Here is a 72,089-nt window from a genome sequence, read left to right as displayed (position 1 = left end):
AAAACATAATTTTGGGAACAACAATGTTATCATGGTAAGAAAAGAATATAGTCAACGTGATGGCAACGAAGAGTGATATGTACTTGTGTTCTTTCATAATTTATATTATTATTATATGCTTTTTTTTCGCTAATTATATATTTTTTATTCATCTTGTTGGAATTTTATATAATTTCTAAGATTCACAAATTTTTTTACATGTTTTTTTTTTCAATGGAAATATTTTCACTTAAAACTAAGTATTTCCAATTGTGTACAATATCTATGATAATAAGGATTCAAGGTCACAATCCCTCTCAAATAAGAAAATGAGAAGAATATAACCAAAATGAGAAAATACTGAATTTAGAAACAACATTCAAGATTTATTCTCGATTTAAATACTTATTGATTTATTAACCAGTTCACATGTTTTTTCTTTGTGTTTAGTTCAAAATCAATATAAATCATGTAGTGATAACTCTATGAGGACTTTAACAATGAAAAAATTTTGTATTGATATGTAAGATTAAATTCTTGACATGAGAGGTAAAGTCATGTTTATTATATTTAAATTACAATTCTTACAACATTTTGTAAACTAAAAGGAGGTCTTTTGCATGTATAAAATGTTGATTACATTTTTTTATGGACCATAAGAGAAACAAATGGGCTTACATGGATGCATGAGAGTTTTTAGTTTTTTCTTCATGGATAATGAAACAATTTTGACTTTTTCTTTTCAATGGTAATTATAAATAGAAGTTGAATTAATTAATATTTTATGGCTAAGAATTAAATGATAAATAATGTGACGATGATTAAGAGGCATTTGTTTGACTTTCTAATAGACTTGGTGATGCATTTTTATTTCCTATTTAAATTATGCAAAATAAATATCTCTTTTTATGTAGTTATAAGTAAATTATTTAAAGTAGACATGTCTTTATCATTGTGAACATGATGTAATATTAGCTAGAAGGTGAAAACATGTATTTTAGTAACTATATCGTGATAAGTATGTGGAAAAAATAATATTTCTTGAGTTGTTAATTAAGAAATAATAAAATATATTAATTGTCAAAAGTTTAAATCTAATATAGTATGATTTTTGTATTATTTAACTCATAGTTATCATTAAAAAGAGTTAAATTTAAACCAATACAATAGCAAATAAAGAATCAAAATAACACAAAAATGTTATATCTTTACTACTAGAAAAAATTTCACATGCCTCTTTAAGGGAGAACTTCCAATAGAACAAATCCCCAACTACAAGTAACTTCAGAAGCCTTATTTTACATTTCTTGATCTTCATCTTTAGAGAGATAAATTTCTATTTAAATTGGTAAAAGCTGCTATAAATATTAAATTTAAATTGATTGAAAATATGATAACTTTATTGATAAATTAAATTTAATAAAAATAGGGGTTTTTTTTTTAAGTTTTATTAAATCTAAATTAATTATAAAAAATTCTGACTTTAGTTTTTTAAGTTTAACAATAGATTGAATTTTATAAACCAATATATATCCATCTTAGCAATGGATCTATCAAGAGCTAAGAGGTATTGGATCATATTATATGAAAATCTCTTTTTAGAATGTGAAACTTGAAAAAATATGTACATGTCAAAAGATTTTCTCTGTTTTAGTGGTTGATAAATATGTGATTGAAATGGATCTATAGTATGGGTTTCCTATCTCTATATATACATCGGCCATAGTATAATATTTTATTGGTTAAATTGTATTTTTTAATATTTTATATTAAAAATTGAATAAGTTACACATTTTCGTCTTATTAAGAACTAACTAAATTATTTTACCTTTAATTATTTTTTCCTTGAGTATTGAAATATTTTACTAAATAAGCTAGAATGAATATGAATGAACTATCTAACCAATAGAAAAATATTTATTGTAATTTTACAATCATAGTTTCAACCATACTAAACTTTGTAATTTATAAAAATATGTTTGCATTTTTTTTAAAGTTAATGCACTTTTCTATTTTTTAAATGAAATATGCCTAATGCAAATATTTTTTGTTTATTTCAAAAAGTAAAAAGAAATGAATCAACTAGGGAGGAAAAAATGCATACTTTGACACCTCCCCGACAACGGCGCCAAAAAGTGATGAGCCTTGGTATTGCAACAAGAATGTTGCAACTCCCAAGGCTACCGAATTTAATTATCAACCCAAGGTTCGTACAAACTTAAGAGGTATCGGCACTATATGTGTAGCATACAATGTGTCCTTCCTTTGCTGTCATGAGAGAAAAGAAATGTTGCCTATTTGCAGGAATGAAAGACTAAATTTAAAAATGCTTGTAAAGTAACATGAAATCCTCTATCTACTTATTAACACACTTTGCTTGCAAAAGAACCCTATTTTAACCCTATTTGTCACATGTGATGTTTTAACTAATCTAAGCATGAAATATGATCTAGAGAGTACTAACTGTTGTGTGCATGTGTAAATATAAAAGAACTCATTTTTTTAATCTTTTTGCTTTATAAATGCAAATGCTAATCTTTCCTTGATCTTTGGCAGGGGAGACAGGTGTGGAGGAAGAGGGGTACAATGATTTTGATGGCTTGGAGGTCAAGTAGGGGCCTAATCCCAGCTTCAATGATGATTTTTCTCAATTCGGGCTCAAAACATGCCGCTATAGGATTTCCTACAGGATGTACTAGTTCTCCTACAGGATCCCCTAGTTCTCCTACAGGATCCCCTGTTTTACTACAAGATGTTACATATTTACTACACAAAATTATAATTCATCGAATGACCAATAAAATCAAATCCAAATTGGATGGGACAAATTTCAGAATCACTCAAAAAGACCTCTGTTAACCCATGCTAAAAAAATAACATAAAATTACTAGTTGAAAATCTAGAAATTCGAGAACTAGTGAGCTAGTAAATCTATAAAATGCCTAACATAATCAAGTGAAAATTAAATGGGGTAATTTTTTTTTTGAACTAGAATTTTTTTTTGATCTAATGCAAGTTGAACCAAATCTATTGAATCTCGTTAGCATGCTCTAAAAAATAGCAGAAATTTATTGTTCTTTGCTACAAAGGAGTTGCGGAAATCTATATTTGGGAATAAGAAAGCTAATCCAAGTAGCTCAATGATTACTATGACCTTCCAAGGCTTTTCCAAGGATGAAATGATGCTTTTGATCCTGTAAAAGAACTTACATCAACCATTTAGCCCAATCCTACAACAAGAAATCATTAATACTAAATGCAAAAATAGAACAAAATAAAAACAAGAGATGCATGTGAATAAGAAGTGAAAACAAGGAAATAAAATGATATAAAAGGACTCTGAGGCTTCTAGGATGGACAAGCCCAAGGAAAATCAGAGATCTATGGAGGAGAACAAGATTTATAAGCTGAACATGACACTAATCTTCATTATTTTCATCAATACAATTACATCCATGCAAGAAAATACAATGGAGCTACAAAAATATGAGTTCTCTCCACAAGAACATTAATGAAAATCTATCCCTAGAGGAAAATTCGACTTGGTAAAAAATTATTAGAAATGATTCCCCATGAATGGAGGAAGTTTTTCCCACCAAAATTCCTTGATTAGTGGATCTGGTTCCCAATACTAGGAATCTGCATTAAATGACAGGGAACACCTTCCTAGATTTTCTCAATCATTGGAGTTCCACAATATGTGCCATAATTCCATAATATCTTGTTGATTTATTATTTAATAGTGATCCTCCTATAGTAGGGAGAAAGTCCCTAAATTATCTCCTCCTCCAAGTCTTCATAATTTGCCCAATATTCCACAAAAATAAATAATATTAGGCATAAATATCCAACTATTCATAAACCTTCCTAATGAATATATTAAAGTTAAAAATACATTATCTAAAGGAAAAAGAGAGATTTAATGTGCTAATGGATGGTCATAGGCCTTAATTTATGTTTAATTTTGACACGTGGGCCTTAATTTATGTCTAATTTAAAGGTCTGTCACCATTGTGTTCCGAGTACTCAAAAAAGGGATTCAAGCATCTCGTCCCAACTTGGCACAAGATCCTCCAAAGGATGATAATGAGATGTATTGACCTATGTGACCCCCCGGTATGCTATGGGTGTACTAGATGTATTTAGAATAGTGGACTCCAAATATGGGAGGAAGTATGCACGATGGTGCATATCGTTCCAAGAATAATCAGGGGTATTCATGGCTTCCATGATGTCCTCATTAGAATGGAAGATGGGGGACGAGAGGAATATTGACTACATTATGTAGCGCTTTTACCTAGTGCATCAACCTGAGAAAGAAGGTTCGCATACGCATCATCTGGAATGGTATACAACAAGCTAGTAGATGGAGGATCTACGGATGTTGAGACCTGGGATTCTGTCGAAAGAGGTTCGATAGAATCATGTGAAAAAACCTCAGAAAGGTTTTCTTGTGAGGAATTCAAGGATGACGATAGGTAAAGGATATGGCCCAAGGTGTCCGTCATCTCGACATCAGGGAGAGGGATCACGATGGTGGGACCAGAGTCCCCCTATTCTGCTTTACTAGTGGTACCATAATCCATGGGTAGGGAGTAGGTGTTCCACTACGAGTGGCCTCATATTCGCGAAGCGCTTCAAGGAAATCACGAAAATAATTGAGACAAGGGCATCAATGGGAATATCGACCATAGTGATCACACAGGGTACATGGGCGATTTATGCATAACATTCTGAGTTTCTTGGGTGGATCTGGTAAGTTAACATGGACTTCAAGGATATTTAACTCAAGGAACGTTTCATGAACCAAAGGTTTGAGATGTCTAAGCTCGAGAAAATTATTAGTGGCGTGCCCAAAAACTTTACACAAAGTGCTTGGAGGTGACGACTTCAAGGCCTTAGGGGTTGGAGGAGGTTGGGGGGCCTTTTCCTTAGGTTCTTTCCTTTTGGCTTTGTCCCCCTATCCATATGTTGTCACAATAGGAGTGGGTTCATGTTGAGGTTGTGATGGAATTAAAGCAGCGGCAGGGGCCGTAGGGACTGGTTGAACCGGGGTCAAAGCATGATAAGGTCTTAGTTGAACAGGTAGAATTCTTGAAGGGGGGATCAATGTACCATACTAGGATCCCAAAAGTCATGTTAGGAAGGTCCAGCAAAGCCATGAAAGGGACAAAGAATACTCTCGAAGAGGGAAATAAGAAATGTATATGGCCTTTAGGGTAATGTCCTAGCGGAATAGCTCCTGGATGGTTGAGACCTAGAGGAACAGTTCCTGGTGGAAACATAGGAGAGGCACCCACAAATGGAGGAGGTCCTGGGGGGTGGATCTGGAGGGCTCAGCTAGGATGGCAACATCAGGGTGTTGAGGAGCTAGTTTTTGATCGGATGTACCACACTACTTGAGAGCATCTCGTGACACTTGTAACATGAAAATACTCAAATATTTAGGCTCTAAGATGAGAGGGGGAGGACCAGGGAAAGCACCCAACAATGAGGAATCTTTATAGAGTCCCATTGAAACACTAGTATGGGGAGTTGGAGACTGCTTATCTAACTCCGACGAGATAATGGACTCGATGGAGGTCATGGATGTTAGCTCGTAGTAAGTCAATTGATCAATGGTAACGATTTTCTTTTCATGGGGGAAGCACATCTTGCGGAAAAACGTAGATGTGGCGACTGACATGGCATATGTGTAACTACGACCCAAGATAATGTTGTAATCTAAAGGGGCATCAATAACCTCAATGTCTACATGGACATTCTTGCCCACAAGGGTCACTGGATAGTTGTGGTACATGCCAAGAGGCTGGGAGGAGTGTTCGTCCCATGCACACAAATTAATGGTGGAGGGGGACAACTCAGGTGACTTAAGTTGTTTCCAAATAGAATCTAACATCACACAAGTGGATGCACCTTCATCAATAATGCATTGTGAGATGATGGCAATGGGGGATGTTCTGATGTATCAACTGGGAAGACAATAAAACTATCATCAAAAGGATATACTATGCCCAAAGTAGTTAATAGATCATTCTTTTGAGACGGGCACGACTGGAGTACTTCCAGCATCGACATGGTAGAAGTTGATTGCGCCAAGTCATCTACTATATTGTATGTATGGGAAGCTCAGTTAGAAGTCACGTTACGATGCAAATGGTCCCTTTGGGATTTTGGGAATGGCCTCAACTTTAGGTTTAGGGATCTGTAACAGACCATTTGGTGTCGTAAGAGGCTTAGCAGATGCTTTGGTTTTAAACTCAATGGCAGACGAAGTCGATGGCTTGTCATATTGACGCGAACGAGTTTGCAAGTTGATATCGGAGGGATTAACCTCATCAAAATTCATCATAAGGATATAGAAGTCATCAGGACTAGAAGGTTGGGGGGAATGGGCTGCTTGACCTAGCTAAGGTTGAGCAACAACGAATCCTTGATGAGGGAAAGGATTTGTAAGCACTGTCAGTTGAGATGGCACAGGATTCTAAGGCAATTTTTGACCTCTAAAAGCTGCTTGAGCTTCCCACATTTACCTCATCTAGAGTAAGAGAGGACACTCATGTGTATAATGGTCATGAACACCACAACATGCACAAGACTTGTTCATATGAATAGCCTTGTTCTGCTTGGTTTGGCTTCCCTGTTGCTAGTTGGTGTTAGGTTGGTTCCCCTAAGGTTCACTAGGTTTATTACCTTTATTACCCTGGTTACCCTTGTTACCTTTCCTGTTATTTCTTTTCTTCGAATTTTGGTATTGGCCACACTCTGCTACACAAACACTTCACCCTGAGGTAGCAGTGGCTGCTGGGGTTGAGGATGCATGGGAGGTTGCGACACTAATGCTTGAGGGATTGGAGCACTCAGTTGTGCATAAGGATGACCAGCGGTGTGGTAGACAGGTTGAGCATTGGTTGGCCCCGAAAACATGTTACTAGCAGGAGGGGCATAAGTGTTGGAGGAACTAGTGCCCCCCTGCGGATAGCCATAACTTTGTTGAGTATATGGTGAAGGGTGTGAAAGGGTTCCAATGATACCATCGATGGCGTGAGATGCCCCCGGTGGATTGGCACCTCTAGGATGGGGGAGTTCTGGAATGACGGTATAGACATAACCAGATTACGCATAAATCAGGTCATATCTTAGAGCGGTTTGGAGAGCTTCTTCCTCTGTCTGAGGAAAATGGGGTGCGACATCTTTTCCAATGGGTTATAAAAGGCTCCTAAGGAACCAATATATATAGACATGGTCTTCAAAAGGTGGGGCACGGCATGCGCCCCTCCTTTGGCACCACTCTTGAACATGGTCGGATAGGCGAGTGGTGGAGGACTGACAGAATGAGGTCAATAGCTCCATATCAATGTCGTACCAGAGAGGTAACTGGAAATATGAGAGGAACACTTTAGAAAGCATCGTGAAAATGGAATGAGATGCGGCGGGCTAGTCTACATACCATTTTGCAGAGTCTCTAGTGAGCGTGCGTTGGAACAACCGAAGATGGATGGAGTCATCGGTAATGGAGTGTTACATAACATTTTGTCACTATCCCTATACTCCCTGTTACTCGATCCTGGAGGACCTCTACAGTGACCCTCATGTGTTTTCCTATCATGAAGAAAATTTCCTTACATCACTCTTCATCTATAGAACATTTCCCTCTTACATCATTTCCATAGAATATTCACTCAAACTCTGTTTTCAAGACCAGCGATATCACTCAGTTTCTTCCCTATGCCGATTTGCAAAGTCTAACACTGGGCCTAGCACTGAACATCATTGGCAATCCACTCATGACCTGCATTGACCCCATTTTGGAAAGTTTTTAAAAATAGAGTTGAAGCATCCAGGTCTAGAAGCTTCGTGAACGGAAGTCTAGTAAATGGTTTGTCGAGATAGAGCCAAGAGAGATTGTTTGGGCTCCTTTCCCCTATTAAAATGGAACAAACCAAAATGGATAAGAATTATCCCATCATAAGAGGATCCGTATCCCCTCTCTCAAGCTATATAAACCCATCCTTTTCCAACCTCAGTTAGCTAACGAAAGGGTTGGAATAATCTGTAAAATCTTGATAGCTGAAACAACTCTTGAGAGCCTTAGCTTTCTTGTTTGTTCTTGTAAAGGGAAAATAAGTGTGTAGTTTGTTTGGTTTCAAGAAAAGAGGAATAAGCCTTAAAATTCCATTTTTTTGAGGTGAATCATGAGATTCTAATAGTGGCGCTGGAACCTGGACATGTTGAAGGAAACCTACAATGCTAAGGCGAAGGTTGTACTTTCCTTTTTTTCATAATAATACAACTGATATTTTGTTTCCTATATCAATTGCATATGCTATTTGGTAGCTTAAGACTCCTTAGCCTCTTAAGTAGGTTTAATATATTGTATGATATCATGTGTGCTTTGGTTTCTTGTCTATTTGTTTCAGGTGCTTAATTGACATTAAGGAGCTGATCGTTGGAGCAAAGACATGAGGACTTCATCAAACAAGGATTAGCGATACAAGTGGTAGGATCTTATCCATTCTCAATCTAAGGGAACTTATGTCAGATTGTCTTGTTTGTGGTTAGACCCTCTCCCCTGGGCTAGAGAGATTGTCTCTGTTCGTAGAGAGATTCTTCCTACTCCACAAATTGGAAACTCCACTAGGGATCCATCCCTCTCTTTGGATTGTTTTTCATTTCATGATTTGTGACAAATTTTCTCATTTCACTCTTTCTCTCTTGCACTCTATACTTTTCATTATCTACTTCTTTGATTCTTGAATTTAGAGTGACAGGTCTGGTTTTGGTTTGTGGAAATTTTTCTTTTTTCTTTGAATCCCTTGATAAGCACTATTAATTTTATAACAGTAGCACCAACCAGCACGGGTTCCTCTTGAAAAGTCACGCCACAGCCCCTTATGGTGCTTGTTGCTAGTTAGACACTCGTGCTAATGTCTGTAGGTTAAAATCATGGTTTCTCTTAAATCATTTCCAGTGTGTATTGTGCTCATAGATTTTGTTTCTTGGCTTGTTTTCCTTTATTCTCCCTGGCTAGAATGCTTTGTTATCTTGATTTGTTTGTTTGATTGGTTTGAGATTGCATTACTTGACTTTTTGAGTTTTTGGATGGTTTGTGTGCCTAGGGCATCTAGGTCATTGTCCATTCATTTGCTTATTTACTCATCAAATTGAGTTAGTGATTTGTTGCTTCATCTTTTAGTCCTTGCATATATTTTTCTTCGGTTTCAATTGAACAAGTGAAAAAGTTTTGTTTTCTCTCCTCTTGTTGAACGTCTCTTTTCTAAGCATAGATTACATTGCTCAGTTTGTTTCGATTGAATCTTTGCATATTTGGTTTGAAAGGAGTTTTTTTTTATCGTGCTTTGCATTTGATTGATGTTTGGTTGTTTGAAAATTTTCATTGAAATGTTTATGTGAAAGATTCATTTTAGCATTCCATTGAAAAAAATACATCGCTCTAGTTTGTTTAATTGATATGTTTCATCAAGTAGCATCATTTAAAGCTAGAATTACATCATCATGAGAATTTGAAATGAAATGAACTTGTTTTACTGTTAAAAGGACTAGTTGAAGTGCATTTGATAGGAAGAGTAGGAATTAGAAATAATTTTCATTATTTTGTTGTGAAAAGCGAAGTAGTGAGGAGTCATCTTACTTTTGGTTGCTTGTTTGTTGCATTGGTTGTTTTCTCTTTTTTCAACTAGTGTAAGAATTCATCGAATTGAAATAGTTTTGTCTCATATAGCTGCACATAAGAGTTTTTCAGGTGGCATCAATAGGGCCTAAAAATTGAGAATTAATTTCAAGATAAACCTTTAAAATATATTCAATTAACCTAAGGCACATTTGAAACTAAACGCTCACATTTAGAGGTCTAGGGTAGACACGTGTTCTAGCATATTTAAACCTAGAAGTTGTCGTTTGCTTCGCCATTAGACAACGCTAGTACAAACTTGTACTCCCCATACCATCACGTATATAAAGGGAGACCCACTATGTTTGCAATCCTTTATCCATAGAAAGTCGAGTCTTCCACCTTGTAAACGTGATACACCGAAAACAACATTTAGGGAGATTTCCTACCCGTATTTCTTGAGTTTAGTGAGCCCATATTTCTGCATGTTTATACCTCTCTAGCTCAGTTGGTTTCAGTCACTCCTAGTGCCTCATCATTATATCAGAACCCCATCTGCTCTTCCTGCGTTATTCCTACATTAAGTATGTTCATTTAAAACAAAACCTCTTGACCGATTGTACAAACTATAGTCACTCCAGTTCTAGATCAACCTAACATTCCATCGTAACCTGTTTCGTCATTTCAACCAACTCTTCCAGTGAAATCAACTATCTCAAGTCAGGTCTTGGTAAGTTCTTATAACCTTCCAGTGAGTGGAAAAACTATGCCACCACCTGAGTCATGAATATATTCATGATGTTAGGCCAAACCAATGTGATTGGATCATAAACTCACATGTTTGGAACAAATCAACCTTTCTACGGCACTATTCCTAACCCTGTTGATCCATCCGGGTCAGCTAACATCCAATACCAACAGCCATACATGGCTCAGGTTCCATTCCAACTGGCTTATGTTCCATATGGTTCACAAGCTATGGTAAATTTTCCTTACATTCCCCAAGTTGGGCCTTATGTTCAGCCTAGCCAATCCAATGTGCCTGGTGGATATGGCCAAATTCAATTCAGGAACTACCCAGGAACTCTCCAACTACCTTTGTAGCAACAAGGGTAACCTTCACAACAGCAAGGGCAAGCATTGCAACAGCAAGGAAAACTGCAAGGGAAACCTTTGCAACAGTCACAGCAACCTTTACAGCTGCAGACATAGTTTTTTCAGCAGTCCTCCCAACCAGTGTCCTCGCAAGGCTAGCCTTTGTAGTAGCAGGGGAAACCTTTCCAGCAGCCACAAGGTTATCCTATGTAGCAACAAATCCAATCTTTGTAGTAGCCATAAAGTTAGCCTTTGCAGAAGAAAATTCATCCCTTATAGAAGCAGGTCATATATTCATATCATCAAGGTCAACCCATTCAGGTCCAAGTTCAACCTGTGCAAGGTCAAGGTCAACCCCTGTAGCAGCAAGTTAAAAATCCTTATGGCCAGGGGCAGCAGGTTCAAAATCCTTATGTACAAGGGTACCAGGAGCAAAAACTGTACGACCAAGGTCAGCAAGTTCAAAATCCTTATGTCAAAGGTCAATAGGCTCAATAGCCTTTTAACCCATATGTCTATCAACAGCCTATGGTAGGATAGTATCAAATATACCCACGAATGAATCCTACCTATAGGCAAAGTAACCTCCATTGGGGTAAAAATCAGATTCCATATGGATAAAATCCTCCACTATGGGGGGAAAGTCCTTACCAACAAGGATGGGTTCCATAGTTTGGGTCTACTCAAAGGCCCCAAATGCATTTAAATATGCAATTGTTGTTCTTGGCCATGTTGGAATTGTCGGATATTTCAAGGCTCACCAATGATCCTATCCTTCATTTGCCTTACTAGCCTCCAGTCCCAACGAAAGTTTCGAGCGATTGCCCCAAATTTGAGGGAAAAGCAAAGGAGGACCCATAAGCCCACGTGATGACATATCACCTCTGGTGCTCCTCCAATTCGTACGTCGATGATTCCATCCATCTCTGACTTTTTCAAAGAACTCTCACAGGGGCTGCAACAAAATGGTACATCAAATTGCCTCGAGGTACCTACAATGACTTCAACACTCTTGCTATGGCTTTGCTCACTTATTTCCAACTACCAATTTGCTATGAAACTGGCACCTATCTACTTACGTCACTTAAGCAAGACACAATGACCCATATCTTCGATCACATCCACGAATGGAGACGTTGGCGTCACCTGATCAAGTTTGAAATTGTTGATCAGTTGTTGACATAATTGTTCACAAAATCATTCATCAACCCAATTGCTAGGGACATAGCTATGGGTGGGTTTGTTACTAAGGAGCAAGCCATCGCTCATGCCCATTATTTACACCTAGTCTACTCACAATCTGGCACATTATATGAGATGTTACCCGATGCTCCAAGACCATCATCAGATCTGAAGGCATCGAAGTCTCCGGCTACACCACCTGTTGATGGAGTGATTAGTTTTGTGTCTTAGAATCCCACAAAATCTTCTTCGAAGTAGAAATCGGTCTCGAACACTAGTTCCAATGATCCCTCTTGAAATTCCCCTAGTCCTATTAAAACCTATGAGGTTCATGTTGTCCAATCTACCGTAGCAGACAAAACCTCTAAGGGTAAAAAGAAGGGCAAAGGCAAGGCCAAAGTTGATGCCCTGAAATAGGGCCCTCCTAAATCTTCTGCTGGTGATGCTTCTCAAAGAAAGCTGAAGTATATGTGCCTCATATGTGAGGAGGATCATTACACTAAATATTGTCCCCGGCGATATGAAGTTAGTCACTTGCTAAAAGGGACCCTGACTATCTTAAAAGAACCCTTTCCATCCCAGCAGACCCAAATGGTAGACCAGCCTCAGTCTTCCGCTTCTGCAGGTTCCTAAGTGTTCATGATGAATACGCCTATAAATGTGGCTACCAGATCTAAAGATTATCAAACCCCGACGTTAGGGAAAGAGAAAGAAATTACCCCTTCCTCCTCTATCCCGTCTACGTTCGGTCCTCTCCATATAGAGCGACCTAGTCCTGATTTTGCTATCTAACCACCCTCTCGAGGGGTTCTACGAAAGTCCTCATATAATCCAAATGTTCGAGCTGCTCAGCACTACAATATTGTTGAGGAATTGGCTCAAGTGCCATCAGCTATGTCAGCTCTTGAGGTCCTTCAAAGTTGTCCCTCTTAGTGGAAATCATTATTGTCGGCCATTGAAAGTGTTGATCCATATGATTCCAATATCATTTGCTTTGATCTGGAAAACCATGTTCCACGCCTACCTCATCAGATTTCCTTTCTCATTCAGGTGATTATTAATGAAAAGACGATTCACAGGATCATCATTGATGAAGGTGCTTCTACCTGCATCATGTCTATGTCTTGTTGGAAGGCAATTGGTTCTCCTACCCTTGTAGAAATTTTGAATAATATGACACATATTCACATAGATTATCCCGATTATGCACTATTGCAGAATACATACACAATACATAAGCTCCTCTATGTTGATCATCAATTTACAGAAGCAGAAACAATAACATGCGCACATAGAAGCATCAATCACACATATCAACATGGTTATTTACCGGGGAAAGCATCTCGCTAAAAACCCCAACTATCTATATATTATATTGATTGAGAACATGTAAAAAACATAGTACAATACTCCTCACAAGTATCCAGCACTATCTCCACCTGTTACACACAATACAGCTCAGATCTGATCTCCAAATCTCCTCTGTTGTTTGCCTGCCTCCATTGCACAATACCTGCTAGGAATGAATGAGAATGGATGAACCAAACTCGTTTTTACCTCAAGAGAATCACCCACACTGGGAATCACGTGAGCACAAGCTATATTTCTTGGTATTGGTCCCAACACTATGCAGTCTTCATTGGCATTACTCAATCCATGGATGTGCAAAATCTCATGCACAACTGATAGCAATCTCAACCTCTAACACCTGTCTCCACTGAACTGTACATGCAATGAGTTAACCGATGTATTCTTCAGTTGCAATATGAGTTAATAATTAGTGAATTAATTAATAACTAATTCACACAACTCATCACTTAGTCTATTGATCAGTTAGATTAAATACAACTAGTTCAACTAAGTCAAACTGAACACAACTCCATTAACTGCTCATCCAACTCCACAGAACTTAACCACATGAGTTCTAACTGATGTCCTGCATGCAATATCTCAATTGACTCATAAAGAAAGCATATTTCCTTCTGACAGCTGAATGTGCCACATCTGTAGCTCAAACTGAAGTGCTCCAAGAGGATAAGATAAAGTTTATAGTCTAAATACTATTATGAGACAATAATATTTGACTTTTCTATTTTTGACTAGCAGTCTAAAAATAGACTCTGATCACTCCTGCTGTGATCCAAAAATAGACTTTGCGCCATAAATTTCCTGCGGGCCCACTTAGTGAAGGTGACTCCTTTCCACTAAGCTCCATCATCTTGTTGCATTCTCAACAAGCATTTCTTGTTGCATACTTTTCAACACTCCCTCTCAACAAGAAAGGCTTCCTCTCAAACCCGATATTGTAACTCTGGAATGTTCTGCATGCAACACATATGCCCGGTCCACTTTGCTCCAACAACACTTGGAACAAAAACACTCCCAACTGACCACTCTGTTGGGCTAGGAACATACTCTGATGTTGAAGCTCTACTGTTGCTGACAAGTGCTCCCTCTCTGACATCTGTGCTACTGCAACATCTCCATGCATCTCGCACCATTGCACACCTCTCTGTGCCACCTAGCACTGTGCAAAACACTTGTGCCTCTCGCATTGCTGCAGCTTGCATGTTATGCGCTGTCCTGGGATTCCCTGCACTGTCGCTCTCTCTGCTGCTCCATCCGCATCTGTCTCTACCCAATCAGTCAGTTCCTACTACTCCACATCGGGGCTCCCGTAGCAAGGTCTCATCCAAGAGGTTGGGTACCTCAAGGATCTTTCCCCTCCTCCTTGGGACGATCAATCCACATCACCCCACCTCCTACCTGGAGGTATGGCTGCATGCGATCCCTCAGCCCACCCGACTCGAAGTTTCCATCTACTAGAGGTCTCTGCATGAGTAGATGTCTCTACTCTATCTCCTCTCAGCTTCCCTTGTTGTGGCTGCTCCACAACCTCTTGAAGTTGCTGCACCAATCATGGCTCCTTCACAATCGTCTGAGACTTCTTCTCGCTCTACATGTTGAGAGGTAATATACCCTCCCTCTCAACCACCAATTCTCCATCAGTTGCCTCACTGCTCAAGGCTTTGCATGCATCTTGAACCTCAAGAGCATACAGGTTCTTGACTTGTGAACCAATCTGCTTCACCTGTCTAGTGATGATGTGTCTAAGGAAAACCTTTCCCTTACTGAAGACAACACCATATCCTCTATCTTCCAGCATCGCGATCGACACCAAGTTTCTCTTCAGTCCTGGTACATACTTGACATCGGTCAAGGTAAGGCGAGCTCCATGCTCCCTCTGAAAAATAACCGTGCCTACACCTAAGACACTATACCTCTCATCATTACCCATCCCTATGAGTATCTGGAGATCTTTCTCCTCCAAAGTACTGAACAAACTTTTTTCATCGGTCATGTGGAAAGAAGCTCCACTGTCAAGAAACCAACTTCCCACCATGGATGAAACCATGCATGCGAAGAGTGTGAAGTCCAACTCAAACTGTGAAGCAAGTGAGGCTGCCTCACCTTCAGATCCTTCCCCGGATCCCTCTTGGACTTCTTCTTTGGGAAATTAGTAGCATAATGGCCCAAATCATGACAACAAAATCATCTCACCTTCGACTTGTCAACCTTCTTCCCATCATTGGAAGAACTGGATTTGGAAAGAGAAACCTTCCCCTTCCCCTTCTTCGCCTTACTCGCTAAGGCACAATTCTCCTCATCATGCATAGATGAAGAAATGTCTCTGGTGCGCCATCTAATCTCCTCTTGCACAAGATCAGACCAAAGTCTCTCCCATCCTGGAAATTTCTCCCTTCCATTCACCGAGTCCTGGTAGCTATGCCAACTCTTAGGAAGGCTAAGGAGTGCTAGACTTACCATATCCTCATCCTCAACAGTTACCCCCACACTTGCCAGCTCATCCCGGCATTGGGTGAACTTCGTGAGATACTGGGGCATATTGTCTCCATTCTCAGCTTTGATGTTTCTAAGTTTATCCTTGAGCGCCATTCCACCAGCTCAAAACTCAACCGCTTCTAATCTAAAATTCGTGAGAACAAAGTATTTCTTGTACAGAGATTGACTGTATGGGCATTCAACGGATATCTCACCTTACAAAAGAAGGATGAATCTAGAGGCTACCTGGCCCGATTACAGACTCTTCCTGAAGAAATAAAATGTAAACACTTTCTCAATAATAGATCTGATGATCAATCCCGCTTTGATATCCTGTAGAACTTTTTCTACAAATCAACCAGCTCTAATACCATGTAGAAATTTTGAATAATATGACACATATTCACAGAGATTATCCCAATTATGCACTATTGTGGAATACATACACAATACATAAGCTCCTTTACGTTGATCATCAATTTACAGAAGCAGAAAAAATAACATGTGCACATAGAAGCATCAATAACACATATCAACATAGTATTTTCCTGGGGAAAGCATCTCGCTAAAAACCCCAACTATATGTATATTATATTGATTGAGAACATGTAACAAACATAGTACAATACTCCTCACAAGTATCCAGCACTATCTCCACCTGTTACACACAATACAGCTCAGATCTGATCTCCAAATCTCCTCCGCTGCTTGCCTGCCTCCACTGCACAATACCTGCTGGGAATGAATGAGAATGGCTGAACCAAACTCGTTTTTACCTCAAGAGAAATACCCAAACTGGGAATCACGTGAGCACAAGCTATATTTCTTGGTATTGGCCCCAACACTACGCAGTCTTCATTGGCATTACTCAATCCGTGCATGTGCAAAATCTCATGCACAATTGATAGCAATCTCAACCTCTAACCCCTGTCTCCACTGAACTGTACATGCACTGAGTTAACTGATGTATTCTTCAGTTGCATTATGAGTTAATAATTAGTGAATTAATTAATAAATAATTCACACAACTCATCACTTAGTCTATTGATCAGTTAGACTAAATACAACTAGTTCAACTAAGTCAAACTGAACACAACTCCATTAACTGCTCATCCAACTCCACAGAACTCAACCACATGAGTTCTAACTGATGTCCTGCATGCAATAGCTCAACTGACTCATAAAGAAAGCGTATTTCCTTCTGACAGTTGCATGTGCCACATCTATAGCTCAAACTGAAGTGCTCCAAGAGGATAAGATAAATTTTATATTCTAAATATTATTATGAGACAATAATATTTGACTTTTCTATTTTTGACTAGCAGTCTAAAAATAGACTCTGATCACTCCTGCTGTGATCGCTTCTGCTGTGATCCAAAAATAGACTTTGCGCCATAAATTTCCTGCGGGCCCACTTAGTGAAGGCAAATCCTTTCCACTAAGCTCCATCATCTTGTTGCATTCTCAACAAGCATTTCTTGTTGCACACTTTTCAACAACCCTGAACCAATCACGTAACACGTTGGAAGCCTTTGATGGATGTGATTCTCGACCATGCGAAGTCTGGTCAGAAGGGAACATGGGTAATATTACCCAAACGAAGCCTATTGACATTATTGTTAAGCTCGGTATCATTAAAAACATTCATATTGGGGTAACTTGTTCTCCTGATGAGATCAAGATTTATACTCATCTTTTTAAAGATTTTTTAGATGTTTTTGCATGGTCATATTGTAGGTTTTAACCCCATACATAAATTACCTACATATGAATTCTAAAACACAGAAAATAAACAATAGCAATAGCATAACACATAAAACAAATACACATAGAGATTTTCCCCTGGATCCCAAAACTGGGACTACCACATTGATTTTTCATTATGTTCCTTTCAATGTTACAATACATATATATACATGCCCGAGCATACAATACCACAAACCAAAAACCATCGCACCCAAAACCATGCACAAAACCATAGGTAGGTCCGCCCACCTAATATAGGATCCAAAACAAAATTCCCTAGGGTGTTGCCCCAGACCCCGTAGAAGGAAGCTAATTGCCCCCCTCAAACCCCCTGTGACCCCCCCACTGCGTAATCAGCGAAATGAAGGGTAATCCCCCGGTTAACTAGTGGTGCTAGTCGTGGAAAGAATATAACAGAACCCAACATTCTCCCACAGGAGAGCTTAGTCATTTATACAACGCCCATTGTTTCTCTACACCAAGAGAACTGCTCAGAGCTCACAGATTTTGGTAATGCATCTGCAGTATTCTTCAAATTGCCCACCTTTACCAGCAACACCTTTTTGTCTTCTATCATATCCCTCATAAAATGATACTGAACATCAATGTTCTTTGTCTTTGAATGGTAAGCAAGGTTCTTTTCCAAGAAAATTTCATTTTGGCTATCATAGTCTATTCTTATAGCTCCCTGTACTAACCCCATACTTGAACACAATCTCTGCAACTAGACTGCTTCCTTGCTTGCATGAGTGGTTGCCATTTATTTTTCCTTTGCAGTTGATAATGCCACTACATATTGTTTCTTACTCATCCAACTGACTACACCTCCAAATAGGTTAAACTCATACCCACTTGTAGATCTTCTCTAATCCAGATCTTCAGCCCAGTCTGCATCAACAAAGCCATGAATATCCAAAACTCTGTCTAATCTTGGTCTTCCTTGGTAGCACAAACCATACTCACTAGTGCCACGCAAATACCTGAAGACCCGCTTCACTGTTGTCCAATGCTCCTTCCCTAGTTTTGACATAAACCTACTCAATATTCCCACTACATGTGCAATGTTTGGTCTAGTACAGACCATCGCATACATCAGGCTACCAACTGCACTTTCATATGGAACATGGGACATGTCCTCTTCCTCTTCTTATGTCTTGGGACACTATTCAACAGATAACTTTACACCTACAAGAATAAGAACCTTCGCCGATTTACTATCCTTCGTATTAAAACTCTGCAATATTGTCTCAACATACTTCCTTTGGTTTACCTAGATCTTCCTCTTTACCCGATCTCTTTTAATTTCCATGCCCAAAATATAGTTTGCAACACCAAGATCTTTCATGTCGAATTTGGAGGACAATTGGGTCTTCAAATCTTGGATAATTTCTTTGTCATTCCCAACCAGCAGCATATCATCCACATACAAGGCCAGATAAATAACAGTCACCAATTAATTTAAAATACACACAGTGATCTGATTTGCTTCTGGTGAACCTAAGTCCCTGTATAAATGTATCAAATTTCTGACACCACATCCTTGGTGACTTTTTAACCCATACAGAGACTTCTTTAACTTGCATACCAATTATTTCTTACCCTTCACCGCAAAGCCTTCAGGTTGCTTCATGTATATCTCTTCTTCTCGATCATTGTCAAGAAATGTTTTCTTCACATCCATCTGTTATACCTCAAAATCAAAAGCAACAACAATAAATAAAAGTAATCTAATAGAAGCTACCTTGGCAACAAGAGAAAAAATATCACCAAAATCAATTCTCGACACTTGGGAATAACCTTTTGCTACCAACCAAGCTTTGTATTTCTCCACCTTTCATTTTTCATTTGTCTTCTTCTTGAACACCCATTTTCTGCCAATGGGTTTCCTTTTAGCCGGCAACTCCACCAGATCCCAAGCCTCATTTTTGTGTAAAGATGCCATTTCATCAACCATGGCCTCTTTCCAGAATTTGTCATCCTTTGAATCTACTGCTTCCTTCACAGATATGGAATCATCATCAGTAATAGATAAAGAAAAATTTGAATAGAAAGAAGATGGTCTATACCTTTCTGATTGCCTTCTTTCTCGAACTAATCTTCTCACAACCATACTTTATGGATGTTAATCTTTTGATTCCTCTTCTGTTGTAGAGTCTAATTCTTCCTCCTTTAGCTCAAACTCTATCTTCTCAAGTTCCTTTGGTTGGAATTCATGTTTAATAACATATTTCACCTCTCTGAACACCACATCTCGACTATACACAACCTTCCTTGTTACTGGGTTCCAAATCTTATAACCCTTTAAACCATTCTTATACCCAATAAAGATGCACTTTTCAGATTTACTATCTAAATTTGTTATTTTCTCCTTTGGAACATGTACATATGCATCAAATCCAAATACCCTCAGATGTGAAAGAGAGGGTTTCTTACCAGTCCATACCTATTGTGGAGTCTTATCCTCCAACGCTGATGAAGGTGATCTATTGACCAGGTAACATGTTGTCTCCACTGCCTCTGCCTAGAATTCCTATCCTAACCTGGCACCACTGAGCATGCTTCTTTCCCTTTCCATCAACGTCTATTTCATTCTTTCTGCTATTCCATTTTGCTCAGGTGTGTATTGAGTATTCTTCTGCCGTGATATACCACACTTCTTACAGAATTCTTCAAATTCCTTCTTGCAAAAATCTCCACTGTTATCTGTCCTCAACACCTTTATCTTCTTCTTTGTCTGATTTTCCACCAGAGCCTTAAATTATTTAAATCTGTCAAAGACTTTAGATTTCTTCTTGAGGAAATATATCCATTTATTCCTTGAGAATTCATCTATAAATGATACATAGTACATAGACTTACCTAGTGATGGAACCTTCAAAGGTCCAAACACATCACTATGCACAAGCTCTAATATTTGTTCCACCCTCTTACCACCAGAGGGAAAACTCACCCAATTCTACTTACCATATACACAATTTTCACAGAAATCAAAATCCAAAGAGATATTAGTCATACCTTATACCATACCCTTACCATGAAGTATTTGAAGGCCCTTCTCTCCAATATGTCCAAGCCTTTGATGCCATAGCATGGCATTTTATCGAGAGACCACTAGATTTTGCTCCACTTTCAAGAACCCCATAATTGTTGCACCCATCAACAACAGTACTACCTTACAGATTGTACAGAGTTCCAATCTGAACTCCCTGCATCAATACCAATGCTCCCCAAACCATATTGCAGATATCGTTCTCGAACATTGTTTTTACACCTGCATCATCCAACTTGCTTACATAAATCAAATTTCTGGCCAATGCATGAATATGTAGAACACCTAGAAGTGTTCTAATCCTTCCACCTTGCAAATTCAATTAACTTTTCCGTGACCAACGATTTTAGCCTTCCTATCATCTCCCAAGAAGACATCACCACCATCTTATTGCTCATACTCACAAAACCACTCTCTATGGGAAGTGAAGTGAAAGGATGCACCTAAGTCAATCAACGATACCTTATGATCTACATGTGTACTTGAAGAAGCCAAGTACACATCCCCGCCTTCATCTGAGGTGGTTTTCACCTCTGCAGAAGGAACATCATCAGATCCCTTTCCTTTGTTAGGAGATTTATATTTACAGTCCCTTTTGTAGTGTCCTTCCTTTCCACATTTCCAACACACCTTTACAAGTTTTCTTGGAGAATTAGATCTCCCTTTAGATTTAGATCTCCCACTCGATGACTTATTTTTGTTTCTGTTCTAGGACCTTCCTCGTATAGACAAGGCATCACCATTCTAGCTCTCCATATTTTTCCGTCTCATCTCCTCTGTCAGTAATGATGAGACTATTTCATCAAACTACAAGGCAGTTTCATTGCTACCTATTGCAATAACCAGACTATCCCACAAATCTAGTAGAGAACACAACAAACTGATGCACTTATATTCATCTAAAATTTTAATATCAACAGATAATAAATGGCTTACCACAGTATTAAATGTGTTCAGATGCTCTGTCACCGAGTCTCCATCTTTCATCCTCATTTTATACAGCTTATTTTGTGGGAATAGTTTATTCACCAGAGACTTAGATTGGTACAAAGTCCCTAACTTGTCCCATAAAGACTTCACTGTAGCTTCCCCTAATACATTCAACAATACTGAATCTGAGACACACAATCGTATTGTGCTCTTTTCCTTCTGATCCAACTTCTTCCATTCTTCATCAGACACTCCCGTTGGTTTAGTACCTGGATCTACTATGATCCACTGATCTTTGTCCACCAACAGATCCTCCATCTTGAGTTTCCACAACTCAAAAATCTGACCATTAAATTTCTCGATCTCTATCTTTCCACCGCTCGCCATCTTCTTTCACCACCAAAATCGATCCCACAGATATCCCATTGAACAAGGTCTACCATAGGCCCAAGCAAAACCCCTCAGCAATAAAGGCGTCACCTTGAAGCCAAAATGGCTCTGATACCAAATGTAGGTTTTTAACCCAGTACATAAATTACCTACATACAAATTCTAAAACACAGACAATAAACAATAGCGAGAGCATAACACATAAAACAAATCTACATAGAGCTTTTCCCCAGAATCCCAAAACCGGGACTACCAAATTGATTTTTCATTATGCTCTTTTCAATGTTACAATACATATATATGCATGCCAAAGCATCCAATACCATGGACTGAAAACCATCGCGCCCAAAAACATGTACAAAAACCATGCACAAAACCATAGGTAGGTCCACCCACCTAATATAGGGTCCAAAAAAAAAAAATTCCCCAGGGCAGTGCCTTGGACCCCGTAGAGGGGGGCTAACTGCCACCCTCAAACCCCCTGTGACCCCCCCACTATGCAATTGGCGCAACGAAGGGGGGGATCCACCCCCCTTCTAACCCCCCAGTTAACTAGGGGTGCTAGTCGTGGAAAGAATATAACACAACCCAACACATATGAAGAAATTGTTGGCATTATGATATAGGTGTTGTCCTTCATGGCAACTCACTCAGATGAAAGATCACAATAAAGCATGTTAACAACAAAGAATTACAGATCAAACTACAAAGAATGAAGAAAGAGACGTATATGCAGGTTCACCTTGACCAAGCTGCGTATACACGCAGGTTCACTGACCACAAGTAGCGTATACGTACACATGCATTTTCACAGAAGGAAAAGCGCATATATCTTGGAAAACTAAGTTTTTGGTCCAAGGTATTTGGCCCATGGTATTTTGATCCATGGTATTAGTCAAAGGTATCTGGTCCGAGGTATTGACCCTAGGTATTTGGTCCAAGGTATTGGTCCTAAGTGGTTTTGGTCCATGGTATTGAGAAAGGCCTAAAACTATAAAAGGAGGAGAAGATCATTAGGCCAGGTGTGCAAGTATCGAATATCTGATGAAGTGTGAGATCTAGTATGCAGGTTATTGGCTTATATCTAAACCAAGGATGGACCTCAGCGGTTGGTGAAGGATAATATCTAATGATGGATTGGGATCTTAAGGCTTGAAATGAATTATCATTATGTGGTTTGATCATGTATAGTCTAGATCTGAATACTGACGCATGTGTTGTTCTATAAATATTATGATCTGGGTATAACTTAAGTCTGGAATAGCTACAGAATTATGAATTAATATTTGCAGATGTGTACACTGGTTGGCTTTGATAAAAGTGCGTATACATGTAGGTTCGACACATGGAAGTAGCATATACCTCATAAAGTATGTTTCAGTTGTTTCTGTTTGCTGTTGCAGAATTCTGGGTTCTGGTTTGGGTTCTAGTGACAGTATTCTGACTGATCAGATTGACTGTCAAAGTGATTGATTGATTCAGTTATGGGTGATTCAGAAAGTGATGTTTGAGTTTCAGTGATTGGTTGATGCATATGTATTTGATGATTGAATTGTAGTTATAATGTTGTTGATGGATCCAATCTGGAAATTTATGAAACGTGGTCCCTGGAAGAAGAGAGAAGGTTGTAGCCTTCTGTAGGTCGGCACCTATGTACTAGTAAACATATCAGCTAGTACAAGAGTTAGGGGGTTTTAGCTCCCTTCCAGTAGAAGCTAGAGAATGAGAGAAGGTTGTAACCTTCTACAGGTAGAAGCCTGTGTATTGGTATAAGTCTACACCAATACAAAATTGTAAACATATTTTCTTATTATTAAAATAAGATAGAGATGACAACAGTAGGTGGTTTTCACCCACATTGGGTTTCCACTTTATATCTTGGTGTTCATGTGTGTTGCTTATGTGTGATTCTTTATTCTTCTTTTACTACACTGTCTAATAAATCTCTGATATACTGGTTAAAGTTCAATGCATGATAAATTGGGTAAATCAAAAGTTCTCTGCATATACGTTGGTTGCTTTAAGTACAGTCGCGTATACACGCTAGTTCACTTAGTTGAAGTAGCGTATAAAAATCTGTTTGGGAAATTAAATTATTGATCTGATAATACTACTTCACCCCCCCCCCGGCGGTATTATTTCCAACAATTGGTATCAGAGCTGGTCCCTTCAAAACAAGCTTGATCGCTTGAAGGGAGATCCATCATCATGAGTAATCAAGAAAGCGTGGGATCCATCAGACCACCAATCTTTGATGGGAGCAACTTTGTTTATTGGAAGATAAGAACCACAACCTATCTACAATCACTTGGAATGGATGTTTGGGAAATCGTGGAAGGAGTATATACATTTCCATCAGCAATTCCTACAGATACAGCAAGTAAAATGTAATATGAAACCAATGCCAAGGCTATCAATACATTATTGGGAAGTCTGTCACAATCAGATTTTGTCAAAGTTATGCAGCTCAAATCAGCCAAAGAAATATGGGACAAAATCGTTCTAAGTTACGAAGGATACTCTCAGGTAAAACGTGCTAAACTGCAAACTCTCAGAATTCAATATGAAACTCTTAAGATGCACAATGATGAAAGTATAGCTAGTTACTTCTTACGTATAGATGAGATTGTTAATTGTATGAAGAATCTGGGTGAAGAGATAAAGGAAGTTACCTTAGTTGAGAAAGTTTTAAGATCCTTGTCTGCTAAATTTGAATCAAAAGTATCCGCCATAGAAGAGAAACAGGATCTACAGACTTTCACTATGACACAACTTCACAGAATCTTAACTGCCTTTGAGATGAGAAAATGAGGCTCATCAGATATGAGAGAATCCGCATTTAAAGCTTCAGCAAAAGGAAATTAAGAACTCAATGAATCATGACATATTTCAGAAGAAGAAGATGAAGTAAACTTTGTCAAGAAGCTTCAATGGGGTTCCAGAAGATTTAGAGGTAAACTACCTTTCAAATGTTTTACCTGTGGTAGAGTTGGTCATTATGCTGCCAAATGTACTCATAAAGATAAATATGATAAAGGGAAGGGATCTGCAAAATGGAATAGAAAAAAAAAATGTAAGTAAAAAGAGTTACTATACTCATGAAGATAGCGATGGTTTATCAAATAGTGATGAAGATGAAAATAGTAATGACTATAGAATTCTAATGGCTTATGACGCTGATAATTTTTTGGGATGCTTTAGAAGAAGATGACCTTCATGAATAAATCTCTAAACTAAAAATCTATTTATAAAAAAATAATATGATTATAGATACCTTGACATACCAACTTGGTGAAAGAGAAAAACACAATGAAAGATTAGAATGTGAAATTGTGGGTCTAAGAAAGGATCTTGAGAAAACAAAATCTCTCAATCTTAGATTTGCTAAAGGATTAGAAACCTTAAATGAAATTATCAAAGTTCAGCGTTCTCCTCTGATAAAGATAGGTCTTGGATATATTGAAGAAGCATCTCAATTACAGATGTTGTCAACCTCCACTAAAATCTATCTTGCTGCAGCAAAGAACAGTGAACAATATGACAATCATCAACAAAGGCATAAAGCAGATCACCAGGTAAATCAGGCTCAATTTGCTTCAAGGATGAACAGAAGCCACAACCAACCTCGGGTAAATCATACTCAATTTTCTTCAAACATGAATATCAATATAAACTACAATCACCAGGTCAATAGATTCAATAATCGCAGGAACTTCTTTAATGGTCAATGTTTCTCATGTCATAATTTTGGACAAAACGTTGCTCAATGTGTTGCTTACAAACCATCATGACTAGAGAAGCACGAAACCAAAGGAATGTGATAGGGATCAAGAAAAGTTCCTATAATAACTTTTCCTTCTTGAAAATGAAATAGAATGCTCAATCTGTAACAACTTTGGCCATGAAGAATCTGAATGAAGGAATAAATTTCGACAAATATCTCAAAAGGAGCAAACTCCATTAAATCCCAAAATATGGAGAAGGAAATAACCTCAAACAAAAAGATGTGGTATAGCCTTGTATGCAGAAGGACAAGAAAATTAGTGGTAAATCGACAGTGGATGCTCAAAACACATGACAGGTGACAAAGAAAAACTTCACTCATATAATACCTTAGAAAAAGAAAAGAATGTCTCATTTGGAAACGCTATATTTTCTTGAAAGAAAAGGTTAAAGCTGGGAATGTTATGTATGTAGATGGTCTAATGCATGACTTGTTGAGTGTTAATCAAATGTGTGATCAAGGAAATGAAGTGGTGTTTCGATGAAATGGATGTGTTCTTCATGAGCTTGATACAGGATAAACTGTGATCAAAGGTACAAGAACTCCAAACAACTTATACATACTCAAGGGAGGACAACAAGAGTGCTATCTAAGCAACAATGATGAAAACTGGCTATGGCACAGAAGATTAGGACATCTAAGATCTTCTCAAATAAGATAAGCATGCAGATTCCAGGCTGTTTGTGATCTTCCAGATATCAGCATTCCTCAAAATAAAATATGCAAACCATGTCAATTCGGTAAGCAAACCAAGTCTCACTTCATTGAAAAGGAAGGGTCGGCTAGTAAGCCTCTTGAACTTGTTCATACTGATTTATGTGGGCCATAAAGGAAAAATTCACCTCGTGGAGAAGAATAGTTTATTTTGTTCATTGATGATTTTTCCAGAATGTGTTGGATAGGTCTTCTAAAGCATAAAGATAAGCATTTGAAAATTTCAAATCCTTCAAAGCTTTGGTTGAAAATGAATTAGGTCGCAAATTCAGATGCCTCAGATTTGATCGAGGAGGGGAATTTACCTCGGATGAATTCTTTGATTTTTGTGAACAACATGGAATAAAAAGGCAGTTCTCCACCACAAGGAGGCCTCAACAAAATGGAGTGGTAGAAAGAATGAACATAACTGTTCAACAAATGGCTCGAGCTATGCTAGATGAATCTGGAACTCCTAAAACCTTCTGGGGTGAAGCTGCATTTGTCGCGGTAACTATTCTCAACCAAGAAAATGTTCAAGTAAACAACACTCAAACTCCACATGAACTTTGGTATGGTAAGACTCCTACAGTAAAATACTTTAAAGTTTTTTGAAGCAAATTTTATATCAAAAGGACTGATGAAAAACTTGGTAAGTTTGAGCCCAGAGCAGATGAAGGTATTCTTCTTGGTTACTCTTCCCAAAGTAAAGGTTATAAATGTTATAATAAAAGACTTGGGAAAATTGTTGAAAGTATTGATGTTGTAGTTGATGAAGCATGCAAAAATCCTAAACAGATAAAAACTGAAGATTATACAATGAAGAAGATGAGGATTATTTTCCCACATCAAATCACAATGATTCTGAAGAAGAAACCAATGAAGCACCATAATAAGAGATAACGGTAGAAGAAAAGACTCCGTCCAGGTATGTTAAGAAAAATCATCTAGAAACTCAAATTTTAGGGGAAAAAGAGGCAGGTGTACAGACAAGAATAACTATTACAGAAACCTCAAGCTATCTAGCATTACTATCCTCCACCGAACCTCAAAATGTAAATGAAGCATGAAAAGATGAATGTTGGGTCAAGGCCATGAATGAAGAATTTGAGCAAATTGAAAAGAATAATACTTGGGAATTAGTTCCTAGACCTCATGATAAGAATATCATAGGAACTAAATGGATATTCAAAAATAAGCCGAATGAAAATGGAGAAGTTATTACAAACAAGGCCATACTTGTTTGTAAAGGATATGCTCAACAAGAAAGTATAGATTTTGAAGAAAGTTTTGCACCTGTTGCTAGACTTGAAGCCATAAGGATGTTTCTTGCTCTTTCTAGTTTTCAAAAATTCAAAGTATATGAAATGGATGTAAAATTTTCCTTCCTTAATGGAGACTTAGAAGAAGAAGTATATATTGAACAACCAAAAGGATTCATTCTTGGAAATGATGCAAAAATTGCATGCAGACTCGAAAAGGCTCTCTATGGTCTAAAACAGGCTCCAAGGGCCTAGTATTACCGTTACTGTCTTGACAAATATCTCCACCAAAAGGGTTTTTCAAAGGGGTTAGCAGATAACAATCTATATACAAATATGGACACTGATAAATTGCTAATAATTGTTGTTTATGTTGATGATATCATTTTTGGTAGCAATGAAGAATCCATGAGTTAGAATTTTGCTTCAGTAATGCAACAAGAATTTGAAATGTCCTTTCTTGGTGAGCTTACCTATTTTCTTGGTCTACAAGTTCAAAAAAATAAGGATGGCATTTTTCTTTCACAAACCAAATATCTCAAACAGATATTGAAAAAGTACGGCATGGAAGATTTTAAACTAGTATGTACCCCAATGGTAACAGAATGCATTCTTAGCTCAAATGATGAATCAGCAGCAATACATCAACCAACTTATAGATCCATGATTGGCAGTCTGCTTTATCTAATAGGTACCTGGCCTGACATCATGCATGCAGTAGGAATAGTTGGAAGATTCAAAAAAAATCCAAAGGAATCACACCTTCAGGCAATTAAAAGGATTTTCAAATATCTTCAAGGAACATAGAACTTTTCGTTTATGGTATCCTAGAGATACAGATCTTACTCTTCATGCATATACAGATGCATATTGGGCAGGAAGTGTTGATGATAGAAATAGCACTAGTGGTGGTGCATTCTATATGGGTTCCAGGTTAGTGTCTTGGTTCAGTAAGAAACAAAGTTCAATTGCATTATCTATAGCTGAAGCAGAATATGTGGCTGCTGCATCTTGCTACACAAAACTACTTTGGATGATGCAAACCTTGCAAGACATTCAGATCACATGTACTCCACCCATCTCCATTCTATGTGATAATACAAGTGCTATCAGTATTTCAAAGAATCCAGTCATGCACTCCAAGACCAAGAACATACCCATCAAATATCATTTTCTACGTGAACAAGTGCTTGAACAAAAGGTCAAATTCGATTATGTTCCCTCTAAAGAATAGGTTTCTGATATATTCACTAAACCACTGCCCAGAGAGACATTTGAATATCTCAAACAAAAGCTGGGAATATTTTCTGCATCAACCTGTTGTTAAATCCTATTTTTCAGAAAAAGGTTGTTATACACGATTTTCATGAAGCGTAGTCGCGTACATACGTGAGTTTCTGTGGGCACATTCGCATATATGGTGGTTTGAGGAAAAGCAGTGGACCAGACTCAGGAACAAGGGGTCTGATATGGTTTAGTCAATTATCTACTATGTTTGATGATGGTTAAAATTTGTTGATAACATGTGGAAATATGTTGGTCCTCATAAGTTGTTGATAACTTGATGTATATTTGATTGATGATGATGCCTTGATATTTCTTACTGATATAGGCAATAATCAGATCTAACAGTGAACATCTGGTACAGGTTCAGGGGGAGCATATGATTCTAATAATGCATTTTTGGCATTATCATAGAAGATCTTGGTACAAATCCGCATAATTATTTTGATTCAGGTGACTCTTTTGATGATGGAAATATACAGGTTGTTGATCCTGATATGGTGTATGATAGTTGCTAATGACTCTCATAGTCGTGTTTAGATCGGTTGTCTTTATTATAAATGTCATGTATATCATTTAATGTAAAGGTCATGAAAAGACCTAATTTGTAACCCCACTATGCATGGGATGGATGATGTAATATTTCTTGTTTTTGTCATGTATAAACAATTGGTATATCCCCACTTGGTTGGGTGGATGAGTCAAATTTGGTATATCCCCACTTGGTTGGGAGATGGATGTATGAGTCATTGGTGATAGGAAGGTCATCCTCACATAGTTTATTTATAGAGTCATGTTATTCTTTTAGAAAATCTTCTTGCAAACTTTGCTAGTGCTTAGGGGGAGCATGGACTCAATCATGGGAGCTCAATCAGTACATTTCAGCATATCAGAGAATTCAGCATGTACTCAGGGGGAGCATGACCCTTTTGCCCTTGATGTCAAAGGGGGAGAGTGACTTGGTGTTGTTGTTTCCATCAAGTCCAAAGGGGGAGATTGTTGGCATTATGATACAGGTGTTGTCCTTGATGGCAACTCACTCAGATGAAAGATCACAGTACAACATGTTAACAACAAAGAATTACAGATCAGACTACAAATAATGAAGAAAGAGAGGTATACGCAGGTTCACCTTGACTAAGTTGCGTATACACACAGGTTCACTGACCACAAGTAGCGTATATGTACACACGCACCTTCACAGAAGGAAAAACACGTATATCTTGGAAAACTAAGTTTTTGGTCGAAGGTATTTGGCCCATGGTATTTTGATCCATGGTATTGGTCCAAGGTATCTGGTCCAAGGTATTGACCCTAGGTATTTGATCCAAGGTATTGGTCCTAAGTGGTTTTGGTCCATGGTATTGAGAAAGGCCTAAAACTATCAAAGGAGGAGAAGATCATTAGGCCAGGTGTGCAAGTATTGAATATCTGATGAAGTGTGAGATCTAGTATGCAGGTTATTTGCTTATATCTGAACCAAGGATGAACCTCAGTGGTTGGTGAAGGTTAAGATCTAATGATGGATCATGATATTAAGGCTTGAAATGAATTATCATTATGTGATTTGATCATGTATAGTCTAGATTTGAATATTGACGCATGTGTTGTTCTGTGAATATTATGATCTAGGTATAACTTAAGTCTGGAATAGCTGCAGAATTATGAATTAATATTTGCAGATGTGTATGCTAGTTGGCTTTCATAAAAGCACGTATACATGTAGGTTCGACACATGGAAGTAGCATATACCTCATAAAGTATGTTTCAGTTGTTTTTGTTTGCTGTTACAAAATTCTAGGTTCTGGTTTGGCCTCTGGTGACTGTATTCTGGTGACATTATTCTGACTAATCAGATTGACTGTCAAAGTGATTATTTGATTCAGTTATGTGTGATTTAGAAAGTTATGTTTGAGTTTCAGTGATTGGTTGATGCAGATGTATTTGATGATTGAATTGCAGTTATAATGTTGTTGATGGATCCAGTCTAAAAATTTATGAAATGTGGTCCCTGGAGGATAAGAGAAGGTTGTAGCCTTCTATAGGTCGACACCTACGCACTAGTAAACATATCGGCTAGTACAAGAGCTAGGGGCTTGTAGCTCCCTTCCAGTAGAAGATGGAAAACGAGAGAAGGTTGTAACCTTCTGCAGGTAGAAGCCTGCGTACTAGTGTAAGTATGCACCAATACAAAATTATAAACATATTTTCTTATTATTAACAGAAGACAAAGACGAAAGTAGTAGGTGGTTTTCACCCACATTTGGTTTCCACCTTATATCTTGGTGTTCATGTGTGTTTCTTATGTGTGATGCCTTATTCTACTTTTACTGCATTGTCTAATAAATCTCTGATATACTGGTTAATGTTCAATGCATGATAAATTGGGTAAATCAAAAGGTCTCTACATATATGATGGTTGCTTTAAGTATAGTAGCGTATACACGCTAGTTCACTTAGTTGAAGTAGCATATACAAATTTGTTTGGGAAATTAAATTGTTAATCTGATAATATTTATTCAACCCCCCCCCCCCCCCCCTCTCAGTATTATTTCCAATAGAAATGTCCGGCATTGACCCAAGTATAGTCGTGCACGAAATTCTGACTTATCCTAACATGAAGCTCGTTCATAAATGGCTTTGTCCTGTGCACCCTAGAAAGTGGCCACCATCAAGGGAGAAGTTGAAAAACTTCTTAAAGATGGATTTATTTATCCTATACGTTTGACAGATTAGGTGTCCAACATCATACCGATGACCAAGAAACAAGGCACCATTCAGGTCTGTGTTGATTACCGTGACATTAATTGTGCCTATCCGAAGGATAATTATCCCACTCCTTTTATGGACCAGATCATAGATGAATTTTCTGGGAGTGAGATTTTCTCCTGTATGGACAGTTTTTTTGGTTATAACCAGATAAACATTGCACCCGCTGATCAACACAAGACCGACTTTATCTATCAGTGGGGGACTTTTACATATAAAAAGCTCCCTTTTGGTCTTAAGAATGTTGGGGCTACTTTCCAACAACTGACATCTTATGCTTTTCATGACATTAAAAACATCGCTCAACCTTATTTGGATGATCTTCCTGCTCATTTACGTAAGCACCATGACCATCCCGATCACCTTTGACAAATATTTCTTTGTTTTAGACACTATAACATTTGGCTTAATCCACATAAGTGTGTCTTTTGCATTGAGTCCAAATGAATTCTCAATTTTATTGTCTCGAAGGATGGTATTCATCTTGATCCTCTCAAAGTCGAGGCCATTGTTAATCTACCCCCTCCTTTGTTGCATCAATTACAGAGTTTGTAAGGCAAAATGAATTTCCTTCATCACTTTGTGCCTAACTATGTCGAGCTAGCTTCAGGGCTCACCCAATTGCTTAAGAAAGGAACTCCATTTCATTGGGATGAGACCGCCCAGACGTCTTTTGATGACTTGAAAGTTGTCCTCATTAATGCTCCTTTATTGCACCCTCTGAACTATCATCGTGATTAATTCCTCTATCTAGTTGCAGCTTCTAGCACTATTGCTATTGTATTAGTGTGAGACAACGATGAAGGTCATGAACATGTCATTTATTACCTTAGTCGTAATCTCCTCGATATTGAGACCCGTTATTCTCATGTCAAGAAATTGGCTTTGGCTGCAGTTCAGGCTATTCAACGCTTTCGGCATTATATTCTCCTCTGCACTACAACCATGATTTCTAATTGCAACCCCATGACTTATATTCTAACTCGTCGATTACTTGGGGGGAAAATATTCCAAGTAGATTGTCATCCTCCATGAATTTGATTTGGTATTCACTACCACCAAATCGAAGAAATCACTTATATTTGCTAAGTTTATTTTCCCTTTTTCCTATGCGTCTCTCCCTACTGGTGTTAATGAGCAGTTATCTGATGAGACTCTTTTTCTGATTAGCACTCTCGATCCTTGGTAAGGTGATATCATCATGTATCTCAAAACTTCCACCTTCCGGTATGCGTTATCCAAGGATGATCGTCGATGCATGCAGCATCAATCCAAACCTTACTGCATCATTGGGGATACTTTATACAACGTTGGTGTTGATTCGATTCTTCGCCAATGTTTAACTCTCGATGAGGTTTAAATATTCTTAAGGAACTACCGTTCTAGTGCATGTGGTGGTCATTTTTCTGGCTATGCCACTACTCAAAAGATCCTCCACACTGACCATTTCTATCCCTCCATTTTTAAGGATTGCATTCTTACTGTCCACAAATGCCATGAGTGTCAGATTTATCAATGGAAAATGTGCGCCCCACCCACTCTCCTTCACCCCGTTATTAATGTTGGTCCCTTTGCCAAATGGGGCATTGATTTTATGACATGTAACCCTCATTCAGACGGGGGGCATTTCTATATTATTATTGTTGTGGATTACTTCACCAAATGGGCCGAAGCGATGATTACATATTCAGCTGGCGGTAAAACGGTGGCACAATTTCTATCCAATAATGTTATTTCTAGGTTTTAAGTGCCTCAAGCCATTGTCACTAACCATGGCTCCCATTTTTGCGATTATATGATGGCTGAGCTGACTTCTAAATTGGGCTTGTGTCACGACAGCTCAACTCCGTATTACCCTTAGGCCAATGGCCAAGTTGAAGTGGTAAACAAAGTTCTAGTTACTATGCTTTAGCGCATCATCAAGATGCACAAATCCAATTGGAATCTCGTGTGTTTTTCAGCTTTGTGGGCCTACTGAACCTCGACTAAAGACGCAACTAGATTCACACCTTTCCAACTAGTCTATGGTCTAGAAGCTACCCTACAGATTGAATGTGAAATTCCCTCACTCAAATTGGTTGTCGAACTACTCCCTGAAACCTCACCTCAAGAAGAGCATCTCCTATATTTGGGATGACTAGATGAAACTTGTCGTCTCATTGCTTTATTCATTGAAGCATAGAAAAAGTGAGTTAAATCCCATTTTGATCAGTGAGTCTCTCCTCGTTCTTTTTCTAAAGGTGATTTGGTCTTGCTATATGACCAAGCTAACGATAAGATGGGGGTAGGAAAATTCGAACTCGTGTGGCATGGGCCTTAGCCTTATATTGTCAAGTGTATATTACAAAAAGGGGCCTATGAGCTAATTGATTATGAGGGTAATCATTTAAGCAAGCCTCGCAATGGGTTATACCTCAAAAATTATTATGCATGATCCATCTCGCATGGTTACTTATGTACATATTATGTGTTATTCATTTTTGTTTAGTTTGGTTTGGTGTGTTTTTCAAGCAGATTTCCTGCTTATTATGTCTTCACCTGCTTTGCAGATGTCTATGACTCCTTATGTCGATTTCACTTATGGTGTTTTCCATAGTACCTGGAATCTAACATCCATGACATGGATTATTTATGACCCTTATGTTGAGTTGATTGATCTTCAAGGCATTTGTTTGGGTCAAACAACTAATAACAATGTTGAATATAGCGCAGTTCTCAAACTCTTATCAGAAGCCATTGCTCTTGACATTTGAGAAATGGCTGTAAACTTTGATTCACAACTTGTTGTTTTGTGGCTCAATGGGCAATATTTTGTCAGAAACCCTCAATTATTGAGAATGTATTTTCATATTCGTCTATTGGAAAGAAATTTTTATTATATCACATATCATCACATTCCTAGGCATATGAATACATTAACAGATGCATTGGCTAAATATGTTTTACACAGAAATTTACGCAACATGTGAAAAAACTATATCATAGTAAATAGGAAATATAGCATATATATGTCGATAATGTTTGAGTGTAATACATCAACATCCAAAAAATAATATATGTGTTCCAAGTACATCTGTGGCTCGCAGGCCTCAAAACTATAAATGCTAAACTATGGACTACTCTGTGTGATGCTCGTGATAACATGTTACTGCTCGTACTACATGAGTCAGTAATTCACAGATCTGATCTGACACTCCCACCGTGTGCCACTGATAACAATGAGGAATGTCCTCAATCCGTGCATACTCTGGAATCCCTCTCATCATGCCCTCTAGATTTCGAGTGATCTCCTCTTTGTTGTCAACTCCTTCCTAGTAAGGAGTGACCTCAAACTATCGAGACACGCATCTAGCTATAGGGGACATCCCTTCTGGTCTCTCTGGTCCAAAATTTGCAATTACAAAATCAAGATGTCACGAATACATATATGCAAAAACAATAAAAAACCAAAAACAAAATTGTTTTGCTCACCTCCATCATCAAAGTCTTCTCCCTCTGGGAGTGGTATGTCAGGATCACAGCGAAAGTCAGTCCCACTATACGGTCAATTCTCCATTATGATTAGCTATTGTCTCAACCACAAAGAAGGTGAGATTGTAAGTCATATGCTGGTCCCCTCCAAATCTGGGCATCATCTCGCTCCATCAAACCATTCATGGTACTAGGGGGTTTACCTCCGCCATTTGATAGTGGAACAGTGGGATTCGTTGCAAGAAGAAGGCTACCAGGACAAAGCCATATCCAAATTGCCTCCATTTCCCTACTTTTCATTTGGATAGTCATCGCTTCATCTTCACATTCATTTCTTCTGCCCTGTTGAAGATAGTGGGTGCTATGCAGTCCATAGCATATTGGAAGCACAATTTGTTGGACTCATGTAGTGTTTAAGCCCCAGCGACTCAATTCATGGTCAAGAGTATTACCTTCAATAGGAGATCATTTATTTTCATCATATCGATCTTCCTGCTTGTAGATTTTAGAGCTCCTAGGCAATGTTGGGAAAGAAACATGTTTACACTTGCCCCAATAGGCTTGCCTCCATATAATTGGACTAGTTCCCCTCTACAAGATAGTCCAGCAATGAAATAGATGTCTGAAGTCTCAAACTCCATCTCTTGGTCATGGATCAAAAATACCTCTCGTCCAATATCCCATAGATTTATCAGGTATTGCAGTAGCTCAAGTTGATCTCGTAGGCCCATTGTCAGAAAGAACTTAAGGAGCCCATAGTTCCTCAATGTGTCTAGATAGTTTGGATACTCTAAGGCCATTTGGTCCATTCTTTCATGTTCGCATTCTTTCCACTCAATCACCATTCTCGCACCTTGATTTAACTGCAAACACCCCATATAACTTAACATCAATTTTTGAAAGGGAAATTTCCGGCTTAAAGCATTAAATTTGGTGAAAACTTAAAATAATGGCTCTCTGCATCGAAGTGACAGTTTTTAAAACAGGTGTGCCGACAGCACGAGACCCCATGCTAAAATCCCACGATCAGCGTGGTTCCATGCCCGGATCCCACTCCAACCGTTGGTAATAATTTTTTGTAAAAGCCCTTTATATCCCCTAAAAAGATGGTTAAATGCGTAAAAAACAGGTATCAATGTGAAGAGTAGGGCCTCAGATCTTACCTATAACGAATGGTTCAATGATCGACTTTATGGATCTGCAGCAATCCACTCTTGAAGATTTAGGGCACAAGTGGGTAAAAATTGTTCCAAATGAGGTAAAAGAGGTAAATGGTAAAAATGTTTTACTTTTTTCCCTTTTTATAAGTTTTTCGCTATGTTTTAGGGTTTTAAAAAAGTATTTTTCGTCGTTTTTCCTTAGAAATGGATAATGCATTTGCTTCTTGTGTAGCAACAGGTGATGGTTTGTCAGTGATGACGCAAAACTGAAGTCGTATTTAAGCTTTTTTCCCGACTCGTAAAAAATTGAAATGAAAATATTGCTGAGTATTTTTCCCTTTTTGACTTGTTAAAGTGAATAAAAATGGGGAGTCTTCTTTAAGCTCTTTTCTGACTCTCAAAAATGAAAAGATTTTTGATTTCTTGTCATTGTGACCTCATAAATGGTTTCAAATTGTCATTTACCCAGTATATGATTACCCCTTTTTTGGGCTAGGATAAACTATTTATGAAAAAGGTACTCCTTGGCTAACATGGTCAAGAGGTTCATTCGAGTATTGTTTTCTACCTTTCCGGGCTCGAGAGAAAACTTTACGAAAAGGAACCTTTTGGATTTTTATTTTCCGTGTCTTTCTCAAACTCTCTAAGCATGAAAAAGATATCGAGTTTTTTCTTTTTGGAACTCGTTAAAATTTATGACATCAGATTCGTCACCATGACGGACATGAGCTTCTCCTTCCTAGGGCTCCTTAATCTTACTAGGTCGGATCCCTCCGAAGGATGGAATTAAATTACAAGTATATAATATCCCCTTCAAGCTTGTGATAAACAATAATTGGGGAACTTGCCAGAAATAGTGGGGGAAAATGGATAATTTTTACCAGTTGTGTTGGTAGCTTGTCACTCTTGAACATGACACTCTTTTGTTTCATGTTGGGTTGGGATATCCTTACTTCATCATTGACTTTCTTTGGTTTGGTTCATCCACTTTTTCCTTTCCATTTTATCTTTGCCACATCATCATGACCTCTCATCCTATGGATCCAAAAGTTGTCAAACTCCGGAGTCGTGTCACCAATATGTTCAAGGGTTAATCCTTCTGCAGTTTACACTCATTCCTAATTCTCTGTATCATCCAGAATAATTGCATTCCCTTGTCTCGTGTCGATGATGTGAGATACATCATGGCCCTCCTTCGACTATGTCACTTCCTGTCGACTTCAACTCATTATCCGGGAAGTTGGCTGAGAGACTCCCTTCCAGTACCTTAGAGCTTGCATGCCCTAATGGAAAGTTCTTTGCACTCGACGATAAGTTCTCATCATTGGATTTTGATCAAGTGACTTCATGGGTGTTCAACTTCATTTCCTTATTCACACTCCGTGAATTGTGTTGTTCGTACCTTGAGAGCCATTGTCGTTATTGGTGGTTTCTCCCGCGCTTGTTAATGGTCCACATCATTGACCGGTAATCAAGTGACTTTCTGGAATGTTCGACTTCGACACATCTATTCACATGTTAGAATTTGTACTTTTATCGGGTCGTGTTGGAGTGCAAAACCCTGGGCTCAAATTATAAAAGTCTAGGTTGTGAGGCAATGTGACATGATCATGCTTCTATATATGTCTCTTTCAGAAGGATGGCTGCGACCATACCTTGGGTTAGATATGATCCTTCTTACTGGATGGTTGCGCCCACACCTTGGATCCATTTAAATGATCTTTTTCTTGGATGGCTACATCCGTACCATGATTCATGTATCTTTTCTCAGAGATTTCAGTGATGTATAGGTATCTATGCTTGCTTGTAGGTTTTCTAACGACAGTTTCCAGTTTTGTGCATCTACTCGTAAATCATTTCACCCCACTCTTGTTCGACCTTCACGCTTTAGGGGGCATCTGTTACACATCATTTTGTCACTGTCCCTGTACTCCCCGTTCCTCGATCCTAGAGGAGCTCTACAATGACCCTCATGTTTTTTCTATCATGAAGAACATGTCCTTACATCACTCTTCATATACAGAACATTTCCCTCTTACATCATTTCTAGAGAATATTCCTCCAAACTCAGTTTTCAAGACCGACGTTATCACTCAGTTTCTTCCCTGTGCTGATTTGCAGAGTCTAACACTGGGCCTAGTGCCGAACAGCGCTGGTAATCCATTCATGATCCACACCAACCCTCTTTTGGAAATTTTTTCAAAATGGAGTCGAAGCTTCTAGGTCTAGAAGCTTCGTAAACGGAAGTTTGGTAAATGGTTAATTGAGATAGAGCCGAGGGAGACTGTTTGGGCTCCTTTCCCCTATTAAAATGGAACAAACCAAAAGAGATAAGACTTCTCCCATCATAAGAGGATCCATATCCCCTCTCTTAAGCTATACAGACTCCTCCTTTTCCAACCTCAGCTAGCTAATAAGAGGCCTGGAATAATCTGCAAAAGCTTGATAGCTAAAACAACTCTTGAGAACCGTAGCCTTCTAGTTTGTGCTTGTAAAGGGAGAATAAGTGTGTAGTTTGTTTGGTTTGGAGAAAAGAGGAAGAATCCTTGAACTTCCATTTTTTTGAGGTGAATCATGAGATTCTAACAGTGGTGCTGGAACTCGGACACGTCAAAGGAAACTTGCAACGCTAAGGCAAAGGTTATAGTTTCCTTTTTGTCATAATAATACAACTGATATTTTGTTTCCTATATCAATTGAATATGCTATTTGGTAGCTTAAGACTCCTTAGCCTCTTAAGTAGGTTGAATATATTGTATGCTATCATGTGTTCTTTAGTTTATTTTCTATTTGTTTCAGGTGCTTGATTGACGTTAAGGAGTTGATCGTTGGAGCAAAGACAGGAAGACTTCATCAAACAAGGATTAGCGATACAAGAGGTAGGACCTTATCCATTCTCAATCTAAGGGAACTTATGTCATTCTTGTCTTGTTTGTGGCTAGAACCTCTCCCCTGGGCTAGAGGGATTGTCTTTGTCCACAGAGAGAATCTTCCTGCTCCACATGGAGTTGGACGAACACGGCATGTGGAAGGAGCGGACATGATTGGTAGGATCCTCTCCAGAATTACCCCAAACTTTTGGATGTTCGAGGGAAGCTTAGTCAACATAGTAGGCCAACCAGCATCATGGTGTATGGGGTCATTTATCAACTAGCTAAAATCATGTACACTTAACCCAACCATAAAAGGGAGCATGGGGGCTGCTGGAACAGTTCATGAGACTGTTCTGCGTCATGTGACCACTAAGATAGAACTGAATAAAACACTAGGTTAGGTTCCTGCACCAGCTATGGGTCTAGACATGGTGATGATATGTGGTGAAGGAGGGGTGGAATCATATGGGGAATCAGATGAACTAGGAGAAGAGTTGGTATGGGGACTTGGAGGACTATGAACTCGAACTCGACGCGGAAGGGGTAATATGGCCTAGAAGAAACTAAGGATGAAGGCCTAAGAGTCTCCTCAAAAAGCTCCTTGGTAGTGCAATGGTGGTAAGAAACACGTTGTTATCAGGAAATCTAGTGTCTATGCAGAGCTGCTAGTCCCACTAAGACTGGTAGCTATCTTAGAAACAAGACCAACCTCTATCTTATGCTTGGTTCCTTGCTTGATTCCTCTCCCTTCTGATAGATCTTTGCCACTCACTTCCTTGTCTACCTAGCTTCAAAGAGCACCTATAGAATCAAAGTAGCATAACACTATCCAAGAATAAAGGTCTACTATCATAAACAATATAGGACCAGATACATATTGACCACACAAAATCATATATCATCAATCATACAAGAATGTGGAGGAAAACTTGAATAGCTTTATTAATATCAAGAATAGAAAAGAGGATTACAACCAATTGTTCTGACCCAGCATCATCCTCTCAGCAATAAATCCCTTCTTCACCTCATGAAAAGCTTAGATCACCCAACACTATGATGTTATACCAAGAAACCAGCAGCACTTCCTTACAAGATACAAAATTCCAACCTCTGGATCTCTGGGATGAGGGATCCATATATAGATTATTGCAAGGAGGTGAGTAAGCTTCTGAGATTTGATTAGTGTCCTATCTCTGATAGTTCTTGATTCCACTTGGAGATTGATGATCTCTTACTCATCCCTGGGCGAATGCAGAGAGGAAAGTGTCACAGGAGAAGTTTCTGGAAGATTCCATGATCCTCCACCTCACAAATTGACTATGCCATTTGTCCACTCTCGCCCATCGCACCCCATAGAAGGTATTTTCAGTATGCATCGCACCTCCCATGTGCATTTAGGTGGGATGCATCACACTTTGACCATGGAGCAGGTGAGATGGTCCAGTTTGACCAGTTCTGAGTAGTTTTTCATGGAGAACTTCTGGGAGATGATGTAATCAGCTAACCTTGTTCTTTTAGGGGATGGAACAACACTTTTAGGGACTTAGGAGCCCTCGGTTTATGGACATATTTGATTGGGGTTGCAGTGCCCAAAAATGTCTATAACAATTGCCCCCTAAAGCATGAGGTCGTTAATCCTTTGATGTCGGGTGAAATGCTTTATCATGAGGATCTGAAGTTTTTTCAAGCTGGAAGGTGACCTGTAATAAGATACAATACAATACATTATCTTCATAATATTTTCATGATCTAGCTGAGGCAGGCATACCCATGCTCAGCTTTATAAATTCATTTTTATGTACATAAGACAGACAATCTTCTAAGTGCAGACTGATGATTCTGGTAGAGCCATCATCCCTTAGATTGGATGATTATCTGTGCAGCAATGATGTACATTTGATGTCTTTATTTTCCTGAATATATATCGCAGCACGGATGGATGAAACTAGATCTAGGGTCTTCAATCTCGTTCGATCTTCACTCAAAGTACAAGTCGATCCATGTGAGAGATGTTCTGGAGTCGAACATGGAAAGACATCACCTGATTACTAGCCAATGATGTAAGCTGTTAATAGGCATGAGAGGAATATTCGATAATGAGGATGACCCTCAAGGTACTACAGTACAATTCACATGGTGTGAATAAGGGACTTGGCGTCGAACACCACCCAAAATCTTTCAGTTGAAGGCCATTGTGTAAACCTGTTTCCGGAAGTGAGAAACTTGCCATTGAGGCATGCCAGCTTCAAAGTACTGAAAGGGTTGTTCCTAAATCGAATTCCTAGATAATGAGCTGATGTCGACAAGAAGTGATCCGTCATAGGAGGGCCTTAGTGAATCCCACATCTATGACATGTAACGGAGCAAATGATTTTAATGGAGGTGAAAACAATCTGATGATATAAGGTTCAGGGTGGCAGTCATGAAAGAATGGAGTGTAAATGTATTGTAGTGGATGAGACACAAGTGAATTCTCTGAGCGACTTCTCTTGAACATATCGGCGACACTAACATGATGGATTGGTAGCGTTAACCCAAAATGTGGATGGTGTGATGGACCAATGGTGATATGACCAGTGAACGGAACAACCCAACCTGACTCGGATGCAAAGCGAAAGTGTCATGTTCAAGAGCGACTTGCTACCAATAAAGTTTCTTCAAGTTTTCTTCCCAATTTTTCCCCAGTCATTGCTGACCAGTACCTCTTTATTTTTTTCAAGCTTGAGGAAGATAACATATGCTTGTTCTATAATTTTCCCTTCGGGCAAACCCATCTCTATGTTTTAACGAGCCTAGCGATAGTGAAACTCGTTCTTGTCGATATGGACAAGTTTTTCGCTATTCGGTTTTAACGAGTTTAACGACAAAGATAACTCGGTCCTTTTCAATTTTAGAGAGTCCGAAAGGGACGTAAAGAAAACTCCAACAATCCTTTTTTATCATATAATCCCTTAAGTCCGAAAAAGTATAAAATAATACAAAAGGGATGAATTTTCGGTAATTTTAACGAGCCGAACAAATAAGCGCTCGATCTTTTTGTGTAATAATCCCTCAGGTCCAAAAAGATTAAAATCTGAAGGAGGGATAGCTCTTCTGGTCACTTTAACAAGATGGAGAGGCCAATTACTCGGCAATATTTTCATATTTTACGAGTCAGATGAAAAGAGCTTAAAGGAGACTCGTTTTTCGAGGAACGAGTGATAAATTCGGGTAGCAGCTAATTCCAGGTAAGGTTTGGAATTTTCCAATCACGGCAGTGTCACAAGGATGGCTAACAGGATCACTCTTCGCAGCTGTTCCTCAAAAAGGGTAAACGATCAAATGGAAGTGAATGATCGGCCAATACAGAGTGGAGGTGATGAGAAGACCACGACCAAGGCTTCAAAGGCTAATGATAATGCATTCATGATGGTTATTTACCGGAAATTGGTTCATTTTTTAATGAATGAGCTTAAACTTTGGGGGAAACATTTGCTCACTACTTATGTTTACTTTTTAATGAGCTTGAACTCCACAAAAAAACTGCTCGATCCAGTCGTATAATAAGGATGTCTCATCTAAGATGGCATTTTTACAAAGCTTTGCCTCGCATTCTTTCTTTATGCAAGTTAGGAAATGACCAATCCTACGAGTTTAAAGGGTTAGAGGACCTACAAATTTAAAAAAATAAATGGTCACTCTTCGCTTGCATCCCAAAAGGTTTTCATGCCCCCAGGTATAGCGAAAAATTTCCAAGTTACCAAAGATTGTTCTATCCGCACTGTAGACAAAACACTTCCTCGGCGATGTCTACCGAAATAGACAAACTTGAGTGGCACAACTTGCCTCCACTCACATAACTTTGACAGAGGAATCTTATTCCAGTCTAATCTCATAAACCAGTCATATATCCTTCGCGGAAACCTACCCTATACCCAAGGTTTTCTTGTCGAAACAGACCAGGGTGCATGCCCCCTGGGTTTCAGTCATGTCCTCCCAAATCACTCGCGCTCATCAGGTGGACGGACTGGGGATTGATGAGACATTCCTTGCGTGAAAAGACCATTCAGGGATGGTATTTGACTATTTTCTATGTGTGAGTCGGGGAATGAAAGCTGGTCTACGAGCTTGACCACTCTTCCTTCATGCGGAAAACACGTTAGTCTAAAGAGCGAGGAGACAATGGCTCCCATGCAATAAATATAGTCGCGTCCAAGGAGTAGATTATAATCTAGGGGTCCTTGGACTACCATTACATTCATGTGATGGTTTTCCTTCTCAATTTTATCGGCACATTGGGAAGGATCCCTAACGGTCGACTAGTTCCTTTGTCAAAGCCTGTTAGATTTCTCATTTCAGGAAAAAGCGATGGCGAACCAAGCGCTTTCCAAGCAATTGAGGAAAGGACACTCACAGAGGCCCCTTCATCTATGATGGTATCAGCCATGACCATTTTTTATATTTGAGAAATGATTCGAAATGGTACACTAGCCGGTAAACGGGGTCTACCTAGTAGATTCCAATCGAAGGAAACAACTAGGTTGCTTGGAGGTGGGACCGAATAGACGGCCGGATATGACTCTGACGAACTTCCTTCCTGTGGTAAAGGAACTGGTAGACTGCCCCCATGTTCATCGGAGTCTGTGTTTACAAAGAGAATTTGAACGGTGTCGTTCTTGTTCTCTCTGGTGACTGTATCCTCTGAAGATGGACTTTCTGAAGGCAAGACTGGGTCAACTGCCGCCTCGACCTTTTGAATTTCGTCTGGTGTGAATTCAGATGGTTTTTCTTCAATGATAGACGCTTCGACCAACCACAATGGTGTGTCAGTCGGATTTTCATCTAGTGATGGACCAAGCAAGAGTTTCTTATATCCAGGAGGAAGCCATAACGGTGAAACCGGACGGTCGTACAAAACTCTTTTAGCTTCATCTAGGAAGGGACAACGGTGGACGGCGTGATCGCCTTCACACAGTTTACAAGGGAATTTACTTTTCCTTTTCTATCCCGACGTTTCGCTTTCACTAGTTGACGGTGTACTTTCAACATGATCATTAGAGGTTGTTGACACCGGATTGTGCAAACGAGGAGACCAGTCCCTTAAGATCCGAGGGATGCAAGGACAATCTCGATGATAGTGATCTCCTTTGCAAATGACACATGGAGATTTAGGTTTTGACAGTGCAGTGTGTGGATTTTCACTAGATGATACCTGGTTTCCCCTTCTCGCCTTTGGCTCCTTCTTCTTCTTCTCTTTCTTCTCCTTCCCCTTCTTCTCCTTCTTATTTACTTGATTTTTGGCTTTAATAGCTTCATCAAGTGAAGAGGAAGGAGGAGAGGGAGAACCGGATGAAGTAGAAGGTTGGGGGGTAGCTTTGGTATCATCTAGTTGCTTACTTGATTGCTCAGGAATCACGGTGTTCTGAACGATAGAGGTCGAGAAGAGCCATACGGGCAAGCCGATTGTCAATCCTGGAAGCGACAATGTGGCCATATGGGGTGCACCAACATCTCCCCAAGAGGAGAAAGGACTAGGATTTCCTCCAAGGGGAAATCCTTGGTTGGTGGACTCCATTTTTCTCAACCTAAAACCAATGTAGGAAAGGTGATGTTTATTCCGATTAAAATAAATTTTAGACGCTTTGACACAACTTGTTTTCTAAATTTTTAAGAGTCAAGAAAAAACAAAAGATGACTCTAGTCGCCTTCGATTTTTAATGAGATTGAAGTGACAAGTGCTTAGATGGACCTTTTCCTTTAAGGAGTCTGAAAAGGAATGAAAGAGACTACTCTGGAAATCTAGACAGAGGGATTACCAAACCAATGGCAAAACTGCAGAATACTTTTTACGGTACGCCAGTCAATCTTCCCGAATGTTGTGTTCAGTGCATTGCGATCGATAGGGCGGTAGACACAGCTTCCTATGGATAAAGGATATAGCCTATTGTGGTCTCCCAATATATACTCTATGGTACGTGGGAGCACAAGTCCGTACTGGCACTTATCGTCTCAAAGTGGAGGAATCACCCAACCAGCAATGAAAGCAACAGTTACTAGGCTTTACGACGCCGGAATACGTCTCTAGCCTAGACTTCTAAATGTTGTGCATTAGGTTCCAAAGCGTTTTTAGATTCATTAAATTTATTTTACAGTTGATCTTGCTTAAGAAATTTTCCTTTCAGGTTCACCGCGTGATGTAGATATATAATTCCTAAAATGCAATCTAAGATGATAAACAATCGTTTAATCTTCTTTTTGCAATGAAAATCCTAGCTACTAAAGAAAGAGAGATGATATTCTTTAAACATAGAGTAGATAGCACACACTATATGCACTGTCCTAAATCAAAACAACAAACAGTATAAATGCAAATGCCCATGCATGTATTTGTTTTCAGCTTTCTTAATGTGTGAATGATAAAAAGAAAGCTAAGCGCAAATCTGAATTATTTTTCAAAGCGACATTACTAACAAGCTTCTTTTCAAGACAAAATGAAGACAATGGTGACACTTTGTGATTTGGAATTGAAAACTTGCTTTCGACACTTGAAAAACTACTAATTCAAATCAAATACAAGAGTAACAGTGTAGTAAACTATCAAGAACAATCGGATTCTCTTCTATGACTGAAAACGACACTTGCGACACTTCCAAATCAAGAAACGACAGTTCAATTACGCTACTTCTTTGTAAAAGAGAACTGAAAATGGTTCACAATATATAAAAACATTTACAGTTCTTTGCACAATGGAGGCGGAATAATGGCAAGGAAGGGGGTTTCCAACAGAGGTATACTAACTACAGACAACAAAACTCCTGAATAGAGCTGAAAAGAGTGAATAAAAACCAAAGTCTGGAGGCAAAATTAGCCTTCTCTGATCAGCGCACCTATTACACAGGGATTCCAGTATGCATCCCACCTACAGCACACGGGAAGTTTGATGCATACTGATATCCTTGAAGAGAGGCTACGATGGTACAGTGTGAGACTTTTGATCCAGTTCTTGATCACAGTTTACAACACAGTTCAGGGATTTAGGTCGAGCAAGTGATAATCAGTAAATAAATCACAGGGGTAGATCTAAGGAGGTTACTAGAGCCACCACAAGGGCAATTAGAGAGTTTTTAAATCGATTGTTCAGTTAATAAACAAAACCTAGAGATAGACTGAAGCAGCATTGATCTACCTTGCACTTGCATAGCAAATGCAGTTCGAAGGCTAGTTGGCTTGACTTCAGGCTCTGTCTGTAAATTTATAAAGCAAACAAATATAGAAAAACAAACAATCTATTCGCTCCCTAGTGGAGTCGCCATTTTGTTATCGGGAAATCTAGTGTCTATGCAAAGCTGCTAGTCCCACTGAGATTGGTAGCTATCTTAGAAACAAACAAACTAAAACTACTTTCGTTTTCCCTTATGAGAAGTAGATAAGTGGGGAACAAAGGAGACCAACCTTTGTCTTGCGCTTGGTTCCTTGCTTGATTCCTCTCCCTTCTGATAGATCTTTGCCACTCGCTTCCTTGTCTACCCAGCTTCAAAGAGCACCTGTAGAATCAAAGCAGCATAACACTATCCAAGAACAGAGATCTATTATCATAAACAATATAGGACCAGATATATATTGACCACACAAAAGAATATATCATCAATCATACAAGAATGTGGAGGAAAACTTGAATATCCTTATCAATATCAAGAATAGCAAAGAGGATTACAACCAATTGTTCTAACCCAGCATCATCCTCTCAACAAGAAAGCCCTTCTTCACCTCATTAAAAGATTAGATCACCCAACACTATGATGTTACACCAAGAAACCAGCAGCAATTCCTTACAAGATACAAAATTCCAGCCTCTGGATCTCTGGGATGAGGGATCCATATAGACGATTGCAGGGAGGTGAGTCAGCTTCTAAGATTTGATTAGTGTCCTCTCTAATAGTTCTTGATTCCACTTGGAGATTGATGATCTCTTACTCATCCCTGGGCGAATGCAGAGAGGCAAGTGTCATACGAGAAGTTTCTGGAAGATTCCATGATCCTCCACCTCGCAAATTGACTCTGCCATTTGTCCACTCTCGCCCATCGCACCCCATATAAGGGCTTTTCAGTATGCATCGCACCTCTCGTGTGAATTTAGGTGGGATGCAGCGCACTTTGACCATGGAGCAGGTGAGATGGTCCAATTTGACCAGTTCTGAGTAGTTTTTCATGGAGAACTTCTGGGAGATGATGTAATCAGCTGACCTTGTTCTTTTAGGGGATGGAACAACACTTTTAGGGACTTAGGAGCCCTCAGTTTATGGACATATTTCATTGGGGTTGCAGTTCCCAAAAATGTCTATAACACACGTGACATGGAAATGGTGAAGGGAGATCAACAATATGCCTTTGTCTCGATGAGGGGAGATAAATTTATTATTTTAAGTCTTGGCTTGGCAATTTAAACCAAGCGCCCTTCGCTTAAGGTGTGCAAGTGTATTTATTGATTAAGCCCAGATCGTGTTTGTAAAAAAGAAAAAAACTTGCTAAAAATAAATTGAAATTAACAACAGAAAATGAACAACAAAACAATTAACTAAACCCCACCCAAACTGGTTTTGAAAACACTGTGTTGGTTGGTGGAAAAATCAACTGAAACACACTAAAAAGTTCAAGAGATCTAAGTGTCAGTGTGACTAGGATCAAGTGACACTAGGCTGCTAGAAAATGGTGCAGCAATAGCAGAAAACCAAAGAGGAATATCGCTGCAAAAAGACAGGGAGATGGGTGAAAAACCTAGGCAAATCGATGGAACCCTAAAGTCAATAACCAAACAAGTTTCAAAATGAAACTATGGATGGTGATAACCTATCTTTATAGATCTGAAACAGAAGGGTATATATCTAGAAAATATGGTTAAAAATGTTGCAGTAACTCAGACTACTCACTCAGCTAAACTCCTCCTATAAAGGTGGAAGCGTACTAGAATCCCTAGGGGGCTAAATTGCATTTCAATGAGTAAATCAGAGTAGATCAAGGCCTAAGCAGGATGAGACAGAGGTCAAACAACTAAGCAGACAACTCTTTGCAAAACCCAAAAATAGATCTGATAAAAACCCGAAAGTCCTAAAATTGTAGGTACTGACCTGTTTTCAGGTGGGATCGCACTTTTTGGGCTGAAAGGTGCGCTATGGACTCCAGATCGCACTTTTCAGGCAAAAAACTGTGATTTTTGCATCTTTATTCTTGGTCGGCAAATCTCGGAAAAAATTGTCGTCTCATTCGCAGTTGGTTCCCGTGACTTGCGGAAAACACCAAAAAACTTGTGGAAGTCAGAAATTTAATAGATCTAGGGTAAAAAGGCTAGAAAGCAACATTAAGAGATTGAAAATGGAAGAAACCCTAAGATGAAAATTGAAGGTCACTCAGGTTTCTATATTTGAAGTATAAACCCAGTGGAGTCGCCAATTTTGGTGTAGTGTTTTCTTCTCAAAGATGTACGAAAAAACCCCAATTAAGATTGTGGATGAAAAAAAATCTCAACAATATAAATGGCTACTAAACATTGTAGATCTGCAACAACTGATAGAAACAAAACCTGCCAAAGTCCTGATCTATGCCACAATCATACTTAATCTATATATATATATATATATATATATATATATATATATAATAACTCCAATCCTCCAATGGAAACCAAATATACAAAGAATAGATTTTATTATAACACTTGTGAAGGGAGCAAATAAATGTTACCAGTCCCCCTATATGGGATGGGTTCTTAGCTATCCTCAAACGTCTTCAGCTTGTGTAGAGTCTCTCTCCTCTATGATGTAAAAACGCAGCAAATAATGGTGTGTGACAATAAAAATAATCAGAGTTACAACAATGAGTGCAACAATGAAAATAATCAAAAGTTAATAATGAATGGAAAAACCTTCTATTTATAACAAAATATTGAGTTATCCTCGAATAATGAGAAATAATAAAATATTATTAACCCCATTCTTGGAATAACCATTTGTAATATTTTATTATATTTGGTGAGGAGGGAAAAAGTATTTAAAATTTTATCTGGAAATAATAAATAAATAAATGATTTATTTATCATCTCAAGAAATTGGTTAAGGAATAATGAACAAATAATGATTTATTTAATTATTCCGAAGGGATTTAGTCAAATATGACAAGGAATAATAATTAATTAGTGATTAATTAATTATTCTTAGAGAAAAATAAGATAATTAATAGTTTATCTATTGATTTTTCATAATTGGGTCAAATATGACAAAGAATAATAGTTGAGCAGTGGTTTAATTAATTGTTCCTAGAAGAAAATCAAATAAATAGTGATTTATTTCATTATTCTTCACAGGTTTAATTATAAATTACTTAACAAAGGTGGTTTATTAATTAATTTCTCACAGTGAAAGAAATTTTACTATGTTAAAGTTGGCTTTACATGGTGTACTTTGATCCATCTAGTAAATTAGGTTGGATGATCAATTTTTTGGTGATAATAGATTTACCTCCAACGTACGAGTGTTAGGAGAAAAAGGTATGACCGAAGTATGTTGGAAAGTCATAGTCACTAGACAACATAGTGGAGTCAAAGAGATAGAGAGAGCGACCAATAAAGTTGAAGCAAAAGAGGATAGGGATAGAGGGGGCGAGACTAATGCAAGTATCCTTTTATGTTGTGGTATCGAACCCCAATGAGGCGGGGGAGGAATACCCATACCCATTGAGATAACTTAGTACAAAAATAATGGTGCGTAGAGAAACATAAAACTGAGCAATGAAGTACATGCTGAATGGTACATGACATGCTGGCATAATGGAGCCAGAAAATAATACAATGTGTCCCATATAAATAATGCACCTGGAAAACTATGAGCCAGGACTAAATACAATAATATCTGAGTACATGAGATATAATTTCCCTTCACTCAAAAAATGGGTGGGAGGGAGGTTAGAACAATCGAAGATGCCCTGTTGAACAGGGAAGGGTTCTGCAAAACTGAATGGATCATCTGAAGGAGACGTGCATGCTAGGAACACGGTGATCAGTAGGAACCAAACCCATTAAATCTGTGGAACTGCATCTGAGCCTATAGCATAATAGGAATGGATCTGGGGATTTGGGGGGCTATCTAAAGGGCCACCCCTTCATGAGGCCTGAAACATCTCACACACACCCAGAAATCGTTGGTACAATATGTTGCATCATTGGGCCATCAAATGTATGAATCGTGAACATGAAACAACAAAATCAAAGGGAAATAATGAGTCCCTCTATTCGATATGAGGCACTGAACAAGAATGGAAGCTGGAACCAAGATAGACCACCCTCTAGGTTGTTCTTCTAGAATAAATGAGCTGATGTAGACTAAATAAGGCCCGCAATGGGTGAGACAATGAGGATCCTCAACCAAGGCACGAGGGAAAATAGTAATGTGGCTAATGGATTAACACCAGGGACAATGGAAAATGTGTGGGACTGGGGGACAAACAAATGGCTACCCTTGTCATAGCATAAAGTGCATGGTTGACCTGGCAGCAACTGACTCAACTCCGGAGGGGATGGGGACAATATCACTACAGGCCAAAATGTGCAACACGGGATGGATGGTATGAAAATATGGATGGAATATTGTGACATGATATAATGGATGCAAAACAAACTCCATGGATGCAAAGGTGACTCACCACAGATGCTCTGAATAAGGGTGACTCGATGACACTACCACACAGAATAGGCCCGGTGGGGACCATGAAAGCATGAGCAAATGATGGTTACTCATGACGAAAATAGACACATGATACGACAAGTACCAACGGAAGGTGGTCCCAAAAGTACAAGTGTCGCATGTGAATAAATTCGATTTTGAGAGGCAACGAAGTGACCCTTCTTGGAAAAATGACTTCCTAGTGAAGTATCAAATCATCAAAAATTGATAAAGACCCATTATAGTACTTGATGAGAGATTTATAACGGTGTTGACATTTCATAAAACTGAGCTAAGGTTTGGTTGCAACGGGTGACAAAAAAAACTGTGGGTTTTCCTATAAAAGGGTGTTTTCCTTCCAATTTGAGAGGAGAAGGCCCTAAATCTTATGGAGATCATAGCAGAAAAACTAACCATCAGAATCAGGATCTGCAACTTTCAGGAAAGTGGCCTTACTTGTCTAAAGATGGCCTTAATGCTTCTTGGAACGTTGGTTCTTAGTGAAGAATTAAGGGAAGAGGAAAACGAGAATGAACTATTACAGGAGGTCTTGAACATCCTCACCCACTAAGTCAAACATGGGGACTATGTGGACATAGAGTAGAATATTTGAAGATATGGTATCAAACTTCTACAATATGCGATGTGAATATGTCTCGTCAGGGAGGCCAGCAGGACAAAATATCCAAGGAATCTGAGGATAATCGACCATACCTAGATCTGGTGGGATCTAGGCCGAGACTTATGTTAATTAATAGAGAAGATGGTCAGGGGAAAACCATCATGCCCCCAAGCATGGGATACTACCCATAAACATATGTGATGAAGGGGACTAATATGGTATGCAAAGGTGGGGATGATGCCCTCTAGCAGGAGGAATTTGTGGACTTCCATTGTGTTCCAAGTACTCGAAAAAGGGATTCAAGCATCTCAGCCCAACATGGAACGAGATCCTCCAAAGGATAATAATGAGATGTAGGGGGCTATGTGCCCCCCCAATATACTATGGGTGTACTGGATGTATTTAGAGTAGTGGACTTCAAATATGGGAGGAAGTACGCATGATGGTGCATAGTGTTCCAAGGATAATCAGGGGTACTCATTGCTTCCATGATATCCTCATAATAATGGAATATGGGGGTACATGAGGAATATTGACCACATGATGCGACAGCTGTACCTGGTGCATCAACCTGAGAAATAAGGTTCACATACGCATCATATGGAATGGTAGACAATGAGCTAGTAGATGTAGGATCTACAGATTTTGAGACCTGGGATTCTGTCAAAAGAGGTTCGATAGAAGCGCACGCAAAAACCTCAGAAATGTTTGCCTGCGAGGAACTCAAGGATGACGATAGGTAAAGGATATGGCCCTTGGTGTCCTTCATCTCGACATCGGGGGGAGGGATCACGATGGTGAGACCAGAGTCCCCCTATTCTGGTTTACTAGTGGTACCAGAATCCACAGGTATAAGAGTAGGTGTTCCACTTGAGTGGCCTCGTATTCGTGAAGTGCTTCAAGGCAATCGTGAAAGGGAAACAATGGGAATAGTGACCATGACACTCACACAAGGCACAAGGGTTATTTAAGCGTAACATTTTGAGTTTCTTGGGTGGACCCGGTAAATTAACATGGACTTTAGGGATATTTGACTCAGGGAACGTTTCATGAACCAAAGGTTTGAGATGAGGAAGATAGGGACAATTATTGGTGGCATGCCCAACAACTTTACACAAAGTGCACGAAGGTGATGGATTCGGGGATTTGGGGGATGGTGTTATGTACCTAGGGGGGATAATATGGGGTACCAAGGGAGGTACCCAAGGTAATAATGGGATGGGCCATAGTAATAAATAAGGTGGTTAACCCATGTCATTTAAGGGACCACAAGTAGTTAATAATAATGTAATGGGCCCATGGTATTAGTTGATGGTATGAGGAAACCATGGTAATGATGCATGGTATTGTATGTATGAGGCCTATATAAAGGCTAGAGACTCCACATATGAAGAGGAAGAGAAGTATTCTTGTATGAACAGGCATATGGCTTGTGGAGTGTTCTCCTTCCTTAAGGAGTGAATGTATGGTGTTGCCCTACCTTAAGGGTTTTGATAATAAAGAAGCATTTCTATCTATTTCTGGGTTTCTTTGCATTATACCTAGGGGGGGTAATATGGGGTACCAAGGGAGGTACCCAAGGTAATAATGTAATAATGGGATGGGCCATAGTAATAAATAAGGTGGTTAACCCATGTCATGTAAGGGACCACAAGTAGTTAATAATAATGTAATGGGCCCATGGTATTAGTTGATGGTATGAGGAAACCATGGTAATGATGCATGGTATTGTATGTATGAGGCCTATATAAAGGCTAGAGACTCCACATAGGAAGATGAAGTGAATTATTCTTGTATGAACAAGCATATGGCTTGTGGAGTGTTCTCCTTCCTTAAGGAGTGAATGTATGGTGTTGCCCTACCATAAGGGTTTTGATAATAAAGAAGCATTTCTATCTATTCTATCTATTTCTCACTTTATTTGCATTATCTTATATTTTCGGTTTAGATCTACAACAATTGGTATCAGAGCTACAACAAGTGGTATCAGAGCTACAACAAGTGGTATCAGAGCACTTTCTTGGGCAAACCGTGGAGAATTTTTTTTTTTTTGCAAGGTTTCGGGGGCGGCGAGTTTGCAGATCAGATCTGTAAGTTTTGGTGCAAGATCTGTAAATTCTAATTGCAGATCTGGATTCTATGTGAAAAAATACCCGATTTCAAAAAAAAAATCGGTCGAATCGGAGTCCGGATGAAGGAGATATCACTGATCTAAAAATCAGTGGGGTTGTAGCCAATTTTCAGGACAGCGATTTTGCGGCGCAGATCTAGACGTCTTGGTACAAGATCTTCAAAATATAATTGCAGATCTGGATTCTTTGGGAAAAAATACCCAACTTCAAAAAAAAAATCAGTCGAATCGGAGTCCGGATGAGGGAGATATCACTGATTTAAAATCAACTCTTTTTTCAGAAATTTTGGGTGACGACGGAAGAATAGCAGCGCAGATCTGAAATTCCAGTGTCTGAATCAGGATTTCTATCACATGGGCAGATGCAGAATGGTTGTTCCATTTCCAAAAACAGGTTATAATAGAGATTCTGAGCAATATTGACGAAACTGTGACATTTTCAAATTTTCGCCAAGTAAGTGAGGAATTTTTCTCAAACCCTCTTCATGGAGATGCTATATTTTACAGGGAAAGATGATCATCCTACTATTGAAGAATTCATACAGACACACAAGTCCATAAAAGGGCAATATTGGAAGGTTTCAATGTCGCTTAATCTGAGAGATGAGGCTATAAATTGGTGGTCATCACTTGACCAAAAACAGTTGAGCAAACTTTCAGATGCAAAATTTGAAAAAGTCTTTTTGGACAAATGGTCTAGGGCTAAAAAAAGGAGAATGAGACACATAAGGGGTTAATTGCTACGGGTGTCTCCTTATTGTAGGTTCATGGCTTAATTCAGAAGGAGAAGATCATTGTTTCTATCAATCCTAGTTGTAAACCTAATTTTATCAATGTTAGCTTGGCAAAAAAATTGCAAGTACCAGCAAAACAAATTGAACATACACAGGTGGATGGTAAGGATGTTCAAATCTATAAGGATTTGAAGATTTCTATGGATAAATATGTGTTGCATGGTGATTTTTATGCTTCCGAGATGGATAATATGGATGTTGTTTTGGGATATCCTTGGATGGAATCCATGGGTACTATCAATATTAATGTGCAGAAGAAATTCCTGAAGCTATGGTATAAAAAGAAGAAAATTACATTACAGGATATTTCCATCCATAAACAGGTAGAGAACATGGAGGCTGAAGCAGAAGATGTTCCAGGGAATGACACTTATACATCTGATGATGAGCCAGTGATGATCGACAATCAAACACAAACAGAGGCGGAAGCAGAAAAGGTAACAGGTGCTGACACATCTGATGAGGGTTCAGTGGTTGAAGTCATATTGGAAAAGAAGACACCACAACAGGCACCACAGCAGGGTGAATTAAAGAAAAAGACACCGTGGGTTAAAACTTCAACATATCATCACCCACATCACCCCGCAAGACAACAACCAACAAGATGGCAACCAATTAGCCACAAGGACAACAACCCCCATATGACGGATAGTGAGGAGCGACGATCCACCTACTACACACAGAAGAGCTACCGCGGTCAACTTCCATCTCAAGCGAGCGAGGCACCAGCGAGATCGAGGGTTCACCTTTCTCTTGGCTGGCTAGATGCACGTGCATGGTACCAGTGGACTACTCTTTTGAGTAGATCTTATTATTTATGTTCTTCCCATGTTTCGGGGACGAAACATGTTTAGGGGGGTGGAATGTTATGTACCTAGGGGGGATAATATGGGGTACCAAGGGAGGTACCCAAGGTAATAATGTAATAATGGGATGGGCCATAGTAATAAATAAGGTGGTTAACCCATGTCATGTAAGGGACCACAAGTAGTTAATAATAATGTAATGGACCCATGGTATTAGTTGATGGTATGAGGAAACCATGGTAATGATGCATGGTATTGTATGTATGAGGCCTATATAAAGGCTAGAGACTCCACATAGGAAGATGAAGTGAAGTATTCTTGTATGAACAAGCATATGGCTTGTGGAGTGTTCTCCTTCCTTAAGGAGTGAATGTATGGTGTTGCCCTACCATAAGGGTTTTGATAATAAAGAAGCATTTCTATCTATTCTATCTATTTCTCACTTTATTTGCATTATCTTATATTTTCAGTTTAGATCTACAACAGATGGGGGAGGCTAGGGAGCCTTTTCCTTAGGCTCTTTTCTCTTGGATTTGCCCCCTTGTCCAGATGTTGTGCAACAGGACTGGGTTCATGTTGAGGTTGTGATGGAACTGAAGCAGTAATAGGGGCCATAGGGACTGGTTGAACTAGGGTCAAAGAATGATAAGGTCTTAGCTGACCAGGTGGAATGCTTGCAGGGGGATCAATGTACCATACTGAGATCCCCAAAGTCATGTTATGAAGGACCAGCGAATCCATGACAGGGACATAAAATACTCCCAGAGGGGGAAATAAGAAATCTATCTGGCCTGCAGGGTAATGTCCAGGTAGAATAGCTCATGGATGGTTGAGACCTGGAGGAACAATACCTGGTGGGAACATATGAGAGGCACCCACAAAAGGAGGAGGTCTTAGGGGGTGGATCTGGAGGGCTCAATTGGGATGGAAATAGGAGGGTGTTGAGGGTTTGGTTGTTGATTGGATGTATCAGACTGCGTGAGAGCAGCCCGTGACACTTGTAACATGCAAACACTCAAAGAGTTAGGCTCTAAGATGAGAGGGGGAGGACCAGGGAAAGCACCCAAAAATAAGGAATCTTTATAGACTCCGGGTGAAACACTGGTAAGGGGAGTTGGACACTGCTTATCTGACACCAACAAGATAATGGACTTGGGGGAGGTCACGGATGTTGGCTCGTACTAAGTCAACTGATTGATGGTAATGATATTCCCTTCGTGGGGGAAGCACTATGGTTTAGGTAAATTCTCGATGCAGACAAAGACAATTCCTCTATCCCAAGAGAGCGAGTCTAGCCACAAGCAAACAATCTAGTGAAAAAATCCTTAGGCTAGAATCAAATAAGAGGGCCTACCTCTTAGAATGCTATTCCACTTGGTGATGATCCTACTTATTTACTCTAGATACTTTTCGTTTTCTTCCTTCAAATCACTGAAACAAGAAAACAAACAACAACAACAAACGTGATAGCACACATATTGCATTCAGCCTACTTAAAAGGTCAAGGAATCTTAAGCCATCAAATGTAAGATAACACTTAATGTAGGAAATCAATCAATAGTTGTATTCATATAAGTTTAGAAAGAGATTACAACCAAAGCCTTGACGTTGCAGGTCTCCTCTGACATATACGGGTTCCCACACCTCTGCTAGCATCTCATGGATAGCCCCAACAATGGAAGTTTTAAGGCTTCTTCCCTTTAGTTCCAAACCAAACCAAACACACTATTCCCCCTCCACACACATAAACTAGAAAGCTACAAGGTATAGATATCTTGCTGGTTATTCAAGCTCCAAAAAGACTAAGACTAGTTCAGCTTGGAAAATGAGGATTTTATATAGCTTTGATGGAGGGGAGATGGTTCCTCTTATGATGGGAGAGGGCTTATATCTTTGGTTTGTTCCGTATTAATAGGGGAAAGGATCCCAAACTGACTTCCTCAGCTCCATCCATCCCAACCATTTACCAGACTTTCGTTACGAAGCTTCTAGACCTAGAAGCTTCGACTCCATATTTAAAAAGCTTTCCAAAAGAGGATCGTCATGACTGAGAAAAGGCTCATTTGCACTGTACGGCACCAGGTCAAGTTTTAAACTCTACAAATCGGTGTGAGGAGGAAATGGGTCATTAGCGATAGTCTTGTAAACTGGGGTAAAAGGAAGATTCTTGGGGAATGATGAAAAAGGGAAATGTTCTGCTCATGAAAAGGGACATAATGGGAGTCTCTTCATGATGGGAAAGCATGTAGGGTTCACTGTAGAGGTTTTGCAGGATCGAGGAACGAGGAGTACGGGGACAGTGACAAAATTTTATGTAACATATGCCCTATAAAGCATGAAGGCTGAGCTAGAGTGAGGGATGAAATGCTTTACAAGTAAAGGTGGGGAACCAGAGTCTATCGCCAGAAAACCTGCAAGCAAGCATAGATACATATACTTCACTAAAACTTTGACAAATGATACATGAATCATGATATGGATGTAGCCATCCAGAGAGAGATCAAGTAATGGATCCAAGGCATGGGCACAGCCATCCAATAAAGAGGATCATATCGAAACCAAGTTATGGTCGCAACCATCCAATAATGAGAAGGATCACATATAATAACTCATGGTATGGTCACAGCCATCCATCTGAGAGAGACATGTATATCAACATGATCATGTTACATCTCCTTGCAACCTGGACTTTAGTAATATGATCCCAGGGTCTTACACTCCAACTCGATGTGAATAGATTTGTTGAAGTCGAACATGCTAGAAAGTCACATGATTACCAGTCAATGATGTGAACCATTAACACATGTGAGAGAGGCCACCAATAATGACAATGGCTCTCAAGGTACCAGCAGCACAATCCATGGAATGTGAATAAAGGATCTGAAGTCAAACACCCATGAAATCACCCAATCGAAAGCCAATGATGTGAACTTATCATCGAGGGTGAAGAACTTGCCATTAGGGCATGCAATCTCTAAGGTATTGGAGGGGATTTTCTCGGCCAACTTCCAGGATAATGAGATGAAGTCAACAGGAAGTAACAATGTCAAAGGAGGGCCATGATGTATCCCACATCATTGACATGAGACAAAGGGATGCAAGGATTATGGATGATATATAGAATACGGAATGAGTGTAACTACAGAAGGACAACTCTTGAACATATTGGGGACACGACTCCAGAGTTTGGCAACTTTTGGATCCATAGGATCAAAGGTCATGATGACATGGCAGAGATCAAATGGAAGGAAAAACAACCATGTGAAAGTGAATGATCGGCTAAAGAGATGGTGGCGATGGAATAAAACAACCAAGGCTCATCTAGTAGAAATTATCTGATAAAAATGGCAATCACGAGATGTAAATTGGGCATGGGTTCATTTTTACACAAGCTTGAACCATGGGGAACTCTACTTGAATTCAGTTTCATGTTTACACAAGCTCGAAACAAAAAACTATGCTTGCGATAAGTTTGCATGCCCCCAGCATAATGACTCAATTCGGGGTACATGCCCCATAAGCTTCATTTCATTCAGCTAAGTGGATGGAATGAAGGTTCACTTTTGAGATCTAGGAAAGACTCGACTGGGATTTTACGAGATCTTGATCAAAGACTCGAGTTGGAAAAGGGAGTCGTTTCATTTTTTAATGAGGTTGACACAGTAAAATAACTATCCTCGGACATCTGTTTCATTTTTTAACAAGGTTGATACAGGAACAAACTATCCTCGGTCTCCTTGATTCATTTTTTAACAAGCTGGACACAAGACAAGGAAATATGCTCACATTCCTTGTTTCATTTTTTAATGAGCTTGACACAAGACAAGGAATTATGCTCACATCCCTTGTTTCATTTTTTAAGGAGCTTGACATAAGACAAGGAACTTTTCTCCGTATCTCTTGTTTCATTTTATAACGAGCTTGACACAAGACAAGGAACTATGCTCCGGTCCCTTGTTTCATTTTTTAATGAGCTTGACACAAGACAAGGAACTATGCTCTGGCCCCTTGTTTCATTTTTTAACGAGGTTGACACAAGGCTAGGAACCATCCACATGATTTGATCATGGACCATATGAGAACATGGCTCCTAAGAGGTCCTCACTAGACAAGAGAATCATGCTCTGGGGGGAATACATGGCAACTGGTACCAATGATAGATTGAGTTCCAATGCCCCCAGCACATAATGTACTATGTCATCTGTGTGATGATTAGGAGATGTGGAGACGGAGCAGGTAGCCACATAATTGACCTGCGGCGTGGAGGGTACTGCTTGCACAAAAGAACCAACAGGGGATGATGGTTTCATAGGAGGCACCTGGTGACCAATGAATGAAAATTGATCAATGGTCACTATTCTCCCTTCGTGTGGAAAACAAACCACATGGTAAAGCGAAGAAACAAGAGCTCCCATGACATAAACATAGTCGCATCCAAGGATAAGATTGAAATCTAAAGGGCCTTGGACTACCATCACATCTATATAAACGTTCTTTCCTCCCAAAGTAATAGGGAACTTCGGAAGGATCCCTAAGGGCTAATTGGTTCCTCCATTGAAAGCCAACAGATTCTGGGTGACAGGCACAAGTTGTGGGGAACCCAAAGCTTACCAAGTAGTAGAAGACATGATGCTAACAGATGCGCCTTCATCTAATATAGTTCCTTGTACTACCATATTATAGGCTTGTATTGTGATCTGGAAAGGCACATAAGATGAAAGGCGGAATGCATTCAATTTACTCCAATCAAAATAAACGATAGAAATACATGGTGGGGGTACCATATGACGCCCCCCATCCTCTGGAGGAATAGGAGAAGGATTCTCTTGAACAACCAGGATGGGAGGTTCACTCTTCGATTCATGAGAATCTGAGGAGATGAGAAGAAAATGAGAAATATGATCATCACTACTCTCTTCAGGAACATAGTGAACAACTGAAGGTGGATCCAAACCGACACTCTTTTTGACCAATGGTTGGTCAGGAACATACACAAGAGAGCGATGCTCAGGAAGAGTAGGATGGGAAATAGATGAATCCAAGTCAATCTCTTTACCAACTACGAGAGCGTTAGAAGAAATCCTCTGATAACCAACAAGAAGTTGGGATTGAGGAGCTGTAAGGTTTTCCAAAGCTTTGGAATCTTTATCCATAAGAGGAAAAAGGTGAAGAAGATGCTCTCCTTCACATAACCTACAAGGGAATTTAATTTTTCCCTTCTTCTTACCATCGCTAGCTGAGGGTGTAGCATCGACATGATCTCAGTAGGTCAATGGGGATGGTCAATCCATATTTTGAGACTATACCTCTAAGACTCTAGGAATACTAGGACAGTCTCAAAGGAGATGGTCACCCTTACACAACTTGCAAGGGAATATGACCTTCTATGGAGGATCAGAAGGTTTGTCTACGGGAGGTGCATTTGGAGTAGCAGCTGGATAGTTGGCCTCTCGCTCTTCTTCTTCTTATTCTTCTTCTTAGCCTCCTGGTTACTGGATTTCAAACTTTCACCAGGCGGAGTAGAAGAGGAGGGTGAAGAAATAGGGGAATAAGGTGAGAGGTCAATCTTAGAATCAATGTGATTTGGTTCAACTGAAGGATATGGTTGGGTAGGAGTTGGGACACTCGGGACCACAGAGGTCAAAAATAACCAGATAGGTAAACCAATGGTTAACCTAGGGAGGGACAACGTTGCCATATAAGGAGCACCAACATTTCCAAAAGAAGGAAAAGGATCAGGATTCCCATCTGAGGGGAATCTGTGATTGGAAGACTCTAGAAATGTTGCCATTGGAATCAACCCTAAATAATCACTAAGGAAGATAACTTTAACCAAGAATATTTCGTGGGTAGTTAATTTTAAGACACTGAAACAAAAAATTTCATTTTCATATTTTAAGAGTCGAGAAAAGGGAAAAAGGTGACTCTGGTCGCTTTCGGAGTTAACGAACTCCAAAGGACAAGTGCTCGGTGATATTTTAAATTTAAAGAGTCAAAAATACCAAAATGACTGCTCAGGATAATCTAGGAAAAAGGATAAACAGGTAACTGTGAACTGCGGAATACCTCTCGACGAACCGAGAAGTACAGGTAGATAATCTCCTTGAATGTTGTGTTTGGTGTATCACTTTCACAAGGCGGCAGACTCAGCTTCCTACAGGTAAAGGATCGCAAACCTAGTTGGGTCTCCCTTTATATACGCGATGGTATGAGAAGCACAAGTCCATAATAGCGCTATCTAATGCCAAAGTGAATGACAGCTGCTAGGTTTAAAGACGCCGAAACACGTCTCTAGCCTGCGCCTCTAAATGTGAGAATTAAGTTTCAATGCTTCCTTAGGTTAATACAATAAATTTTAAAGGTTGATATTGAATTAGGTTTCAATTCCAAGGCCCTATCGTTATCATGTGAAAACTCCTATATGCAGTTATATGAGAAAATAATTCTTTGTCTTCGATGAAAGTTAACGCTAATTGAGGGATAGAGAGCACACAATCAATGCAACAATCAAAGAATGAAATATTTCCCTAATACATGTCCTAAATGCACTTAATCTTCCCTTAACAACATAATAAGTTTCATTTCATTTCCAATGCTTATGATGATGCAATTCTAGCTTCTCAATAACACTACTAATGCAATATTTTCTCTTAAGTAAACTAGAATGATCTTCTTCTTTTTATAAAATGCAAAATGAATCTTTCACATAAAGCACTTTAATGGAAATTTCACAATTTCGAACAAACAAGCATCAATAAAATCCAAAGCATGATAAACGAACCTAAAAGCAACTTCTTCCCTGAATCGAACAAACCAAACACACAAATGCTTCAATCGACAAACCAAGCAATGTAATCTATGCTCAGAAAGAGAAAAGAGACACTCGAAATAAGAGAACAAATGAGACTCTTTCACTCATTCAATTGAAAATGAAGCAATGAAGATGTCGCGACTGAAAGATGGATTAAACAAAGCAGCAAATTAGAAACTTGAAATAACGAGTGAATTAACAAATGAACGGTAATTGACCTAGATGCCCTAGGATCATAGAAACTATCCAAAAAACTCAAAAAATCAAGCAATGAAACTTCAATTCAATCAATCAATCAAATCCAGCAAAAAAAGCATTCTAGTCACTTTTGGGCTGAAGAAGAGAGTCTGAGGGTCAAGACACACTAGCACTAGAATGGGGAAATAACTTTAATTGTTTTCTTAACTCAGAGACTGACACGCTTTTTGGGCTGAAACTAGTGCTAGTCGGCACGACTGGCCATGCTACAACTAGCGCTGATAGGCCTGATCGGTGCGATTGTTCAGCCAAAAAGAGTGTTGATCGAGGGATTCAAAGAAAAAATAAAAAAAGAACTTCACATAGGGCCAAACTTAACACATCAGAGGGTGGGCTAACCAACAACTTGACTTGATGAGAAAACAAGCAAATGAATGGATGATGACCTAGATTCCCTAGGCCACAAACCATCTAATGACTCAAAAAATTAAGGAAAATGCAAACCAAACAAGCACACAAACCAGGCTAATGAAGATTTCCAATCAGGGAGAACACTAGAAAAACAAGCTAAGAGGTAGAAATTAAGAGGGAAAGACACACTGGTTATGATCCAGGAGAACCCTGATCTTCACCTTGTTGGCTGGATAAATCGATCTTGCAGACAAGGCCGATCTCCCTAGTATCAAAAGATATCTAGTAACAAACAGGACAAGCAAATCTACCTTTCTCTAAACATATTGTGATTCATTAATAAAAACTATAGAGGTGTTTAGACCCTACCTTAATTCCAACGTTAGTTTGTAGCAGCCATCCTTCAACCGTCTGAAAGATTTTCCTTTTGAGAACCTGCAATCACAAACAGGCACACATCAGATAACACTTGCATAGCTAATATCATAAATCATGTTCATTATGGTGATCAAGGAATCCATAAAATAAACCATAAAACGCAGCTTATTGAGAAAAATAAACTTGATTGTATTAACTTTGAAAATAGAAGAACTTTACAACCTTTGGTGCCTTGATGTTGTACAAGCTCTTCCAGGGTCCAAAATAGGAATCTCCTCTACTTTGACGAGCCTCACACTCTTCCAAATGAGATCAAAGAGGTATGTAATCTTTCCTCACAAAAGCTAAATTTGGAAGACTAAGTTCCAGCAGCATTTCACCTCAAAAACATTCAGCTTTCAACCTCCTCAGTAACCATCCCAATGCTTCATTTTATAGTGCAAAGGAAGGAGGTTACATGTCCACCTATGAAACTCCTTCAAAGGGATAAGCTCCTCACATCAAGGGGTTAGCTCCTTAAGGCATGGCATGCATGAACCTTAAAGGAGTGAACTTGCCACCTCAAGATTCCTTCCAAAAGCTTCTAGAAATGACTCAAAGTGAGTTTTTAGGAATATACTTGCACCTTTTTGACTTTTACAGGGGTCTGCACCCATTACACAGAGACAAAGCAGTCAGATGCACTGGGGACATGACCTTTAGGTGCGGGACCGCAGGTAATGCTAAGAGAAAGTGCGGAACCAAAGTTTTAGAGACAAATGAGGACTTTCTCTTATTTTCAAGGCTTGATATGAAGAACTGAGGCTTAAGACTTGCAAAGGAGGAAAGTATGAGTGGTGATAGACTCACACAGATTGCAGAATGTCAAGGTGACAATATTTTGTGCAATAGATTGCCCCCTAAAGTGTGAAGTCTGTAATAGATGAAGATGAAGTCTTTCATGTATGAAGAGTGAAGTAATTTATCATTTCAAGGATCATCCTATGGACACCCCAGTCGGAACCTGTAAAAAAATTCAATGCAAATATATATATATATATATATATATATATGTGAACATATCATCACTAAGGTAGGCATTCCCATACTCAAATTAAAACTGACTGGAAAACTAACTAAACTACTCTGATATAGGAACGATTTTGTAATACATCACGTGTATAGACATATGTAGACACAGTATGGACGTAGCCATCTGTTTATGAATAGTCCAATGTATAGTGAATAATAAAATTCCTCGCAGCCTGGATGGTGGAAACTAGATCCAGGGTCTTGATTCTGCTTCCTGAACTAGTACGATTCTATCCATGCGAATGAATGTGTCGAAGTCGAACATGGTAGAAACCACTTGATTACCAGTCAATGATGTGAACTGCTAACAAGTGTGAGAGAAACCACCAGTAATGTCAATGGCTCTCAAAGTACTCAGTACAATCCATGAAATGTGAATAGATGAGTTGATGTCGAACATGTCATAGAATCCTTTGATCGAAGGTCAATGATGCAACCTATCGTCGAAGGCGAGAAACCTACCATTAGGGCATGCAGATTCCAAGGTACTGACAATTTCTAGATCATCTTTCTAGATAATGAGTTGAAGTCGATAGAAAGCGATTTGTCGTAGGCAAGCCCACAACACGAAATCATAGATCAAGTTTTGAAGAAATGTATTTGGCAAGGACTAACTCAGGGATGGTCAAAATGGATGATAGATATTTTGCAAATGAATGGTTTATTTCAACTGACCTCTTGAACACATAACGACACTGCAGATGGTTTGGTGACAATTGACCCAAAGCTAATACCCAGAAACCGAATGAAGACTTCAATATGGTTTGATTAACTGTTAGGCAAAGGATTTCCCAACCCATGTGAACAAAAAGTGTCATGTTCAAGAGTGGTTAACTGCTTTTCTAAATCACAAAGTATAACAAACAGGTTCATTTTTCTCTCTTTTCCCCCACCACTTCTGGCAAGTACCTCTTTATTTTTGACAAGCTTGAGGAGGATAAAATTTGCTTGGTTATAAGCTCATCCTTCGGATGAGTCCAACTTAGTTTAAAATTTGAACCCTAAGAAGGAGTGGTTCGTTCCTGTTTAAAATTGAACAGGTCCTTTACTGTTAAATTTTAACGAGTCCAGTATAGGAAAAACTCGGTGTTTTTCAATTTTCGGGAGTCAGAAGAAAAACTTAAGGAAACTCCATGGATGTCCTTTTTCGTAAATTTCTATCCCTTAAGCCCAAAAAAGTATAAAATAATACTTGAGAGAACCGCTTGACCATTATGATCAAGGAGTACTTTTCATAATTAGTGGTTCTGATCTGAAAAAGTAAAAAAAAGCAATTGAAGACACGTCGTTTTATAACCAATATCGAACTTGAAACGACAAAATTCCGACGATCTTTTCATGTTTATACGGTTAGAAAAGAGTTGTAAGTGGACTACCTTCTTAATTATGTTTAACGAGTTAAAAAGGAAAAAACTCGGCAATCTTTTCATATTTTACGAGTCATAAAAGAGCTTAAAGAGGACTCATCCTAGAGGAATGAGTGGTATAAAGGGTAGCAACTGGTTCCGACAATGGAGGAACTACTCAAAACATGTAATGGTTAAGAGGCTAGCTAATAAAACCACTCATCGCTGCGGTCCCTCAGGAAGGGTAAACAACCAAGTGAAAACATATGATCAGCCAAAGAGATGGTGGCGATGGAATGAAAACAACCAAGGCTCATCTAACAGAATTTAGCGGATAAAGACGACAATCACGAGATGTAAAGTTATAGGTTCATTTTTATACAAGATTGAACCATAGAGAACTCTGCTTGGATTTGGTTTCATGTTTACACAAGCTTGAAACGAAAAACTATGCTTGTTATAAGTTCACATGCCCCCAGCATAATGACACAAATCGAGGTACATGCCCCCCAAGCTTCATTGCATTCAACCAGGTGGGTGGAATGAAGGTTCACTTTCGAGATCTTGTAAAGACTCGACTTGGAAAGGGAGTTGTTTCATTTTTTAACAAGCTTGACACAAGACAAGGAACTATGTTCGAGACTTCCAGTTTCATTTTTTAACGAGGTTGAGACAGGAAGAAACTATCCTCACAATAGGTCAGGAATTAGAAAATGACTGTACCGCCTGATATGCAATTTCAAAGGGATTCAAAGGCATCGCACCATCAAATGAATCCACCTCAGAATCGGAAGGTATGATACAAGGATCATCAAAAGTAACAGTATTCGATGAAATCATATGAATAGTTGCAATAGAAGGTGATACATTAAGAGGATGGATAGAAAAAGTTCCTAGTAAACTAGAATATTTAATCAAACCTACCCCAACATCCTTGTAAGGGATAGTTGTTTTACCGACATGCTAAACATCATCAGTAGAGGCCGGGTCAGATGAAAAATAATTTAGGTGGTCTATCGTGACGATCTTTCCGTTATGAGGAAACTTAATAATCCGAAAGACCAATGAAACAATAACAGTCATAGCATAAGACCAATTGTGACCCAAGAGAAGGTTGTAATCTAGAGGGGCATCAACCACTTCCATGTCTAGATTTATAGTTTTGCCTTCGACCCCTATAGGTAAATCTTACAAAATACCAAAAGGATGGAACCTTCAGCCATCAAAAGCCTTTAGAATTGTTGGAGACTGATTTAGTGTAGGAGAACCAAGCGATTTCCAACACTGGATTGACATAATACACATAGAAGCTCCCTCATCAATCACAGTCCAAAAGCAAGGTCTATTTTTGACTAACACGGGAATCTGGAAAGCCAATTGATGAGGAAGGCGGGGTGTACTATTCTATAAATCGAAGATTATTAAGTTCGAATCCTGAATATCAATAGCTCCTATAGCAGACAATAGTAATTTACGTTGTGTTAGGCATGATTGCAGCACTTCCAAAGCCAACATTGCTGAAGGGGCAACAGCTAAGTCTTCAACAATGTTATAATTTTGAGCAGCTTTCGCATATGGATTGAAAGTTGATTTCCAAAATATACCTTTAGCAGGCAATTTGGTTACTAAGTCTAGGTTGGGTTTCTCGATTTGTAGTGGAGTAGACCCAGGAGGAGGTGTAGTTGATGGGTTTGAATTAGAAGATTCTACTTATTTACCATCAACAGGATTTTTACTACCATAATCTTGCAATCGCATCGCAATCCTGGCATGAGACATCATCATAAAGGGTTCTTCCAAGGTATTCGAGGAAGAAGAAACCGCTTTACTATCTTGAGTAGGAGAAGAATCCCTCAAAACAGCAGTTGTTTGAGAACCTTTAACGAATTTCAACAACTCTGCTCGATAGGGGCATTCTTTATTAAAATGATCCTCGTCGCAGATGAAACAAGGATAGCGATGTTTTCATTTTTCGTCAATAGATTCATTTTAATTTGTTTTATCTTTTGAATTTTGATTGTTTTTGTTCTTCCCCCTCTCTTTACTACCGGATTTGATCGTAGATGAATCTACAACATGGACATCGGTAGAAACTTCAGTGGAAGAAACTCCTTTCAGGGAATCGAGTAAAGTTATTGTAGGAGAAGAATTCTTTGAATATTTCTTCTTGCTTTTAATGCTAACTGAACCAATGATACCATCAGTGGTATGAGACCCTGAAGGAGCTGTAGTTTTCAGAAGATTAGGGATTTTTTTGTGTAAAGTACCTGATTGTGTATAGACGAGGTCAAGATACTAAGCCTGAGCAATGACTTGCTTTTCATTGACAACTCCTGCCTTAGCTACATCTTCAGTGATTTTAGGTAACAATGATTTAATGAACCATTTTGCTAAAATTTGATCCGGAATGAAAACTTTCACTAAACGCCTTCTACGTCGCCATTCATGAATATGATTAGAAATATATGTGGGCATGGATTGTTTTAGTGAAGTTAACAATTCCATGCCATTTTCGTATCTGACAGGCAACTGAAAATGAGTTAAGAAAGAAGTGGCTAACTGACTGAAATTATAAAAAGAGCCTCGTGGTAACTCAATGTACCATTTGGCAGCAAGACCAATAAGAGTTCTTTGAAAAAGACACAATCGAATTGAATCATCAACAATTGAATTAGATGCACACCAGAGGTGATAAGTCATCACATGATTTGACGGATCCTCACCTGACTTACCCTTGAATTTTGGGATATCACTGGGCAACTTATTAGGCATTAGCGACCAATACGGAAGATAGTAAATTGGATCGTTCATAAGGCGCGACAAATCAGGTAAATCCAAAGTTGCAATAAATGGTAACTAACGGTTAGGTTCACGAAAACCTTGTGTAATGAGACCAGCTCCAGGAGGAGGATATCCAGGATACCCTGGAATCAGATTTTCATTAGGAATGTTATAACCTCCTGGGAAACCAGGATTAACTGGACCAAACTAAGGTTGTTGGGTTGTTGATAAGTAGGGTACGGTTGATACTGATAAACTGGATTTTGTACAGTAGGACCAGATTGATACTACCCCTGGTACGATTGACTCGTGGCAATTGTACTTGGACCAGCTTGTCCTGCAGGCATCTAGACCAAAGACTGAACCGTAGGTCTTGACTAAGGCATAGAGACTTGAGGAGTTGACATTGATGCAGGAATAATAGAAACCGGAGCTATAGATACTCTAGAAATAGGTGTGGTAGATTGAACAGAAAATGCAGCAATTGCAGCAATAGTTCGAGGCAGAGTCTGAGGTGAGCTAGGCCCAGGCGACTGAAATAAACCAGGTGCAAAGGTTTGAATCGTAGGTTGGACAAGTTGCTGGGTTGGACCAGAAACCAAAGTTTGTCCAACTTGATAAGGTAACTGCACATTAGGTTGCAAAGTCTCTTGAGTTTGAGATGGATCCCACACCATATTCATTCCGGGACCCATAAAAGCTTGTACATATGGAAGACCATAACCTCATTGAACGTAGGGCTGATAATTAGGAGGTACATTTCCAACTCCTTGTAAAAATGACTAACCAGAAGGCGGTTGGAAACCTTGAGTTGGGTACTGACCTTGAGGTTGATACCCTGAGCCACGTACTGATTCTGGGGTTGATAAGAATCCTAAGGAATATGGGGTTGACCTTGGGGTATGTACTATCCTGAAGGTTGAAAACCTTGAGGTAGCCCTCCAAGCAGAAACTGACTACCTTGGGGTTGCCCCCCAAGCAATAACAGACTACCTTGAGGTTTCCCCCTAGGCAGTAACTGACTACCTTGCCCCCCAAGCGGTAACTGACTACCTTGAGGTTGAGGATTTGGAATACTACCAGACATCATAAATATCTATTCTACGTTCAACGTTTTAGTTCCATTATTACTAGTTGATAACTGATGTTCAGTAGGTCGAGGAGTTTCTCCTGAAAAGGTACCAGAAAATGACTGGTACCCCAAAGGAACAGTAGGACCGCCATATAAAAATGTTTCCAGTGATTGGGAAAACATGGATGACTGCCTTGACATGATTTATCAAGGATAATAATCTCTGGGTGTAGGATGAAAATAATCACACGCAAACAAAGAAAATTACAATAAAAGCACCTAAAGTCTCTAAAGAAACAAACAACTAAAACACAAACCTAAAAAATCTAAGAGTTCAAACCACACACAAACAGTAACTTTCCATACCAAAAACACTAGTTGGTGATGAAATCCAACGTCGTAGAATTTAATACAGAAAGGGCGGTTGGAACAGTTACCCCGACAACCTGCTTAATGAAATAGACTGGCACAAGTTTCTTCACATAACCATCTCGAGTGAAGAGAACCCCCCAGTGAGTCCAAGTGAGTCTAGTCGACGTCTGTTCCAGGTACAGTGAGACCCATCCTTCACCGTCACCTTAGGAAATAATCTTAAGTATATGGACACTAAGGTTACCAACAGCAACAAATACAACTAGGGGAACAGTCTACGATCAGATCTACGCGCAAGAGCAGAGTAACAAAGCTCAATCCCCTTGAAGGCTCCTCAACATGATCAATTCGAGGTTTACCAACAAGTGACCCCAGGCTCCTCGATAATTAATCTGAGGTTTACCATTTTTAATATGCACAAATATTCTATCTTTCCCAATGAGGCAGACTTGATTGTCTCAAAGGTTCGGACATGATCTCGTGATTGACTCCTTTAAGAGGAGCTTCCCAGATTATATCAATTAAAATTGGATTTATTTCCTTCCACTAGATATATCTACTTGTTTGTTTTAACTATCTTGGGGAGTTAATTACTCCCTACTCCAAGATACTAGCCTAAGCTATATTGGTGATAAGAGCCCTAGAAATAATAAAGAATTGCTAGATCAATTTTAATTAAGCGCTACTTTTATGGGTTGTTTCTTAAGTCAATAGGTATGGAAATAAAACTTTTATGGTGTGAAGACTCGACTCCAAAAACACTAAAAATGCACCTAAAATGATAAACAATTCGTTTTTCCTTCAATGAATTTCTAGCTAAAAGAAAGAGTTTGAAAATGCAATTCTTTAAGAAACAAATCCTTCTTTCAACATAGAAATAAAAATAAAATCCTTTTGTATTTTTCAATAAACTCAAAACGAGACTACTAATTAAAGCTCACAAAAAATCCCTTTTCTTTCTCAACACTCAAAAACTACAAAAAACAATTTTCTTTCAAAAGAGATCTACAAGTTCTAGAAAACACTCAAAACTACAAAAACTAATTTTGAGATCTAAAAACTTGAAAAACCTAATGTATAAAAGCTTCAAATCTTTTTGAGGACGTTTTACTTAGTTATTCAACAAACTAAGGATTAATTCATTCAAAATAACAAATCAATCAAAAAAATGAAATTCAAAACTTATAAGCAAGTTCGTTTAAAGCTTTGCAAAGAGAAAATGAAATATATTTCTCACCAAGGGCAGATTTCACAAACCAGTCAGACTCATCAAGAAGACAAAAAAGACCAAGGTAATCTAAGGTTTTTTAGGCTTCTAATCTCTGAGTCACTACAAAGGCCAAGTGAAAACCAATCCAGGCACACAAAACTTCTAGAAAATCATCTAAAAAAAAAATACCAATGGAACTTACTTGCAAGAGATTTTTGATAGAACACATGCAGATTTGGGTAGACACTAAAATCCGTAAATAAAACCTAAACTTAACTGGAAGAAAAAATTTTAGGTTTTTCAAAAATTTTAACAGGGTCTGCAGGCTTCCAGTAGAACTAGATGCAGTACTACTCTGTGTGCTAAAGGAAAAGTGCAAAGAGGTCTGCACTGTCTGTAAAAAGAAACTGTGGTTCCCTATAAACTTCGGAAAAAACAAAAAATAATCCAGATCCTAAAAACTACCGAATCCCACACACATCAAGCAAAAAGCAGAAACAAGAACAATTTTCTCAAGTCAAGGAGAAAGGAAAACCAAAAACCAAATTCAGTTCCCCAGCGAAGTCGCCAATTTGTTGGCCGGATAAATCGATCTTGCGGACACAGCTGATCTCCCTAGTATCAAAAGATATCTAGAAACAAACAGGACAAGTAAATCTACCTTTCTCTAAACATATTGTGATTCATTAATAAAAACTATAGAGGTGTTTAGACCCTACCTTAATTCCAACGCTATTTTGTAGCAGCCATCCTTCAACCGTCCGAAAGAGTTTCCTTTTGAGAACCTCACAATCACAAACAAGCGCACATCAAATAACACTTGCATAGCTAATATCATAAATCATGTTCATTATGGTGATCAAGGAATCCATAAAATAAACCATAAAACACAGCTTATTAAGAAAAATAAACTTGATTGTATTAACTTTGAAAATAGAAGAACTTTACAACCTTTGGTGTCTTGATGTTGTACAAGCTCTTCTGGGGTCCAAAACAGGAATACCTTCTACTTTGAAAAGCCTCACACTCTTCCAAATGAGATCAAAGAGGTATGTAATCTTTCCTCACAAAAGCTAAATTTGGAAGACTAAGTTCCAGTAGCATTTCACCTCAAAAATATTCAGCTTTCAACCTCCTCAGTAACCAGCCCAATGCTTCATTTTATAGTGCAAAGGAAGGAGGTTACAGGTCCACCTATGAAACTCCTTCAAAGGGATAAGCTCCTCACATCAAGGGGTTAGCTCCTTAAGGCATG

The sequence above is a fragment of the Pinus tabuliformis genome, chromosome Q (genome assembly GCF_031772625.1).
Source record: "Pinus tabuliformis cultivar Carrire ecotype Pingquan chromosome Q, CPIR1, whole genome shotgun sequence".
Classification (NCBI taxonomy): Eukaryota; Viridiplantae; Streptophyta; class Pinopsida; order Pinales; family Pinaceae; genus Pinus; species Pinus tabuliformis.
Note: the sequence above shows the minus strand (reverse complement) of the source record.